This window comes from Arachis stenosperma, chromosome 10, assembly GCF_014773155.1.
Source record: "Arachis stenosperma cultivar V10309 chromosome 10, arast.V10309.gnm1.PFL2, whole genome shotgun sequence".
NCBI classification, from domain to species: Eukaryota; Viridiplantae; Streptophyta; class Magnoliopsida; order Fabales; family Fabaceae; genus Arachis; species Arachis stenosperma.
The window spans coordinates 119,799,157-119,870,561 of record NC_080386.1 but is presented as its reverse complement, the minus strand read 5'-3'; the positions used below and the strand labels follow the sequence as shown (position 1 = coordinate 119,870,561).

Here is a 71,405-nt window from a genome sequence, read left to right as displayed (position 1 = left end):
GGATATTTGGTCGGTTGGTAAGTGGCATTTGGATACTCTTTATTCTCCTTTATCTCAAAATCTGAAAGATAATATTCTCTCTTACAATCCAGATGAACAAGCAGGTCCGGAAGTGGGTTGGTATTGGAGTGGGTCTGCTGCCAAAGTCTATAACTCATGCATTGGTTACTTGTGGTTGTGTAAGCAACTGTTTGGTTAGGAGGAGCGGGAGAATTGGCTTTGGCTTTGGCGTCAGCTTGTTCCGGAAAAGCATAAGTTTTTGGCTTGGTTGTGTCTTAAGGAGGCTCTTCCTACTGCAAGTTTTTGCTTTAGAAGAGGGATGTCGTCATCGGATAGGTGTCCAAGATGTCTTTCTAGCCAGGAATCGGTTTTACATTGTATTCGAGATTGTCCAAAAGCTCAGCTTGTCTGGCATAGGTTGGATATTTCTTGTCATCCTTTGGATTTCAAGAACTGGTTCTTGTATCATAGCAGAGAGCATCTGTTCAAGTTCTTTTCGGGACTTTGGTGGATATGGCGAGCAAGGAATAATGACATATTTAATTCCCATGAAACTTGGCCTCCGTATAAAGTGATTTGTCTGGCATTAACTTCAGAAAAGGAGCTTAGGAATATTTTTTAATTACAGCGTATGTCCCTTCCCTGTACTCTAAATGGTTTTTGGAATCCCCCATCCATTGGTACCTTTAAGATTAATTGTGATGCTAGTTATTTTGGTTCGGGTGATAGTGTTGGTTTTGCTTGTGTTATTAGAGATTGTAATGGGAGCTGGCAAAGGGGGTGTTTGGGAATGATTGAGAGTAATAGTATTCTTCAAGGAGAATTGTTTGCTATTTGGAGAGGATATCTCTTAGCTTGGGATGTGGGTCAACGAGATGTTATTTGTGAGACGGATTGTGTGGAAGCATTTAATCTTGTTACTCAAGATGATTTTGGGTTTATTGATCCATTGGTGCTCAAAATAAGAGATATCTTGCATTGGAATTGGCGTGTTGACTTTCGTTTGATTATGAGAGATGCAAACACGGTGGCAGATACTATGGCAAAGATGGCGATGAAGTTACAACTTTCGCATGTGGAGCTTCTTTCACTTTGGGAGGAGTTTAAGAGTAGTCTTAAACGGGACTGCCCCTCTATTTAAGCAGTTCCTTGTTTTGTTTGTTTTGTTTTTCTTTGTTTAATTTATTTCAGTCACCAAAAAAAAAAACCAATAACTCATCGGTTAAACCAATAAATCAATAAATTAGTAGAGTGACCGGTTCGATCACTGGTTCGAATTTGACAACTATGTCTTCATCTCTCTGAAGAACATTGCACTTCCTTCTCTTTGAGATAGAAAAGAGGAGACAAACCCTGGCATTCACCACCACCGCCGCTCTTCTCACCGCCATTGTCACACCATCGTCTAGTTGTCCTCCACCGTCTCCTCTACTGTATTCTCCAACGCCTCTGCTCATTTGCCAACTTCTTCATGTCGCATCGCCAGCTCCTATTTGGCAGTTTGTTGCCCATCGTCTGTGGTTGTCTGTTGTACGTCGTTGTCAGCATTCTTGCTCCTTCTCCCTCATACTTTGCTCACTTCTCAAACCGAAGGTAATCTATGTTTTCTTGATTTTATTTTTGTTTTTAATTTCTTTCTTATCCCTGTTTTCTCTATCTTCTTGCTTAGTTTATCGAGATTCATACTCTGCTCACTACTCATTCGATAATGGCTATTATCTCTCTTATTTTTTAAATTGTTGTTCAGACTTCAGATTCAGAGAGGTTTCGCTTCTTTGCTTGCTTGGATTAGTATGGTTTAGGGTAATCATTTTCCTGAATGATTTGAAGCAGAAGTTAAGTGGACCAATTTAATCTTGTTTATTTTTTGGGATAATTTAATCTCTTTTGTTAACCTAATTTAATCTTGCTCACAGCAAATCCCAATTATTCAAGAAGCTTTTTTATGAGTGTTAAAATTATGATAGCAATAGCTGTCAATAGTTTTTTTTAATCTTGCACTGTTTGGATAGTATATTTGTTTGCAATTTTCTTTTGCATCTTTTTGAATGATCAGAAGCTATGATGATGAATTTTGTAGCATTGGTATGCTTATTCTTCTTTGTTTGAGACATACATGGTAAGATACTGAAGGTTCTTGATGGCCTAGAGAAGGGGGTTGAATCTATGGCCTTCTTTTAAACTTAATTAATTAATCATCAACCCAGAAAATGAAAATGAGTTTCTGTTCAGACTGCGAGATGGATTATGTTGGAGATAATTTCATTTTGTCTCATAATAATCAAAAACAGAAACAAAGTAAGAAAAAAGTAATGACTCAGCATGTATCCTGGTTCATCTACCTTGTGCAATGTAGCCTATATCCAGTCTCCATTACAACAGAAGTGAAATTTTCACTATCTTTTCAAGTATTATATACACCAATCCCCAAGGATTCAAACTAATTCTATTAGAGACAACCAAACTTCCACCCTTTCCGAGGGTTACCTGAAACTGTAGGTCGATCTCGGACGAGATCTTCTGTATTGGTTGGCGCTGTGGAGTCTGACTTGATGAGGGCAGCTGGAGCCGCCGTGTCCGGCTTGTTGGACTTGGTGATGGTGCTGATCCTTCGTCACCGGAGGGTGGTGGTACCTGCAAGGGACTCTGATGCTTAAGTTAGCAAGGGTATTAAGCAGGTTTTTAGTAGAATCAGAGTATGAGTTATACCTGGGTGCTCCAGTGTATTTATAATGGTGTAGAGTGACCTTTTCAGATAAGATAAGTTAGTTATCTTATCTTATCTTTATCTTATCTTTCATGGGAACCGCCCTTATCTCTATAGGCTTGTGCTGCCTTTGGATTCGGGTCGTGTTCCTCTATTTGGGCCCTTTATTGGGCTTTCCTGGCAATTTGACCGAGCTTTTTGAGAAGAGGTCGGGTAGTTTGACCTGAAGAGGTCGGTTATCTCGTTGCTAATCATCCCGGGTCGGACAGCTCGACCCAGGGTATGAACAGTGCCCCTGCTCGAGCTCGGTCTTTCTTTTAAGGTCGAGTCTTAGTTTTAGGACTTCGATCTTTCTTTGGTGAAGCCGAACTCGAGCATTTTGTGTAGAGTTCTCCTTTGAATGCGGAACGTTTCCTTTTGAATTTTATTCTTTTGAAAACGCGCATCCCCTTGCTTTGGGAATGTGCGAAGGTTTAATAACCTCATTAATTCTTTTAATGCTCCGTTTCTTTGTTCTTTTTGAACTTTTCAAAAAAACCATTTCTCTTCTCTATTTTGTAACTTCCCCTTTTTCTTTCTCACTTTCTGATTTCGCCTGAAATTTGCATTTTTGCGTTTCGTAGTTTGGTGATCGTTGGTGCTTTCTTTGCTCTGAAAGGCGATTCTGGTTTCTATTTTTCCGTCCTCAGTTTCCTTTGAAGCTTCCTTTTTCCAGGTTGGTTCTTCTTTCTACTTCTTTACTTTTTTTTTGCTTTGGCTTCGGTTCTTTGGTAAATTTTTTGTTTTGCTTGAATGCATGTTGGGAAGCTTGAACCTTTTTTTGTCGTCGTGCTTACTTGTTGCTGTGCTGCATGTTTTTTCTGGTTTTTATGAACCTGTTTTCTTTACCCAAAAGGTTGCTCCTCTTGATGACTTTCACTATGTTGATGATTTTACTGATGAACCTTTGTAGAAAGTAACGATTTTTTCTGGTGGCTCGTTTTGATTTTCTTCTTGATACTTTCGTTGTTTGGTAGTTCCGTTTGTTGATAAGCTAAGACTGTGAGTTGGGGAGGTAGTTATTTTGATGACTTTTGATTTGTAGCTCGTGGCTTTCTTCTCAGAGTGTCGCTTTGTTGAAAAGGGGATTATCTTCCTGTTAGGATGTGTAGAGATGTAGAATTGTAGGTTTCCCAGAGTCCTTATTCCATAACTTGCCTCCAAAGGATGCTCCTAGATTTTTAGTGTAGGTCCTGGGGTTTCCTTCTGTTGCTTGTATTGCTCTATGTCATATTTGTCCGAGATGTTTTTTAGTAATCCATTTTCCTTCTTGTTTGTAGGACTAGTTGGCCATGTCTTCTCACACAAATATTGTAGAGATGTCTTATAAGGTTCCTGAGGGGATGTCCGATTGGTTGAACTCCCTTGTGTTAATGTGTTTCTGTGGTGAATGCTGAGTTTTGTGTGGAGCATAGGAAACATCACTGCCTCTGTAAGAGTAGAGATCAAGAAAGGAACTATGAATTGGTAGCACCTGATTTCGAAGAGAGGGTTTGCTTTCCTGCTCTGACCCGGGGGGAGCGCCCTTTCTTTTACGCTTATGACTATTTTTTCAGCCAGTTGAATATCACTTTTCCTTTTACTTCCTTTGAGACCGATCTGCTGTGGTCGTGCAATGTAGCTCCATCCCAGCTCCATCCGAACTCCTGGGGGTTTATCAAGATCTTTCAGCTTCTTTGCCAAGAGTTGGACGTTACTCCTTCTCAGACTATTTTCCTTTATCTGTTTATTTTAACTAAGCCCGGAATTTCTTCAAAAAAGAAAGCCTCACGGGTTTCTTTTAGATTTGCCCAAGGACATAAAGTTTTTTCCATGTATGACGAGTCCTTCAGGGACTTCAAGAATTACTTTTTTCAGGTCCGAGCAGTTGAGGGAGCTCGGCCATTTTTTCTAGAAGAAAATGATGAGCCTGCCTTCCCCTTGTGTTGGCAACAGACTGTAGTGGTGTCTCGATATACGTGGGAGATGCTTGATGACGTCGAGCAGGCCTTTGTAAATATTTTGGAAGATATTTGGGGGGAACCTCCTCATCTTGATACTAAAAAATTTTTTGGGGACCCGTCCTTTGTCCGAACTGCATTGGGTATTTACAAATTGATTTTTGTTTTCTGGTTTTGCTTTCTTCTTTTTCCAATGTGTAATCTGCTTCTATGGTCAATTTTCTTTTTCAGAGATGGCCAAGAACAATGACTCCATGAAAACCTTCAATGCTAGGGAGGGGTCCTCTCAGGTTTTGTCGAAGCCATTTGTTCCGAGCTCTCCTGGACCGAGGAGGATGATCCCTACTCCTTGGGTTCATTTGGTTGATCCTTCACAGGCTTCTGTTGCTACCTCTTCTCCTACCGGTGCTCCTCCTCCGAAAAAGCAAAAAATAGCTGATTCCTTTAACCTTGATGCCCCTGACTTTGACACTGTTGAGTTTGTGGACCAGCAAATTGGTCCTTATGGTACCATCCCTACTGACGATGTTTCTCTTCTTCGCCATTTGGACTTTATTACTCAGAGCAGCGTCAAGATGGCACACATGGGTGCGGCTTTATATCAGACTGCCCAAGATCTTTCCATTCATGCTACAAAAGCCTTTATGGAGGAGGCTAAGTTGGAGTTTGACCAGATGAAGGGTTTAAAGGAGGAGCTCGAAGTGAAAGTGACCAAGCTGGAGAAGGAGTTGGAGGGCGAAAAAGCTAGTTCTATTGCCTTGGCGGCTTCTGTGAGGTTGGCTGAAGACACGGCATTGAAGCACGAGAAGAGCTATGTCACGACCTATAGGGAGATGATGCGTCTCAGGGATGATTTAGAGTCTGCTCGAGCTTATTACACCGAGCTCCAGGTCACCTTGTAGGCAGCATAAATGCTGCTTATAAGAACCTGAAGGAGCAGGTTTGGGTTCTTGCACTCAAGCTCGACCTTACTCTCTTTAGCTTGGACAACATCGTAAAAGACGGTAAAATTGTTCTTGATGACCCTGATGATGATGATGTCGACCCTCCTTCAATGCCTGCCACCAAAACCTCTGTTGCGCCGGCCTCTTTAACTCCTTTAGCTGAGGTTGGTCATCCTGAGTCAGAACCTGATTGTCAAATCGTGAACCAGGATGATGAGACAGTAGATGTGGTGCCTCTTCAGACTCGTCATCCTTCACCCCGTGTTGATGCTGCTGAGAAGTCTTTGGATCCTCAATGAAAATTCTGGATATTTGTGTAGATAGCCCGGCTTGTGGGCTTTTGAACTTTTTATATTTTGTAAATGGTGGTTCTAACTTTTGCTACTTTCTTAGTTGCTTGTTTAGCAACTTTATTTTGGAAAACAAAGTAGTTTTCAAGCTCTTGGGGCTGGCTTTGGTGGCCTCTTGAGTTTTGTTATTACTATAACTTGTGCTTTTTATGACATGTTTGTCTGCATCTGTCTGGTACCTTTTTAGGTTTTTTGGGAGTGTTGGAGCCTTATTGTCCGACCTCTTTGGATTGTCTTTGTATTTTCATACTTGTGGCTTGATTATTTTTGAGGTTGTGGATGTTTGGGTCCAACTTGTATGTCGACTTCCTCACTTCGGTCATAAGTTATTTCTAGTAATCCATTTTGTGTGGACCTTTGTTAGGTCTCTGTTAGGAATTACTTTTTATAACTTGTTTGTGGGAGGCCGACTTCATCATGTCGGCATCTTCTAAGTTATTTCTAGTAATCCTCTTTTTTGGACCTTTGTCAGATCTCTTTTAAGGATTACTTTTTATAACTTTTCAGTTTTGGGGCCGATTTCTTTGCGTCGGTCCCTTCTAAAGAAGTCGGCCCTTCTAAGTTATTTTTAGTAATCCTCTTTTTTGGACCTTTGTCAGGTCTCTTTCAGGGATTACTTTTTATAAATTTTTGATCTTGGGGCCGACTTCTTTGCGCCGGGCCCTTCTAAGTTATTTTTAGTAATCCTCTTTTTTGGACTTTTGTCAGGTCTCTTTCAAGGATTACTTTTTTATAATTTTTTGGTTTTGGGGCTGACTTCTTTGCATCGGTCCCTTCTAAGTTATTTTTAGTAATTCTCTTTTTTAGGGCTGGCCAGGCCTCTTTCCAGGGATTGACTTTTTATAACTTGTTATTGCGGTGAATGGTCCGACTTCTTTACGTCAGCCTATCTTTTAAGTTATTTATAGCAACCCATTCTATTAGGACCTCGTCAGATCCTTTCTATGGATTGCTTTCGATAACTTCTTGCATTATTCTGTTTTCGTCGCTTTTTCATCTTTACCGATATGAGATTGGGTTTTGTTCTCCGTTTGGTTGACCTTTTGATGAATACGGTTTTCATCTATTTTGGTCCTTTTTGTGGTTGAGCAGTGAATTTAATTTTCACTTTCTACTGATCTTGTAACTTTATAATCGGGCGATGAATTTTTAACGTTTTTAGATTAATGCGTCTTAAGTATTTGTAGAGAATCTAAAACTTTATTCAAAGAGAATGCAAATATATACATGATGGTGTTTCATCCCTCTAAGTCAGGCAATTTGTAGATCTTGGCTTGGCACCTCATTAAAAAACCTTTTCAGGAAAAAGAGTGCACCTTATCCTAAGATCTTTGTTACCTCTAACTGTAGTACCTTTTTAAGTTGCAGGCATGCCATGATCTTGGGAGCTCTCGCCCTTCGAGCTCGGACAGTCTGTAGTAGCCCTTTCCAAGTACCTCTACGACTCGGTAGGGTCCTTTCCAGTTTGTCGCCAGCTTTCCCTCTCCGGGTCGAGTTGTTCCGATATCATTTCGGATTAGGATGAGGTCGTTCTCGGCAAAACCTCACGGTACTATCTTTTGATTGTATCTTGAAGCCATTCGACGTTTTAATTCCTCTTCCTTGATTCGAGCTCTTTCCCAAATTTTCGGAAGTAGGTCGAGTTCTTCCCTTTGAAGTTGGGAGTTGGCTTCTTCATTATAGTGAATCACTCAGGGCGGTCCTTCTTCAATCTCCACTGGGATCATTGCCTTCAATCCGTAAGCTAATCGGAAAGGTGATTCTTTTGTGGTGGAGTGTGAAGTTATCCGATATGCCCATAGGACTTGTGGAAGCTCCTCCGCCCAGGCTCCCTTTTGCATCCTGTAATCTCTATTTTAACCCAGTTAATATGACTTTATTAGCAGCTTCTGCTTGTCCATTGGCCTGAGGGTGTTCTACAGATGTGAATTGGTATTTTATGTTCAGGTCGGTCACCAATTTTCTGAAGCCTGCATCTGTAAATTGAGTGCCATTGTCTGTGGTGATGGAGTATGGAACCCCAAACCTTGTGACGATGTTTCTATACAGGAATTTTCAGCTTCTTTGAGCAGTGGCGATAGCTAGGGGTTCCGCCTCAATCCATTTTGTGAAATAGTCTACCCCTACGATGAGGAATTTGACTTGTCCGAATCCTTGAGGGAAAGGACCGAGAAGGTCAAGTTCCCATTTTGCGAATGGCCAGGGTGAGGTTACGCTGATAAGCTCCTCTGGTGGGGCGATGTGAAAGTTGGCATGTTTCTGGCATGGTGGACATGTCTTTACGAATTCTGTTGCTTCTTTTTGTAGAGTCAGCTAAAAGAATCCGGCCCGGAGTACCTTTTTGGTAAGAGCCTGTGCTCTGAGGTGGTTGCCACAGATGCCGCTGTATACTTCTTCTAAGACTTCCTTTGTATTGGAAATCGGCACACATTTTAACAGTGGTGTTAAAATCCCTCTCTTGTATAGAGTATTTTTATGATTGTATAGTGTTGTGCCTCCCGTTTTAACCTCTTTGCCTCTTTTTTATCTGTGGAGAGTGTTTCTGTTTCGAGGTAGTTAATTATAGGAGTCATCCATCCTTGATCCTGACCTGTTATGGCTAGGATTTTTTCTTCTTCCGAGATTGACGGGTTCTGTAGCGTTTCTTGGATGAGGCTTCTATTGTTACCCTATGGTTTGGTGTTGGCTAGTTTTGAGAGTGCATCAGCTCGGGCGTTCTGTTCTCGGGAAATGTGGTGGACCTCATATTCCCCGAGTTGTTCGAGCTGTTCCCTGGTTTTGTCTAGGTACTTTTTCATGGTGGGATCTTTGGCTTGGTAGCTCCCTGCTATTTGTGAAGTGACTACCTGTGAGTCACTGAAGATGATGAGCTTTTGAGCTCTAACCTTCTTAGCCAGCTTCAAACTAGCCAGTAGTGCCTCATACTCAGCTTGGTTGTTTGAGGCAGGGAACCCGAATTTGAGAAAAAGTTCGATTTGGGTTTCCTGGTCGCTTTCTATGATGACACCTGCGCCGCTTCCAGTTTTGTTTGAGAAACTCTCCACATAAAGATTCCATTCTGTAGGAATTTTCGGAGTGTTTGTAAATTCTGCAATGAAGTTGGCTAGATATTGCAATTTGATGGCTGTCCGAGCTTCATATTGAAGGTCGAATTCGGACAACTCGACTGCCCATTGCAAAATTCTGCCTGCTAAGTTTGTTTTCTGTAAAATCCCTTTTATGGGTTGGTTGGTCTGAACCCTAATGATGTGAGCTTGGAAATATGGGCGGAGCCGTCGAGAGGTTAGTATGAGAGCATATGCGAATTTTTCTATTTTTTTGTAGTTCAGCTCGGATCCTTGTAATGCCTTGCTGATGAAGTATACAGGTTGTTGCCCATTATCGTCTTCCCGGACTAGTGTTGAGGCTACTGCCTGACTTCCTACAGCGAGATATAATATAAGTGGTTCTCTTTCCCGAGGCCGAGTTAGGATAGACGGCTGTCGCAGGAATCTTTTGAAATCTTGGAAGGTCTGATCGCACTCCGTTGTCCATTCAAACCTATTTCCCTTCCTTAGAGTGCCATAGAAGGGGAAAGATCTTATTGCTGATCCCGCTAGAAATCTGGACAAGGCTGCCAACCTTCCATTGAATTGTTGTACTTCTTTGACACAAGTCGGGCTCTTCATGTCGAGTATGGCCCGGCATTTATTCGGATTTGCCTCGATTCCTCTTTGTGTGAGCATAAAACTCAAGAATTTGTAAGCTTCTACTGCGAAGGTGCATTTTGCAGGATTAAGTCGCATGCCATGCCTTCTTATAGTGTCGAATACTTGGGTGAGGTCGGACAGCAGCGTCTTTTCACTTTGTGTTTTTATTAACATGTTGTCCACATATACTTCCATGATTTTTCCGATGTGATTCGTGAAGATCTTATTCATTAATCTCTGATAGGTAGCTCCTGCATTTTTTAGTTCAAAAGGCATGACGATGTAGCAGTAGTTTGCTTTTGGGGTTAAGAATGAGGTTTTTCCTTGGTCAGGTGGATACATCGAGATTTGATTGTATCCCGAATATGCGTTCATAAACAAGAGAAATTTATATCCGAAGGAGGCATCTACCAGAGCGTCGATACTTGGGAGTGTATAAGGATCTTTTGGGCAGGCTTTGTGGAGATCAGTGTAGTCGGTGCACATCCGCCACTTCCCATTCGATTTTTTCACCAAGACAACGTTAGCTAGCCATAGTGGGTACGTGACTTCTCTTATGAATCCTGCCTCCAGTAGAGCTTGTACCTGCTCTTCCACAGCTTGGGATCGTTCTGGCCTGAGCTTTCTACGTTTCTGTTGTACTGGCCGAGATCTTGGGCAGACTGCTAGTTTGTGGCACATTAACTTAGAGTATATGCCTGGCATGTCTGCAGCCTTCCATGTAAAGAGGTCGACGTTATCTCACAGGAACTGTATGAGTGATTCTTTTATGTCTCCTTTTAGGATTGTACCAATATTGGTTGTTTGGTCTGGGATATCTCTAATCTGGACTTTTTCTACTTCACCTTCGGGTTGTGGGTGGAGTTCTTTCCGCCTCTGAGCTCCACCGAGTTCGATTGTGTGGAATTTTTCTCCTCTGCCTCTGAGGTTTAAACTTTCGTTGTAGCAGTGGCGTGCCGTCTTCTGGTCTACTTTTATTGTAGCTATTCCTTCTGCAGTTGGAAACTTCATGCATATGTGTGGAGTCGAGACTACTGCACCGAGCTGATTCAATGTTGTCCGACCTATTAAGGTATTGTAGGCTGAGCTTACATCGACCACAATGTAGTCTATTTTGAGTGTTCTTGACTGGTTTCCTTTTCCAAAGGTCGTGTGTAGTGAGATGTATCCAAGTGGTTGAACTGGGGTGTCCTCCAGTCCGAATAGGCTGTTCGGATATGCTCTGAGTTCTTTTTCTTCTAGGCCGAGTTTATTGAAGGCGGTTTTGAATAATATGTCGGCTGAACTTCCTTGGTCTATCAGTGTGCGGTGAAGATTTGCGTTTGCCAATACGATAGTGATGACCATAGGATCGTCATGTCCTGGGATGATGTCGGATGCGTCCTCTTTGGTAAAAGTAATTGTGGGGATGTCGGGTGTTTCCTCTCTTCCCTCAACATGATATATTTCTTTAAGATATCTTTTGTGAGATGATTTGGAGATCCCGCCTCCCGCAAATCCTCCGTGTATCATGTGGACGTGTCTCTCAGGTGTACGAGGTGGTCGTTCTGCCTGTCCGACATCTTCATCCCTTCTTCTTTTTCTGGGATCGTCTGCTCGGCTCGCCAAATACCGATCTAATTTTCCTTCTCTTACCAGTTTTTCTATGATATTTTTTAAGTCGAAACATTCGTTGGTGAAATGTCCATAGATTCGATGATATTCACAATATTCTGCCCGGTTTCCTCCTCCTTTTTTGCTTTTGAGTGATCGAGCTGGAGGTATCTTTTCAGTATGGCATACTTCTTTGTAGACATCCACAAGGGATACCCGAAGAGGGGTATAATTATGATATTTTTTTATCTTTTCCCCATGTCGATCTTTTTTTTTCTTGGATTCTTTGTTCTATCTCGGGAGGAGTAGGAGAATCCAAATTTTGAGGTCTCTCCTAGTCGAGCGTTTTCCTCCATGTTGATATACTTCTCTGCTCGTTCTTGTACCTCATTTAGAAATGTGGGATGCTTTTTCGATATGGATTGGCTAAAAGGCCCTTCTTGTAAGCCTTTGATGAGGCCCATGATGGCCGCTTCTGTGGGCAGACTTTGTATGTCTAGACATGCCTTGTTGAATCTTTCCATGTAGCTGCAGAGACTTTTTCGATCTCCTTGTTTGATTCATAATAGACTTGGGGCGTGCTTGGTTTTGTCATTCTGGATAGAGAATCTGGCTAGAAATTTCTTGGCTAGGTCGTCGAAGCTTGCGATGGACCTGGGGAGTAGATTGTCGAACCACTTAATCGACGTTTTTGTTAAGGTAGTCAGGAAGACTTTGCAGCGGACTGCGTCTGAGGCGTCAGTGAGATACATTCGACTTCTGAAATTACTGAGGTGATGGCTGGGATCTGTCGTGCCATCATATAAGGCCATATCCAGGAGTTTAAAGTCTTTTGGGATTTTGGTCTTCATGATCTCCCTGGTAAATGGATCTTGGTCCTTGCGGGAGCTGTCCTCGTGGGTGGTTGTCCTCCAATTTCCAGCGTCGCCTTATCTCTCTTTGTAGGTCCTTCCCGGCTTCTCGCTGATGTTGGGCTTCTTTCTCAAGTTGTTTTAAACGATCTTGAAGTGTCTCAAGGGCTCCCGGGTTTGGTGAATTTTTGTTTCCGCTAGGTGCGGGGTATCTTTTGGCATAGTGTCCACGTTTTTGTGCGGCGTTCTGTCTTCTAGACCCGAATCGTGGTCGTTGTCAATGTTGTCTGCCATGATGATGGGATGACTTCCAGGTTTCCCGGCAACGGCGCCAATGTTCTGAGGGTTACCTGAAATTGTAGGTCGATCTTGGACGAGATCTTCTGTATTGGTCGGCGCTGTAGAGTTCGACTTGATGAGGGTGGCTGGAGCCGCCGTGTCCGGCTTGTTGGACTTGGTGATGGTGCTGATCCTTCGTCACCGGAGGGTGGTGGTACCTGCAAGGGACTCTGATGCTTAAGTTAGCAAGGGTATTAAGCAGGTTTTTAGTAGAATCAGAGTATAAGTTATACATGGGTGCTCCAGTGTATTTATAATGTTGTAGAGTGACCTTTTCAGATAAGATAAGTTAGTTATCTTATCTTATCTTTATCTTATCTTTCATGGGAACCGCCCTTATCTCTATAGGCTTGGGATGCCTTTGGATTCGGGTCGTGTTCCTCTATTTGGGCCCTTTATTGGGCTTTCCTGACAATTTGGCCGAGCTCTTTGAGAAGAGGTTAGGTAGTTTGACCTGAAGAGGTCGGTCGTCTCGTTGCTAATCATCCAGGGTCGGACAACTCGACCCAGGGTATGAACACTACCGAAACTTGATTTCGCTAGGTTCACTCTCTAAACTTACAACATACTAAGTGCTCACCTAACTTAGCAAAGGATACATCTCAAATACAAGATACAAAACTGTTCATACCCTGGGTCAAGCTGTCCGACCCGGGATGTTCTACAGACAAAGCGACCGACCTCTTCAGGTCAGGACAACTCGACCTCTTCTCAAAGAGCTCGGCCAAGTCACCAGGAAGGCCCAAAGAAGGGATCTAACGGAGGACCGCGCACCAAAGCCCAAGGCAATCCAAGCCTACAGGGAGAAGGGCGGTTCCTTTGAAGATAAGATGACCTCACTCAAAACATAAAGATAAGATAAGATAACTAACTTATCTTGTCTAAGAAGGTCACTCTACACTATTATAAATACACTGGAGCACCCAGGTATAACTCATACTCTGATTCTACTCAATACCTGTTTAATACCCTTGCTAACTTAAGCATCGGAGTCCCTTGTAGGTACCCCCCCACCCTCTAGGGATGAAGGAATTAGCACCGCCACCAAGTCCAACAAGTTGGACACAGCAATTTCGACCATTATAGAAGATCTTATCTGAGATCGGCCTATAGTTTCAGGTAACCCTCAGAACATTGGCGCCGTTGCCGGGGAACCTGAAAGTCATCCCATCACCATGGCAGACGACCATGACAACGACCACACCTCAGATCTAGAGGAAATTATGCCGCATAAAAATGTGGACACCACCCCAAAAGATACTTCCCAAATCAACAACAAGAAGAACTCCCCAAACGAGGGAGCCATGGCTACATTTCAAGACCGGTTAAAAAAACTTGAGGAAGAAGCCCTACGCCAACGAGAGGCCGAGAAGGACCTACAAAGGGAAATAAGGCGACGCCGGGAATTGGAGAACAAACTCCTAAAATTTAAAGCCGATGTCAAGACGAAAACCAGCCGATCCACTCCCGAAGATAGCACCCGCAAGGAGCAAGACCCATTCTCCAAGGAGATCATGAAGACGAAAATCCCAAAGGACTTTAAACTCCCAGACATGACCTTATACGACGGCACTACAGATCCCGGCCATCATCTCAGCAATTTCAAAAGCAGAATGTATCTCATCGACGCCTCAGATGCAGTTCGTTGCAAAGCCTTTCCAACTACCTTAACAAAAATAGCAATTAGATGGTTCGACAACCTCCCTCCTAGGTCTATATCAAGTTTCGACGACATGGCTAAGAAATTCCTAGCTAGATTCTCCATTCAAAAGGACAAAGCTAAACATGCTCCGAGCTTACTGGGAATCAGACAAGGAGAACGGGAAATCCTGCGCAACTACATGGAAAGATTCAACAAGACATGCATGGATATACAGAACCTGCCAACAGAAGCCGCTATTATGGGCCTCATTAATGGCTTGCGAGAAGGGCCCTTTAGTCAATCTATATCAAAAAAGTACCCCACATCTCTGAACGAGGTGCAGGAACGAGCGGAAAAGTACATCAATATGGAGGAAAACTCCCGAGTGGGAGAGACCTCGAAGGCCGGGTTCATCCCCGGGATAAGGATAAAGATTTCAGAAAAAAGGAAGACCGACATGGAGAGAAAATTAAAAAATACCACAATTACACCCCTCTTGTGGATGTATACAGTCACAGAGAGGTTTGCAACACGGAAAAAATACCACCAGCTCGGCCACTCAAAGGCAAAAAAGGATGAGGAAACCGAGCTGAATATTGTGAATACCATCGGATCCGCAGGCACTCCACCAATGAGTGTTTTGATTTAAAAAATATCATAGAAAAGCTCATACGAGAAGGAAAGCTAGATCGATATCTGGCCACCCAGGATGATGAACAAAGAAAAAGAAGAAGAGTAGAAGATGTCGGACCAACCGCGCGATCATCTCGAACGCCAGAAAGACACGTCCACATGATACACGGCGGATTTGCCGGGGGAGAAATCTCCAAATCATCTCGCAAAAGACATCTCAAAGACGTATATCACGTCGCAGGAAAAGAGGAAGCACCCGACATCCCGGCGATCACTTTTACAAAGGAAGACGCATCCGGCGTCGCATCAGGGCATGACGATCCCATGGTCATCACTATTATACTGGAAAACGCAAATCTTTACCGCACGCTAATAGACCAGGGGAGTTCTACCGACATATTAATCAGAACGGCTTTCGACAAACTTGGCCTAGAAGAAAAAGAACTCAGAGCGTATCCAGACAGCCTGTTCGGGCTAGGCGATACCCTAGTCCAACCGATGGGATACATCTCACTCCACACAACTTTCGGAAAAGAAAGTCAGTCAAGAACACTCAAAATAGATTACATCGTAGTCGACGTAAGTTCAGCCTACAATGCCCTAATAGGTCGGATAACGTTAAATCAACTCGGCGCAATAGTCTCGACTCCGCATCTATGCATGAAGTTCCCAACTGCAGGAAGAATAGCTACGATAAAAGTAGATCAGAGGATGGCGCGCCGCTGTTACAACGAAAGTCTAAACCTCAGAGGCAGAGGAGAAGAATTTCCACACAATTGAACTCAGTGGAGTTCAGAGGCGGGAAGAGCTTCGCCCACAACCTAAAGGAGAAATAGAGAAAATCCAGATCGGGGATACCCCAGACCAAACAACCAATATCGGCACACTCCTAAAAGGAGACATCAAAGAATCACTCATACAGTTTCTACGCGACAACGCCGACCTCTTTGTATGGAAGGCCGTAAACATGCCAGGCATAGATCCCACGCTAATGTGCCACAAGCTAGCAGTCTACCCAGGATCTCGACCGGTACAACAAAGGCATAGAAAGCTAGGACCAGAATGCTTTCAAGCTGTGGAAGAATAGGTACGAGCTCTACTAGAGGCAGGTTTCATAAGAGAAGTCAAAATACCCACTATGGCTTGCTAATGTCGTATTGGTAAAAAAGTCAAACGGGAAGTGGAGAATATGCACTGACTATACCGATCTCAACAAAGCCTGCCCGATAGATCCTTACCCGCTCCCAAACATCGACGCTCTGGTAGATGCCTCCTCCGGATATAAATACCTCTCCTTCACGGATGCATACTCGGGATATAACCAAATCCCAATGTACCCACCCGACCAAGAAAAAACCTCATTCTTAACCCCAAAGGCAAATTACTGATACATTATCATGCCCTTCGGTCTTAAAAATGCGGGAGCCACTTACCAAAGATTAATGAATAAGGTTTTTTCGGATCACATCGGAAAGGTCATGAGGTCTACGTGGACGACATGCTAGTAAAGACGCAAAACGAAGAGATGTTATTATCCGATCTGACACAAGTATTCAACACCATAAGACGACACGGCATGCGACTCAATCTCACAAAATGCACATTCGCAGTAGAAGCTGGTAAATTCTTGGGTTTTATGATCACACAAAGAGGAATCGAGGCAAACTTGGACAAGTGCAGGGCCATACTCGACATGAAAAGTCTGACTTGTGTCAAAGAGGTACAACAACTCAACAGGAGGTTGGCAGCCTTGTCCAGATTCCTGGCCGAATCAGCAATAAGATATCTCCCCTTCTACGCCACTCTAAGGAAGGGAAAGGAGTTTGAATAGACAGCAGAATGCGAGCAAGCCTTCCAAGACTTCAAAAGATTCCTGGGACGGCCACCTATACTAAGTCGGCCACGGGAAGGAGAACCACTCATATTGTACCTCGCGGTGGGAAATCGGGCAATAGCCTCAGCACTGGTCCGAGAAGACAACAGCGGACAACAACCCATATACTTTATCAGCAAAGGATTACAAGGATCCGAGCTGAACTACCAGAAAATAGAAAAGTTCGCTTACGCTCTCATGCTAACATCACGACGACTTCTCCCATACTTCCAGTCTCACACCATTAAAATTCGGACCAACCAGCCCATAAAAAGGATCTTACAGAAAACAGACTTAGCAGGCAGAATCTTGCAATGGCCAATCGAGTTGTCCGAATTCGACCTTCAATACGAAGCTCGGACGGCCATCAAATCTCAATATCTGGCCGACTTCATTGCAGAATTCACGGACACACCAGAAATCCCCACATAATGGAATCTATATGTGGATGGTTCCTCAAATAAAACGGGAAGTGGCACGGGCATAATAATTGAAAGCGGCCAGGGAACCCAAATCGAACTCTCCCTCAAATTTGGGTTCCCTACCTCAAACAATCAAGCGGAATATGAGGCACTACTAGCTGGTTTGAAGCTGGCTATGGAGGTTGGAGCTCAAAAACTTATCATCTTCAGCGACTCACAGGTAGTTACTTCACAAATAACAGAAAGCTACCAAGCCAAAGATGCCACTATGAAAAAGTACTTGGACAAAACCAGGGAACAGCTTGGACAACTCGGAGAGTATGAGATTCGTCACATACCCCGAGAACAGAATGCCCGGGCCGAGGTACTCTCAAAATTAGCCAGCACCAAACCAGGAGGCAACAATAGAAGCCTCATCCAATAAATTCTACATAATCCATCAATCTCAGAAGAAGAAAAAGTCCTAGCCATAACAGGTCGCGATCAGGGATGGATGACTCTCATAATTAACTACCTCAGAACAGAAGCTCTCCCCACAGATGAGAAAGAGGCAAAGAGGTTAAAATGGGAAGCACAATACTATACCATTATAAATAATACTCTATACAAAAGAGGGATTTCAATACCACTGCTAAAATGCGTGCCAACTTCCAACACAAAAGATGTCCTAGAAGAAGTACACAGTGGTATTTGTGGCAATCACCTCGGAGCGCAGGCACTCGCCAAAAAAGTACTTCGGGCAGGATTTTATTGGCCAACTCTATAAAAAGAAGCCACAGAATTTGTAAGGACATGTTCACCATGTCAAAAACATGCCAACTTTCACACCGATCTGCCAGAGGAACTCATCAGCGTGACCTCACCTTGGCCATTCACAAAATGGGGACTCGATCTCCTCGGACCTTTTCCTCAAGGATCGGGACAAGTCAAATTTCTCATAGTAGGAATAGACTACTTCACAAAATGGATCGAGGCAGAACCCCTAGCCAATGCCACAGCTCAAAGAAGTCAGAAATTTCTATATAGAAACATCGTCACAAGGTTCGGAGTTCCATACTCCATCACTACAGACAATGGTACCCAGTTCACAGATGCAGGCTTCAGAAAACTAGCGGCCGACTTGAATATAAAACAACAATTCACCTCTATTGAGCATCCCCAAGCCAATGGGCAAGCTGAAGCTGCTAACAAAGTTATATTAGTAGGGTTAAAATGGAGATTACAGGATGTAAAGGGAGCCTGGGCTGAGGAGCTCCCGCAAGTCCTATGGGCATATCGAACGACTCCACATTCCACGACAAAGGAATCACCTTTCCGATTAGCTTACGGAATGGAGGCGATGATCCCAGTGGAGGTCGAAGAAGGATCACCCAGAGTAATCCATTTTAGCGAAAAAGCCAATTCCCAACTTCAAAGGGAAGAGCTCGACTTACTTCCGGAAATCCGAGAAAGAGCTCGGATAAGGGAAGAGGCGTTGAAATGACGAATGGCCTCCAGATACAACCGAAAAGTAGTACAGCGGGCCTTTGCTGAACAGACAAAGTGACCTCTTCTACAGACAAAGCGACCGACCTCTTCAGGTCAGGACAACCCGACCTCTTCTCAAAGAGCTCGGCCAAGTCACCAGGAAGGCCCAAAGAAGGGCCCTAATGGAGGACCGCGCACCAAAGCCCAAGGCAACCCAAGCCTACAGGGAGAAGGGCGGTTCCTTTGAAGATAAGATGACCTCACTCAAAAGATAAAGATAAGATAAGATAACTAACTTATCTTATCTAAGAAGGTCACTCTACACTATTATAAATACACTGGAGCACCCAGGTATAACTCATACTCTGATTCTACTCAATACCTGTTTAATACCCTTGCTAACTTAAGCATCGGAGTCCCTTGCAGGTACCTCCCACCCTCTGGGGACGAAGGAATCAGCACTGCCACCAAGTCCAACAAGTTGGACACAGCAATTTCGACCATTACAGAAGATCTCATTCAAGATCGGCCTATAGTTTCAGGTAACCCTCGGAACAAAAACATAAATACAATCAAAAGAGACATGACATAAATCTTGGCTTTTCTCTCCAAGTACCTTTCTTTGCCTTTTTTCTCAATAGTTTTTTCTTAATGCCTCTCATATATGCTTTTTTCCATTAAAGTAAAACAAAAAAGATAAAACATACAAACAAAATATACAATGATAAATCATAAAGGATATGATGTAGAACAGCTCTGAAGTTATAGGATGAATCGGATTCAGCTCTCTCATATGTAGCTCTCCATTTTGGCAGAAGATTCCTTTAATTTATAAACATTTTTTAAAACATTGAGTAAGAATAGTAGAGAAGTTCTCAATGAAACCAGATTTTAGTTCACTTTGCTTACCCAAAACTGAAGTTGATTTTCCCTTTCTGTATGGAGTTCAGTTGCCAAGGCTAGGTTTTGTTGAACTAAGTCAATTCATTAAATCTTGAACCAGCTAAAGTCTTCTTTTTCTTTTCATCAATCAGACTATAAAATTAAGGATTGAGATCAGAGTTAAGCAACGTAGAAGAGAAATGAGTAACATCAGCTTCATTGATTTGGGTTCCTTAATGAGTTTGGCAAATCCAAACTCTTAATATGGTGCTTTGGCTCCAAGTTTCAATATCAACTATTAATTTACAGCAGAACAAAGTAGTTTTTACTGTCTTCTTGTTACCCAAAATGCTTATGCAGAGAGAATGTGAAATCAAGAAGTAATTGACTTGCATGTTAATAAATTTTTTTTACCTATTTCTTCTAATTTTGCTTGACTTGAGCATATTGATTTTGGCTCCATTTTGATTTGACATATCCTCCAACATTTACTTTTTTTTTCTTTTTTGATGATAGATAGAAAAAGTGAACCCCTCTTTTTTTCTCTGTGCCTTACCCGAAACCACAAAACTCCACCTGCATCACATTAATTTTCTTTTTTCTCTTCATGAAGCAAGTGAACTGAGTTGTGGACTTGGTCCCAATCAGCAGCCTTGGATGCACATATTTTTTCGTGTTGGGTTGCTGATTTTCTTTGTTTGGGCTGCACAATAAAATTTGGGCCTGAGTTGGTGAGGCTCTAGCTTCAATAGCTTATAGAACTCTTATTTCCTTTAATTAAAGATCAGCAACTTTGTTTCTCAAAATTATTACTATCCGAACTGAGTTGGACATAGTGCAGCATCAATAAGTCTCGATGTATATTTTTGTTAGATCAAAAACGACAGCAGCTTGTAGCTCCATTCAATGTTCAATTAGTCCAAAATAGTTTAGCCCACTTTATCAACTATCATATAGGCATGCATAATCAACATTCACATCAAACAAATTTTTAAGCTTTCAACCCAACCAAATATATATTTGTCATCATCAAAAATATAATTAATATTTTCTAAACTCAACAAATACTTTTAAAGATTCTTATTAATAGAACTTAAGTTCTCTTCCAATTATAACTTGCAAATTCTTACTAGGTTTTGTTCAAAGCCTTCGATTCAATTTAGTTTAGAGTTATTTGTTACTAAAGAAATCACATTTGAAATTCTTTTTTCTTAACTTTCCTTTTTCTTTACTTATCTTGTTTCAGTGGGTGCTAACACTCATGAATTAGCCTCTTAAATTGAAAATTCGGATTTCTGTACAATCAGTTCCTACTTCCTACATTCTTTTAACTACAATATATAATTGGGATTCATTTTTACAAGTTTATTGATATAAGTTTTCTTTAGCCTCTGTGCTAGAAGAATGTAGTTCCATCATAACGCATGATCTTTAATGTTTGCTACTTTCTTATATTTGGCTTTATCGTTGAAATAATTTAATATGTTACAGATTTATTAAGATCATAAGACTTTAGTTAATATAATACTTTAAATTTAAATGATATTTTAAAATTTATATTAGATTATAATTATTTTTTAGTGTATTTATTTATTATTTTATTATAAAATAGTTATTCTGATTGAATTACGATTGAACTGATTGAACTATTAAATCAGTGAACTAGTAACTAGAACGATTTGATGACCAATTTCATTTTTAAAATTAGTTAAACTCAACTGCATAAGAATCTTGGTTGGTTCAGAAATTAGGACTTCATTAAAAATGGGTTCCAGTTAGCTAGTTAAAAAATTAGTATTTATAAAATCAGAACCCAAATAGAAAAAGATTAAATTTATAAGTTGTTTGAAAAAATCGGTTATTTTAAATAAGATTCGTTAAATGGTTAGTTAGCCTTTTTTTTTCCCAATGAAGCTCTGTTTACAAAATGTTAAGCTATTTTAATGAAAAAATTTGAAGCTAATATATATAGTTTAATTTTGATGTAATGATGTATTTTGAAGTATTAAATTTAAAAATAGATTACTTTCTTTTACGATAATATAACATGATCAAGTTATTTTGATAATTAAGTTTAACTAAATTGATCCAATAGTTTAAGCATTGATAACTAAAAATTTTAGTTGAAAAAAAAAAAAGAGAAAAGAGACATAAGAAGAAGAAAGATTTTATTGGACTTGTTACAAAAATAATTTATTTATTTAATATTTCTCTTTTACTAATATAGTAATACATTATTTGATAATTATGTAACAAATTTCATATTTTATGTATAAAAATTAAATTCTTATTTTTTATTTTTTTTTCTATCTCAAAAATTGTTTGAAATAGTATTTTGACTTTTTAGAGCGATTTTAATAAAATATTTTTTAGGTGTTATTTTTGTATTAGATATAATCTTTAAAATAATATTCAAATAAATAAAATATATACTCAATTGTATAATCTATTAAATCTATTAAATAAACATTGTAACTTTGTTATTGTGATATTATGATAAAGATTCAATCAAAATATTCTCAAATAAATAAGATGTATTCAGTCTGTCCATCATATTCAGTTATCTTTATTATTATTTTACTTATGTAATATATTTTATATAATATGTTTTCTTTTAATGTTGTTAATCTTAATTAGGTAATATTTTAAAGTCTAATTCTATTAGCGTGTAATATTTTTTAAATATGGTATATAATTATTAATTTTGTAATTCTATATTTTTATTTTAGTTAAATTTTTAGAATTTAATTCAAATTATTTAAAATAATTTAAATTGGAATATGATTAAGCATTATAGTGATAAATCTCATATTAAATTTAAATCAATTTTTATGATATATAATTTTAGTATGGATTTACAAAAAATTATATGACAATTTAAATGAGAAGTCTTGTAATTATTCTTAGAGTTTGTTTGAAAATCATTTAACATAAGAAAATAATTCTATTTCCTTTAAGAAAATAATTCATTTTTATTTAAAATTTAATTCCATGATTTAAAATAATTATAATATATTAACAAAATAGAATTCAAATTTGATGAGTGTGCGAGTGAATTTGGAAATCAAATTTCTTTTAGTTTGATTTACAAATGAAGTAAACATGAGAATTAAAATTTTCAAAAAAATTTAAATCTGTTGTAAAAATAAGGATTAGGGTGTGAGAAAAGGAGAGGAGAGAATATGGAAAACGATAGATAATTCAATTATGGGGAGTGTTAGGTAAATAATGACTATTTTAAATATCATGAACAATCACCAATAAAATAAAAATACACTACATTTTTAAATTATTCACCTAAATCTTAATATTAAAATAACCATCCGTACACCTAATGAAATTAAAATCCAATATATCTATTGTTCACATTATTTAATATTTTCATTATCTACCTATACTTTTCCTTCTATTATTAATTAGGTTGCGTTTGTTTTTAGAGACAAGACAGAACATGACACTGAAACGGAGACAATATGACGAAGACACTAAAAATTATCTTTTGTGTATTGTGTTCGGATACGATGGACAAGACACTAATGTAATGTCTAGTATTATGTTTGAATACACATGGATAAGACTAAAATATTATATGAAATGACTAAAATAGTCATTTGATTCCAAATTTTCTACATCAATACAAATTAATTTAATAAAAAATGAGAGTACGTAGGAATACAGACGGAACTTGAAAAAAATATTTGAAGAGGCAAAAAATTTTAATAAAAAAATATATTAATATTTATATTAAAATAAAATTTATAAATATAATTATTTTATTTTAAAATTTATTATTAATATGTAGGAATATATATGGTTAAAATAAACAAAAAAAAATAAATTTGAGTTTGATTAATAAAAAATTTTGTTTAAGTTAATAAGCCAAATTAATTTTAAATAAAAGTTTAATTTAAAAAAAAATCCATTTTACATAAAAAGCCAATTAGTTTTTGCATATAAAAATCTATTTTTATTTAAAAAAACTAATTTTTTTTTATCTAAAAACTGATTTTTCTTTATAAAAAACTGATTTTTCTTTAAATTATATAAAATTAATTACAATTTATAAATTATTTTTTAGCATTTTAAAAGATCAATTTTATTTTTGATAATATTTATCTTTCAAAAATTTTAAGATTAATTATTTTTGTTATTATTTTTATTACAAATCAAATAATATAATATAAGGTTAAAATGGTATTGAAGTAAAGCGATAAAAAGAAAAGAATTATCTACCCCCAATAAAAAATTCTATAGAAAAGAGAGAGTATCTAGAAAAGAAAGAGATAGAGAAAGAACAGGAAGAAAAAAGTATCTCTGAACAACGCAATAGAAAAAATAAGAAGGGATAATAATGGAAAAAAAGGAAAACAAAATTTATAAAATTGTCAGTGTCCATTCTTCCAAATCCCATGTCCATCATTGTCCTTCGTGAAAGAGTGGACACAAAAGTATAAAAAACTGTCTCGGAGACAATATGTTCACTGTCCATGTCTCTGCTTTCAAACACTTTTTAAACAAGTGTTGTCTATGTCTCCGTGTCCTGCCCCCAAAAACAAATGCTACCTTATATACGGTAAAAAAACAAGATTTGAATCCTCTAAATTTTGAATATCACTTTAAAGTGTGATCTTTTACAATTTATTTTATAGATAGGACCAAGAGTAAATATGAGAGAAAAACTATCAAAGGATGGAAGATCACACTTTACTCTCTAAACTAAAAATTCAAAATTTAGAGGACCTAATTTTAAAAATATATGAAAAAGACTATTTATAATTAAGGATCAAACTCTTAGTCAAGGATCCAACCCTTATATTTATAACAAAATCATTTATTTTTAATTGTTCTAAAAAAAGAGAAATGATAGGATCAATAACTTTTGTGATTTGTAGCCATCAAATAGCTATTAATAATATTTTTAATTGTGTAAAATTTTATTCAATAATATAAAATTACCCACTTTTCTTTTGCTAGTTATATGTTAATCAGAATTTAATAAAATTGTTGCCCCTAGACTTTTCCAAAAAAGAATTTAACTCTTAAATAAATTCACTAAATTCTAATTTTTAACATTCTAAAATCTAAATAAGCTTTAATTTTGGATTCCCCCAATTTTGTATTCATGAACTAGTAAATTGATGAACCAGTAACTTAAATGATCGGTCCGGTTTTCAGAACGTTGCTGGTTACGTTTTGTCTTTCACCTGGTCTGTTGCCTGCCACCCCAGCTGAATCTGTGATCCAATCACCTCACCTATGGCCGTCGATGACAAGTGGTGCGTCGTCACCGGAGGTCGCGGCTTCGCCGCCCGCCACCTGGTGGAAATGTTGATCCAAGACAACACCTACTTCGTTCGCATCGCCGATCTGGGAGCCACTATCGAACTCGAACCATCCGAACAACTCGGGACACTAGGCCAAGCCTTGAGCTCTGGTCGCGCCCAATACGTCTCTCTCGATCTTCGTAACAAGGAACACGTCCTCAAAGGTTACCTCTCCTAACTACTTCAATGTCGTTTATCAACACATATGGTGTTTAACGGCGTCGTTTCTCGTTGCAGCATTGGAAGGTTGTGAGATTGTTTTCCACATGGCTGCTCCAAACTCATCCATTAACAACTATCAGCTTCATCATTCTGTCAATGTCCAAGGTAAAATGCTCAATCTTATGTTCGTTTTTCTTCATGGAATGCCAACTGTTTGATGGAACGTTTGAAAGAAAAGTAACTGACACTGAGATTTTTGTTTCGCAAGGAACACAGAATGTCATTGATGCTTGTGTTCAACTTAGAGTGAAGCGGCTTGTTTACACCAGCTCATCTAGTGTTGTATTTGATGGCGTTCATGGAATTCATAATGGAAAGGAATCAATGCCCTATCCACCTAAGGTACCTGCCATAACTACTCTCTATGTTTCTTGTAACATGAGATAATGCATACATTTTGAATACTGGCTTGGTGGATGGTGCATTTTATATTATATTTTTGGCGACTTGAAATGTTGCTCAATCTTGTTAACCTGTTCTTTATGTAATTGGCACTTTCCTAAACTGAGTTTTGCACTGCTTTCAGCATAATGATCATTATTCTGCCACTAAAGCTCAGGGTGAGGCTTTGGTTTTGAAGGCTAATGGAACTAGTGGGCTCCTGACTTGCTCGCTACGTCCTAGTAGCATTTTTGGGCCTGGTGATAGACTGATGGTGCCTTCGGCAGTTGATGCTGCCAAGGCAGGGAAAACCAAGGTAAATATTGCTGTACCTTCTAATTCTGTAGATATGGTTTTGTGTGTGTGACTTTGTTTCTGGCATCATCATTGTACTTTGTGTTCATGTAGCAATTTGAGTATGGGCTATAGAATACGTTTTTGTAGTTTTTGCGTGATTTAGGCAGGCTTAATATTTATTAGGTCTGTTCTATGCTTTCCCCTTTGTGCTGAGCAGAATGAGAACAGTTAGCAATTAGCTTGACTTTACTGCTTTGTGGAGCCCTGTAGCTTATGCTTTGGCATACTCAGTCATACTTCCTGACTCTTAATGTGAGTTTCTGCTGAAGGCTATGCTTTGCACTGCATATGTAATGAGTGTCCTAGTAAATTTTGGTACTCTCCTTCAATAGCTAATTAATCTGGACAGTTAATCTTGAGTGGGACATAGCTTGCTGATTCAAAGTATCCATGAATCGAAAGAAATTCGCTTGTTGCAAATAATAGAAAACCATTGTGCTTCCTGAAATAAAGATGGATTTGGACAGAGCGGTATGCACATGTAACTTATTACCAGAAAATTTCATCAAGTCTTTAATTCTTTAATTTATAATTCTCTCTTGAACAGTTCATTATTGGTGATGGCAATAACATGTATGATTTCACTTATGTTGGAAATGTGGCTCATTCCCATTTATGTGCTGACCGAGCTCTAGCTTCAGAGGGGGAAGTTTCAAAAAAAGCTGCAGGAGAGGTACCTTTGGAAGATTCTGTCATTGCAGTTTTTGGTATATAAATATTTGGTTAATTATGTAAATGAAGATTAAACATGGACATCTTAGAAGGTGGTGATGATGATCCTGCTCTATTGTCGATGGGTTATTAGTTATTCACAGGTGTACATTCTTTTAGAAACCACAGTTGCTAACATGATGATGAGTTGATGATACATTTAAGGGTAGATTTCTTCTTTTGGGTGGGTGAATGACAAGACCTAGAAAATATACGTTTCAGCAAAGACATTATGTTTGACCTAGTTAGTTTGTTTGATTCTAATTTAAACAAATTATTCATTTCATGAAAGATTCATTAGGCATTTGCATACTGAAGGAGGGGGTGGGGAAGGAACTTGGTTATTAGCACGATTAGGTAGGAATTTAGCAGTTTCTGTAGTGTTTTCGTGCTGAAGTTTTTTTCCCCCTCTGTTTCCTGTAGGCATATTTCATAACAAATATGGAACCTATAAAATTTTGGGAATTCATGTCACTTATTCTAGAAGGTCTCGGATATGAAAGGTATACTATGAGTCATTTGATATTTCTTGCTCTCATTTTGCTTATGCTATTTTTTGAATGTAAGATCTCATTTTTTTTATTGTGACCCTCTGGATGTAAAAGCAAAGTTTCTCAATTCATGTCAATTTAGCATGAAAATTAGCATTGATCCATTATTTGCGAAAACTACAAATAAGAAAATACTCAAAAAGAAATATTTACTATCACAATGTAGACTCCTAGTAATCCTAATCAAATACTTATGCTAAAATAAGAAAAATATACAACAGAAAAACCTTATTCCGCTAGGTAGGGTTGACTATATGAATCAAATAACATCATTGTGCCTTATCATGTATCATGTTTGCGGTGAGATAGTTTATACAGAGATCTCGCTTGACCACTTTATGTAGAGCCCTTTTAGGTCGTCGTCTACCTCTAATAACTGGTTTATCTGCTATCTGATCCACCATTCTCACTAGATGCTCTATTGGCCTTCTCTTCACATGTCCAAACCACCTAAAATGAGATTCCACAATCTTTTCAACAATGGGAGCTACTCCAACTTTTTCTCTCATATCCTTGTTCCTTATTATGTCCATACGCATATGACTGCTCAAGTGTTTATCCATCGAAGCATACTCCTTTGAGTCACATTGAATTTAAGTTCATGTTCACTTTTTGCCGGTCAACACTCTGTTCATACAACATAGTTGGTCTAATGGCAATGCGATAAAATGTACCCTTAAGTTTTAGATGTACTTTTTTTGTCACATAAAAATTGAAGCACTCTGCCATTTCGACCAACCTCCTTGAATCCTATGATTTACACTGTCATCTATTTCTCCATTGTCTTGAATAATACCACCAAGATACTAAATCTCTTGTGGTGTAATATCTTTTCCGATTTTCACTTCTGTGTAAGTCTTTCCCCTTCCACTGCTAAACTTGCATTCTATATACTCCATCTTAGTGTGACTTATGTGCGAACCATGTACTTTCTCTACAAGTCCAACTTCTCATTCAATTCTTCTTGCTATTCTCCCAAAGACGATGTCATCCGTGAAAGGTGTGCTCCATGGTACAAGTTCTTGAATATGCGTGGTAAGCACTTCCAACACAAGTGTGAAAAGATATGGGCTTAGAGATAACCCTTGGTGTAATCATACACCAATAGAAAATTATTCTGTTACACCATATTGGGTTTCACATCAATCGTTGTAACCCCATCGTATATGTCCTTAATTATGTGAATATATGTAATTCTTACTCTCTTCCTATCATATGCTTTTTTTCAAGTTAATAAAAACCACATATAGATTCTTTTGTTACTTCAAAGCCTTTCCATCATTCTCCATAACAACTGTATAGCCTTTATGGTATATCTTACTAGGATAAAGACCAAACTCCAAACTCCAAAACCTGAGTCTCTTGTTTCAACCTTTACCCTATCACCCTTTCCCACAGCTGCATAGTTGGCTCATGAGTTTGATCCTTCTATAGTTTTCACAACTTTGTATATTTCCCTGATTCTTGTAGATAAGGACTAAAATGCTCTTCCTCCATACTCCATTTGTTTGACATCTCTTAGACCTTAAAATATTATTAGAGAGTTTAGCTAACCAACAGGCACTTTTTCTTCCTAAACTTTTCTAAACTTCAATAGGGATATTAACCAGGCTCACTGCTCTACCATTCTTCATCCCTTTTAGAGTCTCCTTAACTTCAAAATCCCGAATTTTTTTATAGTAAATGAAGTTTTAGTCCTCCTCCCTTGTTTGTAACCAACCTGAGCACGAAAGAGTCTCATGTCCATCATTAAATAACTTGTGAAAGTAGCTCTTCCATCTTTTGTTGATGTTCTCGTTTGTGGCCAAAACTTCACCATTATTGTCCTTAATGCACTTAACTTGATCCAAATCTATATTCTTTCTTTCTTGACCCTTCACTATCTTGTAAATGCATCTTACCATCTTACATACCCAAAGAAAAGATTGATAAAACTCTAATAAACTCTCGTTCTTGCTTCACTTACCGCCACTTTTGTCTCCTTCTTAACCGACTTATACTTATTCCAATTTTCCACATTGCGGCATAAAAACCACACTTTAAAACATTCCCTCTTCATGTTTACCTTCTCTTGCACACTTGTCGCCCACCATGATTCTTTATCTCTAGCTCAATTACCTCTAGTCTCTTTGTTTGTTACCTTTCATCTGCCACCTCCTAGTCCTTGGGTTTCATTTTTGTCTACTTCTCCACACCTTTCGCTAAACACACAAATCCATAATTAGCACCCTATGTTAGGTAGTCAAACTCTCTCGCGGGATAATTTTGCAGTTAGTACAAAAATTTTTGGTCGGATTTTTTTTAACACCCTATGTGCTGTTCATTTTACATGACCTCTGCCCTGTTAATAATACAACCATTCTGGCAAACCATCAGCTTGTCACTAAAATTTTGTGACACCACATACTCAGACAAAAACTACATGTTATTTGTTCAATAATGTGGAAAGTGCAACCCTATGCTGAGCATAGGTCTGAAGTTGCTATTAAATAAGGATATGGGATTATTGGAAATTTTCATCTTATCTTAGCTGCTATTTGGTATCCTTTCAATTTTTAATTATAATCAGATAAAATTCCTTTCTGCGACCTCTCTTTTTGTGGGATTGTTCACTGCTGCTCTGGTTTTTCTTTTATATGTTAATGTGAATGTTGGTTTCTACTTTTCTATCATTATTAATAAATAATAATTTCTATATCTCTTATAGTTAAATTGAAAAGAAACATGGGAGATAGTTTTGCTTATCCCACCAAAAAACTGTAAAAGTATAGTCATGGCTCTATCAATTCCTTTTATCTGTTAGCTGAGTTCATTTAGTTTGCAGGCCAAGAATAAAGATCCCTGCCTTTGTTCTCATGCCAATTGCACTATTGGTGGAGTATACATATAAGCTGCTAGGTCCATATGGTATGAAGGTGCCTCAGTTAACACCTTCAAGAGTAAGACTCCTATCTTGCAACAGAACTTTTGATTGCTCAAAAGCAAAGGAGCGCCTTCGATATGAACCCATTGTAACGCTAAAGGTTTTGTGATATTTCTTGATTTTATTATGCATTGAATATTTTGGTTTATTGTTATGTAGAACCTTTGTGTAGTTTCTAAGTTTATGTATATCCTTTGTGATCTATATTCCTTGCAATCTTGGCACATTGATAAAATAAAGTAATGTTCAATTCTGTAATTCCACTCATTGATAATATTGAGTTAATATCATTAACTTGAAGTCAACTATTGGATTTGACTTGTAAAATATATGGTGTTTTATTGCACAAAGGTTCATGTTTTTATGGTGGTGAGTGTAAATGCTAGTCCTATTTGTTGCCTGGTGTTTCATTTCTAGTGTGATTGCATTTTTTTTTCTACAGGAGGGTTTGCAGAGGACGATTAATTCATTTTCACACTTGAGGGCTGAAAATCAACTTAAGGCCAAAAGAGAAGGGGCCTCGAAAGCTTCAATATATCTTGGGAGTGGAAGAGGTATGAATAATCAACTATAATCCATTTAACTTATTTGATTGGAAACTCTGGATATGCTGATTTGTTTAATGCTGTTTTTGGTTTGTTGTAAAAGAAATCTGAAAGGCATATATTCATTTTCAAAAGACAAATAAACTTCGGGAAATCATGACTGCTAATGTGCCATTTAGCCTCATATCCGTGGGCCAGTCTTCATAAAATACTTCTATTCTATATAGGTCTATGTTGATATGAAGCATTGCATTTTACCTTTGTAATTTCTTATTGATGTGAAAGTGCAAAGAACAAGTGTTGGAACTTAGAAGTTCCAACTTAGAGTTGGTATTCTAACTCAATCCATTATCATAATCTATTAAATGGTAATGGTTTCATATCGCTTTTACTTAATATACAAACACAACACAGTTACCGTTTGGTGCTGGGAGTGATTTTGCAATTTACTTTTATCTATCTATTGGTTATAACTTGTAACTGATGTACTTATTTGCAGTTGCTGACACATTGCTTTGGAAGGACAGAAAGCAAACGTTCACCACATTGTTAGTCTTGATTGCAATATACTTAAGCTTCATTGCACCCGGGAATACTTTCATTACTGCTCTCTCAAATCTTCTGTTGTTTGCATCGATCTTTTTATTCATTCATGGGATTCTACCGGCAAAGATGTACGTATACTATTTACTGTTCTATGTTAAGTTGTCAATTACATGATGATATTGATATGTGTTAAGCTCACCCAATAGTGAATGATATATATAATTTGTAACCATGAAGATGATTGTTTTGAAGCTTTGTAGTCCAGCTTCCGATGGGAAGATAAATGCTAACTATCTCTTGTACTCTTATGTATATGAAGATTGGGGTACACTGTTCAGAAAATGCCCAAATCCTGGTTTCACTTATCAGAAGACATGTCACATCAACTTGCTGTCTCCGTGGTATCAGTATGGAATATTCCTATGAATGTTTTGAAATCCCTTGCACAAGGGACCGAGTGGATGCTATTCTTTAAGGTACCTAAACTGCATTGCATTTTCCCCCTTGCCATTGCTTGCTGCTGCAATGCGTATGGAATAATATAAGATGCATTTAGTGATCGACAACTTAAGTTGTGAAATTTGCTGAAAAAGTGAAGGCCTTAATTTTGGAACTGTCATTTCAAAATTTCATGTATGTTAGATTTTGATAATGGGGAGGATTAGAATTAGATATCCAGATTACTTCAATTTACTGAGGATAAAGTTTCTCAAGTATCTAGCGTGCTGAAATATCTTTGCCTTGATCAATAGGTTGTTTTCTCTTCGCTCCTTCTTAGCTTCTTTGGTGCATTTTCACTTCAGAACTTATATAAGATAGGTATATGCTCTCTCTCTCTCTCACAAATTTTGCACATGTATGTACCATTTGCTTGCACAAAAAATTATACTGCTAGACTTGCCTCCACTTAAAATGATTGAATCTATTCATACTACATGCTTCACACTTGTATTTGTTTATTATGAGTGAACTATTCATAGGCAATTCTAAATTGCTGCCATACCCATACCGGGTAATTACCTACTAGTGGTGCTACTTATCAACTAAGTATTACAATAAACAAATACTTTCTAAATATAAATTACTTTTCATAAAACATCAATCATGCACTTTAAATATGAGAATCTAAAAAATTTAATTTTTCATTACTTATTGTGCATTTATTAAAGAAAAAAATTTTAAAAGTTTCTACTCAAAGTAATCTGAACAAGTGCCCTAAGGGCACTAGTTAGCAAAACCTTTAAAATATATGTGATTTGCGAGAAAAGTAATATTAACGTGTTTGAATCTGCAGTTCCTTGATGGTAAATTGGTAATGAATAATGATGATAGTTTCTCTTTTTCTTGTCATTTACAGGACTTACCACTGCATTTATTGCTTTCTACATTTATGAAAAGAAGGAGGAAGAAATTGATGACTTATTCATAAAAGCACTTTCTTTTGGATGCAAATTGAAATCTGATGCCATAAGGAAGTTCCTTCCTTCTAAGAAGAGTGACTGATAGCTTGTAACCCCTAGTTTTTTCTTGGATAAGGGGGGGATGAGCACTATCTCAAGTTGTGTATGCTGTGGAGTTCATTGTATGATTGTACAATACTGGGATTCTTTTATTTATATTCAACTAACCTATAAAATCTTAGTATTTATTTGTTAAAAATTCTTAAGCTGGTTTGGAATTCAAAATTAGAATGCGTAGCAATTTCTCTACTAGAGACATGATGTAGCATTCTTGGACTAGAAAATGCATAGTTTGATTAGTTTCTTTATTTTAATCTGATTGCTTCGCCATTTAAATTTCTTTAATTTCTTTGGTAGAAGACGTTTAAATATCTAAATGATATATTCATCATTTGTGCTAAACTCATGTTTATTATGACTTTGTGAGCAAAATTGTAAAACCATGAGCTGGGAATAGAAAGAGTTGTGAGACGCTCTGATATTCAAAGTATTTCTAATGTCAAATTGATTCTTAGGTTCTTAATATGGGAGATTTAAGTTCTTGTTAATGTTACCTGTTTAACCAATTTGAATTGCTCTAATAGTTAGCTCACTAGTCTACTTAATCAAATGTTAAGAGTTTGAATTCTGTTTTATCCACACAGCAATCAATTGGTTAGCGACAAATTCTTAAATAGAGTTTTGATTTGTGACGTATTAGTCTTCGGCCTCCCAAATTGAAGGATGCCGTGGCGCGAAGAAACCAAAAGAGTTCTTGTTATCCATTTAACTCGTAAGCCTCCTTTATAAAAATAAATTTGGGAAAACAAATTGTTATATAACATTTTTATATTAAAATATATTTTATCCAAATTTCATTAAAATTAAATTGACTTTATAAAACCAAGTAATGTTTTTTTGAGCTAGTGTACGGTCCAAATAAATAAGATATAATACGTATACATGTCTGAAGGTTGGTATTTTGAGGGTTATCTGAAACGGATGGATTGGATTTGAATGTGATGTCCAGACGCTTTCTAGTGAAAGGTTCAAGGTTTTCTATTGCAGAAAGGAAGCCGTTCGAGTTCTTCGTGAGGAGGTGGAAAGCGGTTCCTACAAAAGACTCCGATACTTAAGTTAATAAGGGTTTTAGATAGTTTTTAGTAGATTGGGTTCGGAGTATACTTGAGGGTGTAGTGTATTTACAATAGTAGAGGTAGAGTCACTAACCACTTTTTAGAGTGGCTCCAATTTTAATGATGGATAACCATTTTCTTTTGTTAGAGAAATCTTTGAGATCTCCTTTCTAGATGAGTAGAAGAGATTATAGGAGTTAGTTACTGCTTTGGGCAAGTATGGCTTATATAACATCGTTGCGTCCGACCTTTTATGAAGTCGGGCGAATGTCGATCCGGCTGATGTCTGTTGATTAGGCTTTGCTTACTTTGGGCCTGGCTAAGTAGTGGGTCAAAGTATGAACAATTGACTATATGAATCGAACAACATTATTGTGCCATATCTATTTTTATTTTATAAAAGTTGATACCTAAGTTTTTTTATATTGTGTTTAAGTCATATTTTTCTTTCTAACGATGCCATTCAGCAATTTTGCTTATTTGGCAAAACTTGAAAATCAACCAATCATCTTTTAGTAAACGATTTAAAAAGAATAAAATAAAATAAAATTCTTATCTATTATTATTCAATTAAAACATAAAATACTAATTAAATATAATAAATATACATTAAAAGTGTCATAATAATAATAATTATAAAAATTTTCAATTACAAATAATGAAATTCTATAACTTATACATGTTAATACTTTTACTATTACATTATTTGGTCTACTTATGTATGTTACATAAGACTCTACTACTCTTTATTTCTTAATTTTTCAAACCAATTAGCGAAAACTCCTTCAAATAAGTTTAAATTTGTCACTTGTTTTTACTAAATACATTCAAATATATCATGATTATAAAATTAATGCATAATATTTTTATATTTTTTATATTTTTCATTCTCATTCATTTTTCTAAACCCAAGTAAGTTTAAATTTGGCACATCTCCTTACTAAGTATATTTAAATATATCATAATTATAAAATTAATTTATATTTTTGATGTTTTTCATTCTCGTTCATTTTTTTTTAAATTTGTTTCTTTAATTACTTATAATCATAGTTATCAAACCCAGATCGGACCGGCCGGTTCGACCGAAAAAATGATGAACCAAATCTTAAACCGATCCGGATTAACATTTGAACCAGATAAATAAACAAATCGATCAAATTCGGAAAATCCGGTTTAAACCGAGGCTCGAACCGGAGCGGGTCAACCGCTGATGTCAGCAGCAACACTCAATGTCAAAAATTGAGAATATATATACTAGGCGCCACTGGGGCTCGAACTTGGGTTATTCAAGTTGTAAAAAAACCCTTGCAACCACTAGGGCAAGTTTTCTCTTAGTGCTATATTGTATGTTTTAATAAATATATTATTAATTATTAGACATATCCTAATGAGTAAAGTATCGTTTTTGTCCCAATGTTTGGGGTAAATTCTATTTGTGTCCCTAACGTTTAAATCGTCATATTTGTATCCCTAACGTTTGTAAAAGTGATTCAATGTTATCCTGCCGTCAATTACACATCATGAATGCTTTAGTTTGAGTTTTAAAAATCTCTTCTTAAAGTTAGAATACAAATGTCTGGGATAGAATCGATGATCCACTCCGAAAAATAGTTCATCAAAAGTTGAAACTAATTCCTACAACATTTACATAATTCATTTTCCTAGGGACATAATTGAATCTAAACAGTAAACACAAATAGTGGGTATAATATTAAAATCGAATAGTGAGACCTAATTGAGAATGAATACATCCAAGTGAGAATAATTGAAAAATATAATCTGATTTGTTAGCATAATTTATAGTAGGATAATATTGAATCACTTTTATAAACGTTAGGGATACAAATAGGACGATTTAAACGTTAGGAACACAAATAGGACTTATCCCAAATGTTGGGAACAAAAACGATACTTTACTCTATCCTAATTAACCACTTGTGTATTAATTCTTTTAGTCATGTAAATTTAAAATATTTTTTATCTTTTTATTCTAATAAATAGTATTCATATTATTTTATTTTATTTTTTATTTTATACTTAATTTTTTAAAAAAGAATTATTTTTTAATTATATATAATTATTAAAATAAAAATTAAACTTTGTTAAATATCTTTAAATTAAAAAAGATAAGCAAAAATTTTTTATTAATCAATAACATATTTTTGTTATTGATAATTATATAACATCTATTAATATTAATATTATTTAACTTATATTTAAATAATGTAATAGATACTAATTAATTAATGAATTAGAAAATAAATTAATTTAATATAAAAATTAAATTTTATATAATTAATTAATTATGATCGGGTCAACCAGTTAAACTTATGATCCACCGGTTAAACCAGTAACCTGACCGAGTCAATTGCCAGGTGGGTTCTGATAACTATGCTTACAATTCAAAGAACACCATATAAAAAGATAAAGTATGACAACTAAAAGAATATAAAAATAAAAGTAATACATAAAAATATAATTTTGTATAACTCTAATATAAAAAGTCTATACTTTTTTTAAAAATAAATGAATTCAAATTTTAAAATAATAAACTATATTTTAATTTGTACTACATTTTAGTTGAAAAATTATATGAAATTATATTTAAACTATCAAATAAATATCTTGTAAAATATTTTTAATATAAAAAAATTTAAATTTGACATTAGTTTATATATTATCTAATTAATCTCTAAATAATATAATATTTATTAGAAAAATATTATAATGTATAATTTATTACTCTGTGTACACGCGAGTCTCATTCTAGTTATATTTTATTTCTATAATAAAAATACTAATATCTAAATTTCTTTTAACCACTTAATGTATAATCTCTTTAGATATTTCTCTATCATTGACCACGTATAAATGTTATCCTAATAAAAATAATTTGCTAGTTGGACCTCGAATAGAGAGAATTAAAATATTTTTGTGGTTTTTTTTATTGAGTATTTATATTATTTTTAATTTTGTAATTAAATATTTTTTATGTCAAAAATATTAAAATTAATAAAATATTTTTTTAAAAATATATATAATTAAAGATCTAATTAAATTTTTAATTATAATTATATTTAATTTATAAAAAAATATTTAATTAATTTTAATATTTTTTACATTAAAAATAATTAAATTTATAAAATTAAAAATAATATAAAAAAAAATTAATTAAAAAATATAAAAAACAACAAAATAATTAAATTTTTTATAATGTGAATTTGTATAAAACAAACTGTGTATATAAGAAAAGCAATGAATTTAATTTTAATATAACTATTTTTATATTTGTATAAAAATATCATAAAAATCTCCAAATCTAATTTATTTAAAATCAAAATCAAATAGAAGCTTACATTACATTCCCAGTTCAAAGTGTACGTTCCACTATACCAGAAAACCAGAAGTTCCAAGTTCCACAGCTTCTTACTAAGTATTGAGAGTAGAGAGTACTTTTCCTATTAGTATATACCATTAGATCAAGTTCAAGAAGTTGGTTGATCACTTTTAAATTGAGATATTGTTAGTGTGGTAACTGCCTGTTAATGGCGTTTTCAGCGGCCTCACGAATAAACAATCTCCGCCGACACTTGGATTCACCTAAGGTCTCCGATCCTCCAACTTTTCCTATTTATGATCCAATTTTTCTGCCTAATTTATTTATATATAACATCTTTTTCTCATTACTTGTGCTATTATTATTATTATTATTATTATAGGATGCACTTGGAGGATATTCAATCAATGTGAAGGTAGCTCCAGAGGTTTCTGAAGCCTTATCACTTGGCCGTGCCGTCGTGGCTCTCGAATCCACCATCATTTCACATGGTTCGGTTCGGTTCTTCGCTTTTCCCCTCTATATTCTTAGGGTTTAGGGTTTATCGATTGAACAATTTTGATGCTGTGTTGTTATTTTTAGGAATGCCTTATCCTCAAAACTTGGAAACTGCAAAAGAGGTAGAAGATATTGTCAGGAAGAACGGTGCTGTTCCTGCAACCATTGCAATTTTGGATGGCACCCCTTGCGTAGGTCTTTATTATAATTCTCCTTTATTTAATTAATTTATTTATTTTCATGGTATTGGTATGCTTTCAATTGATATCACAATTCTTGTAACTTGAAAAAGCATAAGCCATGTGGTATAAGAAGCATGATGGAATGGTTTCACTTAATTACTTCATGTTGTTTTTGTAAATAAAGTTTTATCTGTGTATATTTATAAATTTTGTATGTATACAACGTTGAAGAAATATGCTGAAGGGTTTGTCACCCCCATTTGATGGGTTTTTGTTAGCTTGTTGCTTGATTTGGATGGATTTTCTTTTCATACTTGTGTAACGTGGATAGGCCTAAGTGTTGAAGAACTTGAGAAGCTAGCTACTCTGGGAACCAAAGCTCAGAAAACAGCTCGAAGAGACATTGCACATGTTGTGAGTACTTTTGGCATCAGTACACTATATTCATGTTGTATTCTCCTTTGTTGACAACTATATATATATATATATAATGCCGACATTTATAAGAATCTATTTATGTAATCATATGTTTATGTCTGTGATCATGTGAATCTTAGCAACCTCATGAAAAGAAAATTGAAATCTGACTTTAGCCGGATTTATGAATCTTCTAACACTGAACTGGAAACCATTGAGATAAATAATTTGTTTGCTTTATGCGCACTCACAACTGCTTTTATCCAGGACCACTGTGATCCGACCTTTTTTTTTTCAAACACTAACATGTACGTTTTAGGTGGCTAGTGGTGGAAATGGTGCTACTACTGTTTCAGCAACAATGTTGTTGGCTTCTATGGTATCTTATATAATTTTTCATCTACTCTCCTTATGCAAAAATCTATTTCATGCTCTATCCTTGGACCAAGTCATTTTGGTTTCACCGTTCTTTTATATTTACTGCAGGTTCATATTCCCATCTTTGTGACCGGGGGCATTGGGGGAGTACATAGAGATGGGGAACATAGTAAGCTAATTTCTTATATCTTAATGTTAAAAGAATTATTTTCCATGATAAATGCAACATGTTCTGGTTTGGGACCAAATGAATCAACCTGTGCATGTTAACTTATTATTGTTGTTTTGGAAGGTTCATGAAAGCCCTGTAATTTCAGTAAAAAAATTCAAAGGGAGATTTATGGCCTGGGACCGAGTTTGGCTTTTCAGACAAGAGATCTTAAAAGTTTGTTTTTAAAAGGCTAATAATACCCCTTGTTCAGCATTTTGTTTGTAGGGCAGAAAAAAATTGCAAAGCTAGACAATTTTTAGTCGGAATTTTACTAGTTTAGATTGAGAATGCTAAATGCTAAGTTCAGAATGGGAACTTGATACATAGGTCCTTTTTATTTTTTCTCTCACTGAGACTACAAATGGATCTAGCGTTTTTATATTATCTTCATTTTTCTTTGGACAGCTATGGATATATCTTCAGATCTCACTGAGCTAGGTAGAACTCCAGTAGCAGTTTTCTGTGCTGGCGTAAAATCAATATTAGATATTCCCAGAACCCTTGAATATCTGGTACCGACTTTTGCGTTAATAGTCACTGAAGTAGTTCAACTATGCAAGCTAAGTTGTATCTTGTACTCATGTTTTTTTTCCGTATCTTGGACAGGAAACACAGGGAGTTTGTGTCGCTGGTTACAAGACAAATGAGTTCCCTGCATTTTTCACGGAATCAAGTGGCTGCAAGGTATGTTTGGTTGGGTTTTCCCATGGCTGTAACATGCTGATTCTGAATACTTGAAGTAGCAACAGATGTTTTGGTAATTAGATTGATATGTTGGCATCTTTCCTGATTTAAATAATTTATTTAGCTCATGGTATGTTCCAAAACTGACGTTTATTCTCATTTTTAGAGTGTAGACTTTTTATAAGTTTATATGCAAGGATTGAATGTTAAAATATAATGTACCTATAAACAAGCTTAATTGAGTATATATTATATTTGGTCATGCCATAATTTTCAGGTTTCATGTCGACTAGATAGCCCAGAAGAGTGTGCTCGCGTAATAGGCAAGGACTATATTACTTTTCCAGTGTAAATTTGTATATTTTTTTTTTCTTTTTCAAATACAGCTTCATACCGTTCATTTTATTTTTATCCTTCAAACAGAAGCAAACAACAAACTCAAGCTTGGAACTGGAATTGTAATAGCAGTTCCTATTCCTCGAGAACACTCAGCATCTGGACACATAATTGAATCTGCAATCCAAAAAGCCCTTCAAGAAGCTAGGTAAGCTTTTTATTTTCTCTTTCTGTCGACATCACATGCAAGTTGTAAAATAGTAAAATAGTATTGATTAACTGGTTTTCTTATGTTTTCATCGCACCATTTGCAGGGAAAAAAATATAACAGGAAATGCTGTAACTCCGTTCTTGCTTGCTAGAGTAAATGAGTTGACAGGGGGTGCCTCACTTGCATCCAGTATCCTCATTTAAAGTTTTTCCAACATTATGTTATAACAAAATCAAGTATTAGAAGCATATATCTTTAAATAAATGAATATACTATATTCTAATTTCTATTAATATGGTTTAAACTGGTTGAAGTCTTAACCATATTTTAGACATTGCTCTTATGAAGAATAATGCTCTTGTTGGAGCTAAGGTTGCTGCTGCCCTTGCTCAACTAAGAGAAAGAGAAAGAGAACATGGTCAGAGATGAGCTCGTATCTTGAATTAAATTGAGCCTTACCTAGCGGTGGTGGTGGACAAAGGTCAGGGTGTTTGATTAGATAATTCACAAAAATATTTGATGTAGTTGGTTATGATTAAAACTATAAACAGATTCTGAAGTCTTTGACTAGGCTTGGAAGCTTACTTTAATGTGTACAAATTTTGTTGGAGATCATTGTCTTTCATTTAGGAATTTTTTTAAAATAAAAAATATTTTATTTACAAAAATATGTAATTTGTAGTGTTTTTTACCAATTTGTACTCTATTATTTATCTCGTTTATATTGTATATCTCGTTTACAACACAATGTTATTTCAAGATAAGTGATGAGTTATGAGTGACGTTTACACTGTAAAGAGATATGGTTCGACAAATTTTCAACAGCTATAAAAAGATGTGCAATCATTCGTATTCTCCACAAATATTTGTATTCTCAAGTACCAATGACTAAGATGCTGATCTCCACGTTAGATATAACTACATAAGAGATGTAGCAACTGTGAATGACAAGAAAAATCTCGTTAGGGATTTTTATCTATTTGACGTACAAAAAGCTTCTGAGCATGTTACAAGATGAGATATTCTAAAATAGTAAAATCAGAGAAGAGATTAACATTAGCTATTGTAGTTTCTAAAAGGACATGGAAAACTTACATGGCATAAAGTATACTCGTACAAAGAATAATCTACCTCTATATTTTGTCTATAAACAACTTCACATAATCGAAAGTTTGTGAATTACCAATAATCATTGCAAGAACATTTTCCATCCTTGATATGATGAAACCGGTTTGCATCTCGCACCACAATTTCTCTTCCAGTGACTACTGAAATATACTTTATTGCCGTATGGCAGTCACCACAAACCCTTAGATTCTTAAATATTCTTATAGGTTTGGGTTTTCTGGTGCTGATCAGTGCAAATGCCACTGCAATTTTTTCACTGTGTTGAAACAGAAACTGTTCCTTCAGTTCTTCCTCTACATCATGAAGAACAGAATCTGTATTTGGGACATAACCCAAGTTTCTTATTTTAAAAGTCAATTCATCAAGCTTATCATATATCTTTTGAGCTTTGGGGTGTGAAGTATCCCCTACATGGAACTTGTGCACCTGGTTTTCAACTTCAATCCAGCTACACCCAGCTTCTTTTGTTAATTTTCTCAGTTTCATGCTTTTCCTAATGGCTGCTACATCATCCCATCGCCCTTCTGCAGCATACAAGTTTGACAATAATATGTATGCAGCTGGATCATGAGGTTCAAGCTCAAGAACCTTTTTTGCAGCCTGCTCTCCAAACTTGGAGTTATGATGAATCCGGCAAGAACCGAGAAATGTGCGCCATATCAACGCATCAGCACGGAAAGGCATTGAGTTAATAAATTCTATGGCCTCTGAAAGCAAGCCAGATCGACCAAGCAAATCAACCATGCATGCATAATGTTCCATCCTTGGTACAATATCATGGTCGCGGCGCATGGAAGCAAAGTGTTTCCATGCCTCGTCGATCAAGCCAACATGACTACAGGCTGATAAAACTGCAATGTAAGTGACCCCATTAGGCTTTACACCTGCTTCAAGCATTTCGCAGAACAATTCTAAGGCTTTCGTAGCAAACCCGTGTTTTGCAAAACCACTTATGATTGAAGTCCAAGAAATGACGTTTGGATCTTTCATGTCACTGAATACTCGTAAAGCAGCTGCTTCATTTCCGCACTTTGAATACATGGAAATCAATGCATTATTAATGCATAAGTTGTTCCCAAAGCCGGATTTCAATACCCTGGCATGAATTTGTTCACCCATACTAATTGTACCAATACAAGCAGCAGCACTTAAGAGGCTTCCATATGTAAAAGCATTAACTCCATTACCTGTGCCTTCAGTTTCAAGGTTGAATATATCATCTTTAGGATCCAAATTTTTCGCATTCCAATCAACAGCCATGTCACACAAAATCAAGTTCTTCTCTAATAGAATATCAAAGCATTTTCGAGCACACTCCATTCTTCCAGACCTTGCATACATGTTAACAAGACCATTCCCCACGCAATTAACTGCAGAAACGCCTAGCTTAATTGCTTGACTGTGAAGCTGTTTCCCTAAGCCGAATTCAGGCAGGTTTGCACAAGCCTTGAGAGTGCTGGCAAACGTGAAACAATTTGGCACGACATAACCCCAAATCATTTCACAAAACAACCCAATAGCTTCCTGTTCTAGTCCACCCTGCACATATGCCGCGATAATTGCAGTCCAAGACACAACATTCCGTTCCGGCATTCTATCAAACACCTTCCTAGCATCTTCCACTGATCCATCAGCGCCACATTTCGCATACATATCCACCAAACTAGACCCAAAAAAGACATCCAAACCCATTCCAGACTTAACACCCCAAGAATGTAACTGTTTCCCAAATGCCAACAACTCCAACTCGGCGCAAGCCGACAAAACAGAGCTCAGAGTAAACCTATCAGGACCAAACCCACTCTCCACCATGCTGAAAAACAAGTGAATTGCATCACCATTATGACTAAACTGAACAAACCTAGTAATCATAAGGTTCCACGTGACCACATTCCTCTCCGATATTTTCTCGAACACCTTGAATGCAGAACCCAAATCATCACTACCCTTAACAAACATATCAATCAACGCGCAACCGACGCAAACATCAGCGTCAAGATAACCAGTCTTCAAGACGAAACCGAAAACCGCAAGGCCGGTGGAGAAAAACTCCGCGTTGGAACATGACCGAAGCGACGCCGTAAAGGAGAACTCGTTAGGGTAAAAATCGGTAGTTCGGAGCAACTGGATGAAGGTGGAGAGGGATTGGCGGTGCATGCGGTGGTTGGCGAAGCAAGAAATCATGGCGGTCCATGAGACCAAGTCTCGCATGCTGGGGTCCATGGATTGGAAGATGGAGAGAGCTTGTTGCCATTGGCCGGATTTGGAGTAGAGGGTGATGAGTGAGTTGAGGAGGGGCGAGTCAAGGGTGAGTTGTGACTCAGTGAGTTTGCGGTGGAGGAGCTTGCCAAGGGCGAAGTTACGGGAACGGATGCAGGATTTGAGGAGATCGTGAGGTTCACGCGCGGGGTGGAGCGTGGAGATGGCTCTGCGGAACTCCGAGTTGTTGGTGTTGTTGAGAGGAGGAGGTAGAGATAGGCTTAAGCTCAGGCTCGGCATGGGACACACATCTACTCTTGCATGTGTTTCTCACTAAGGCCGTGTTTGGGTGAAGACAAACATAGGAACTTGTTAATACAAGATTTTCTGTTCCTGATTGAATAAATGTCTATTTATATTTGTGTTATTTACTTATTTTAAGCTTTTATAAATAAAGGACAATCTAGAAAGAATTAAAAAATATAAAGCATTTTTGCTACACTATTATTTTAGCCTTTTAGGGATTTAGGTGAACAATATTTTAAGAGTATTTATTGAGTTAAACTTTAAAGTAGCTTCTAAAATTATACTCAAATTTTAAAATAATTTCTAAAATTAATAGTTATCTAATTTTATCTTCGAATTTATACCTTAGAATTTATAATAGTTTTTAGACTACTTTTTCTTAGGATTATTCTCCACATACAAGTACTTTTTCATACAAGTTATTTATACTCACGTCATTTTCACGTTCTTTTTTTTTGCCTCTTTTTCTTCTTCTTTTTTCTCCGTGCTGCTTCTTCTTCTTCTTCTTTCTCCGTGTCTCTTCTTCTTCTTTTTCGTAATTTTTCTCTCTCGTTATCGTCGTCATCAACACCACATCTTCCTCCTTCTTTTTTTATTGAAATTTCTTCTCCTCTTTTCGTTTTCTCTTTCTCCTTCATCAAAATCACCCGAAAAAACGAAGGAACATTATTCAAGGTATTGTTTTACTGTTCTTCTAGATTGTCTCTGTCATGTACCTCATCCTTAACCAGCAAAACATTAAAATATTTCACGAAGAAATATATTGTCTCCTTCCTATATTGGGTGTATTTCTTAAATCTTTTGGGTGTATTTTTTAAATTCTTTGGGTGTATCTGTAATCCTTTTGGTGCATTTCTGTAATCGTTTGGTTTATTTCTATAACTGTTTGGGTGTATTTCTGTAATCCTTTGAATGTATTTCTGTAATCGTTTGGGTGTATTTTTGTAATCGTTCGGGTGTATTTCTGAAGTTACATTATCTTCAAAACAATTTCAAAGTTTGATTTCAAAAACCATGAAAATCGAAAAAAACAGAAGGAGATCGAAGACAAAGAGAGAAGCACGAAGGAGATCGAACAAATTTGACAAGAAACTCGAAAAAGGAAACGAAGATGAAACACGCGAAGATGGTTCAGTGACGCGTGTGGCGTGTGTTAGATTTAGCCCAACTTGTAAGACTTGTAAACTAAAATGACTTGTATGTATAGCACTCCTTTTTTCGTTAATAACATATGACCAGAAAACTAATATAGATTTACTCCGTCATGTTGACATTTTTTTGTCAATTTGTTCTCTAATTCTCGTTTAAAAATCCTAATCTCTAAATTAACTATATTATCTCCAGAAGAACCAATAGAAATTTTTGACACTAATTAAGGTTTTCAAATTCTAATAAATATCGGGAGGATACTCATTGTTGGTGGGTCTCCAACTCAAGTGGGACCTACACTTTAAATAAAAAAATAATAATAAAAAGTAGCGATTTATAGCAATGGGTAATAAAAAGAAAAAATGAAAAGAGTGTGAGCCATTCCTTCATTTTGAAAAGAAAAATAAAATAGAAAGAGTGAGAGAGAGTTCGTCAAAGAGGAGAAGAAATTAGGGGGAAATGGCAGTCCCAATTTGATCTTATTAAACTGGTAAATTTGTTCTTTTTTTTTATGAAATTTTAGTATGTTGTTCCTGGTGTAGAGACGAAAATTAGGATATAACTTGCTATTTGTATTGCCTTTTCTTTCGTCTGATTTAAAATACCTACTTTTATGGAGAATTTATGTTGATTCTATCAGTTTTGATGATATATTTTGTTGATTGTTGAGATGCCCTAATATTATTAGGAAGACTGATTGTATACTCATTATTTTGATAGTGAACGATTTTACTGGAGTAGATCCCGTGAATTTTTTGTCCCTCTTTTTGGAGTTTTTTTCACGATAAAAATTATGGTGTTTAATTATTTAATTTCTGTCATTTTATTTGCTGCTTGGAGTATCTTTAGAGTTGTCTATTTAACTGCACAGGTTGTGAAAAATTTATTTTTTGTGCTTTCGTTGTTATATAGGTTCTTATTAAACCTCAATTTTTTCAACAAAGTGGTATCAGAATTTTGGTTATTTATTTTTGTGCTGATTAAATAAAGGAAAATACTCATGGACTAAATATGGTTAAATTGAATTCTAAAAATTATTCGATTTGGAAGACCCTCATGAAAGATATGTTGTATAGCAAGGACGTGTATGATCATATGGAGGGAGATAAATCCAAATGTACTAAATTCGATGCTTAATGGAAAATGTTGAATCGAAAGGCAGTTGCTTTTATTAGGCAATGGCTCGATCTTAGCGTATATCCACATGTTGACACTGAAACAAATGCCAAGAAGATGTGAAAGAAATTGAAGGAGTTATATGAGAAGAAGAATGTGCAAAACAAAGCATTCTTGTTTAGAAATCTTGTTAATATGAAGTATATTGAAGATAAATTAATGTCATAGCACTTGAGCATCTTTCAGGAGATGGTGAACCAACTGACAAATAATGAAATTATTTTAAATGATGAGTTGCAAGTCTTCTTGTTGTTGAGTTCTTTGCCAGATAGTTGGAAAATTTTGGTTGTGACACTGACTAACTCAGCTCTAAAAAGAAAGTTGACGTTAGCAATGGTTAAAGAGAGCATGTTAAATAAAGCAGTCAGAAGAAAAGAATGGGTTTGATTAATGCCTCCTACCAGTCAGAATCACTTGTTTCAGAGTCACAAGAGAGAAGTTAAAGTAAAAAACATCACAGTTCTGACAGGTCAGAGAGTTTAAGCAAGTCAAGAGGAAAGTAAAAGCCAAGAAAGGAGTTCAATTGTCACCATTGTGACAAGTCGGAGCATATCAAGAGGTATTGTAAGTTCTTGAAAAGAGAACAATCAAGGAAAAAAACAAAGACAAAAGTAAAGATAATGATAAAGAAACTGCTGCTATTGCTTATAAAGATATTTTTATCATCTATGATGAAAATTATGTTAATCTTATCTGTGATGATTCCACTTGGATTGTGAATTCTGGTGTCTCATGTCATGTCACTTCGAGGCGTGAATTTTTCACTTCTTATACTGCTGAAAATTTTGGCAAGATCAAATTGAGAGATAAAGAAGTGTGTGATATCATTGGTATGGGTGATGTGTGACTTGAAATCAACATGGAATACAAGTTGCAGTTGAATAATGTTAGGCATGTGCTAGACGTGCGGTTTAATCTGATTTCAATGAAGGCATTGGATCAAGAGAGATATTGCACTTTTTTTGTTAGTGAAAAATACAAGATCACTAAAGGACAATATTTTTACTATTTTTACTATTTTCTACCAGTTACAAGTAAAGTTGTGCAAAGAAAACGTGAATATAGTTAGTTATTCCTCTTTTGATTTGTGGCATAGCGTCTTGGTCACTTGAGCGAGAAAGGACTAAGCGTCTTAGTCAAGAAACACTCGCTTCTCATAAAAGGTACAACTTTAAATACTTGTCCTTATTGTTTTGTTGGAAAGCATGTTAGAGTATCATTTCATAGTTTTGGATCTCATAGGAGATCACATGTTCTAGATTTAGTTCACACTGATATTTGCACTATGGATGCTAAGACACTAAGTGGTGCATCATACTTTGTTATTTTTATTGATGATTATTCTCGAAAAGTGTGAATTTTTGTTTTGAAATCTAAAGAGCAGGTGCTCAGTATTTTCAAACACTTTCATGCAAGTGTTGAATGAAAAACCAGAAGAAAATTGAAATGTTTTCGAGCAGATAATGGTGGTAAATACAGAGGCTCATTTGAAGAGTATTGTAAAGGATATGAGATCAAGTTTGAAAGACGGTTCCTAAGAATCCTCAACATAATGAAGTTGCAGAAGGAATGAATTGCACTATCAATGATGGAGTCAGGTATATACTCTCTCATACAAAGTTACCAAAATCCTTTTGGAGTGAAGCGATGAGGACTGCGGTAGATTTGATCAAACTTTCTCTTTCAGTTCCACTAAATGGTAATGCTCTAGAGAAAATTTGGAGAGAAATATATGTCTCCTATAATCACTTGTGAGTGTTTAGCTAAAGGGCTTTTATTCACATTCCAAGATATGAAAGATTAAAACTTGATAAAAAGTCCAAACAGTGTATCTTCATGGGTCATGGTCATAAAGACTTTGGTCACAAATTATAAGATCTGGTGAGTAAGAAAATAATTAGAAGTCAAGATGTGATTTTTTTTTTTTTTTGAAGACCAAACTATTAAATATCTTGAGAAAACAGATAAATCAACTTCTGTTGATGATGAACCTGGTCTTTCCAAACGTATTTATGTAATATGCAAATGAAATTATTAAAATTGAACTGATAATACCCATACCTTTATAACAAGTTTGGTATTGATGTGACAAATTTATTACATGGATAAACTACTATATATATCCACGAAAATTTTGAATATTAACATCTCTCTCTCTCTCTCTCCCTCCCTCCCTCCCTCCCTCTCTCTCTCTCTCTCATCAATCTATCAATTGATTATTCCTTTTTTCAGCAATCACCAGACATCAGATTTATTTTTGTCACTGCCGCCAATTCCAACCACCCACATCATAGCCTCCCCCAACCCCAACCACCGTAGTCTAGCCATCACCTCAACATTAATTGCGATGCCATCACCACCACTTTCTGAGTCCCACAATTTTATTTTTCCACCATCACTAATATTTTTTGCCTCTTCATCCCCAACTACAGTTGTATAACCCCACCATCATCAGGCACCAGCAAGTGCCTGTGCAAACTTCAACCCTCTCTGCCAACTCATCTTTGTTTTTTCAATCACAACACGAGGAAAAAAAGCCCAAATTCCTAAATCCACCCATAACCGAAACAATTTCAAAGAAAATAAAAAGTTTTACCAATAATTTCAGAGCTAAAGTGGGTTCGATTCCTTATTGCAGTCGCATCCGTCCAAGGTGGTTCGAGTTCTCTCTCCCATCGCACTGCCCATATGGGTTCCTTTCTCTTTTGCCAAGCGCCGCGAAAATTAGCAAAGTGAATTGGAGTTTGTTGCAATGGAAATTGATTTCGGACTAATTTGAGAGAGATAGTAGTAATGGTGGAGAGAAGGATAATTTTAAATATTTTGTTAATTTTTTGAGGTTTAGATAGTTTTATCGTACGGACCTAATCTTTTATAAGTATAACTTCAATTTCGTTATTTCCTCAATACATTTGTCAGTGGATATAAATGATGGTTTATTCTTATTGAATCAACATCTGAAATAGATAGAAAGTGTAATGATATATAAAGACTAGAATTTAATAAATAATTGTAAATTATGTGTCTAAAAATTTGATTCATTTTGAGATACAAATAACATTTTCCTTGATATGTAAGGGCTCCCATTGCTAATTGTATCTATAGATCAAATTATAAACTCACATAAAGTTGAAAAAGACAAACAAATAATAATTAAAAAACACTATACTGTTGTGAACGAAACTAGAGTCTCTGTATGGACAAAAACATTAATCTTCGAATGCCAACCTAAGTGGAAAAAATTTTGGGTTAGAAACAACCAATTAGATGTAAGGCACCATTTAGAACTTCGGTCCAAAAGCTTTGGAAGGCATAAAGGTGCAGAAAATAGAAACATACATGGGGCACTGGTTTATTGGTGGATTTGTCCCTCCGGGTTCAAGACTTTGAAGTAGGAGCCAAGGAACCCGCCCACGGTGTATGTGAGTGTGTGTATGTGTGTGTATATATGAATCTGGGTTCAGAAAAATTGGATTTGACTATGCAACTCAACCATTCCTCTTTTTTTTTCTTTCAACCCTATCAGATAAATACCAAGTCAATAGCCTTCGTTGCTTCGTAAGTATATATTTCTCCAAATTCAATGGCTATGTACACTAGAAAAAAGATTGCAAATTATGAAGCCATTGTTTTGGATTTGGCTTAAATAGCTTCAAACAGAACTCGGTGCTCAAGGAGTTCAGACAAAACACCCCTCATTTTGTCAACAGAAACAGGTTTCAGTATAAGGCCATCCATACCGACCCTCATACAGTTCTCTTTTGTCACCTTGTTTGTGTTCCCAGTAAGAGCAACTATTAATGGCCTATCTTGGCGTTTCTTAAACTTCTCCTGTATACGTATCGCTAGTTCATATCCGTCTAACCCTGTACACACATCCATGAAGACCACTCTGTGTTCTGGCGAAATGATGCGCAGACACTCTTCACTTGAGCCTGCAGTTGTAACATCGCATCCTAAATGAAGTAGTAGTCCCTTTGTTACTGACCTGTTAACCCTGCAACACAAAATTTTACCATCAGTTACAATATGGACTTTCAAACAAGGCAATGAAGTTCAATTCCTTATTTTTGGATCCACTCTTCCTACATGAAAACACCACGTCTGAAACCTTGATGTTTAGTCTTATTTTCTGGATTAGAGACGAGAAATGTTTTCACTAATAATTACTAAAAAGAGATCCATTGCTTTCTTTTGTTCTTATGTAGTCATGTTCAAACTTTTGTGCTTCATTAGTCCACCAAGTCTTTTTTTTTTTAAAAAAAGAAAAAGAAAAAGAAAAAACAATATATATGATTTCTTTACCAAGTTTGGAAAGAGAAAACAAAGACAAGACAAGAAGCACTTTCAAAACTATGAATGAAACAGAGAAGAACAAATAGCATTGAAGTTTGGGTAGGATTTACCAAGAAGTTGGGGGTTAAGCAATCAACTAAGAGTTTAGTTTTTCTATGAAACTCTAATAGTTTTTACCGTTTTATTCAAATAATTGATAAGTGGCAAAGCAACAAATACCAGAACTGAAGATGCAAAAATGAAGCTATGCTACTGACCCATTATCATCCATGACAAGAACCTTGAGGCCTCCAAAGTTTGTAGATACATGATTTCCAGGAACTTTAGGAGCAAACGCCAATTTAGATTCATTTGGTCGGTCAGGGATTCCAAGCTTCACAATAAAAGTGACTGTACATCCTTTACCAATACCTTCACTTTCAATCCAAATATGCCCTTCCATGAGATTTACAAACCTGCTCACAAAGTTAAAAAGTAAATGAGTGAAATCACAAACAAGAAGAATTCAAGTGAGAACCTAGTTCCAATTTTGCAAGAAATAAGAAAACAGTACCTCCTACAAATGGCAAGGCCAAGTCCACTTCCAGCAGGACCTTTAGTCTGTACTGCTTGGCTTTGTGCAAACTTGGTGAATAACTTTGGAATATCTTGTGGGTTAATTCCTGATCCTGAATCCTTTACCTATAATGTGGGGAAAAATTGGTCAAAGTCAAATAACAAAGCATGCAATGCTCCTACAAGGAATAATGCCGATTAAGCTTTAGGCAACAAACCTGTACACGCAAATAAAAGTGACTGTCACTTGGCACTGGAAGAAACTCAGGAATTCTAGCATCCTTGAAGGATTCAGGCTTTGCAACAATAGCAGTGATGGAAATGCTGCCCTCTTTTGAGAACTTCACAGCATTACCAACAACATTAAGAATAGTTTGCATTAGACGTTTTTCATCGCCAACGGCATACGCTGGCAAATCTGAAGCTAGATGTAAAGTGAGAGACAATCTTTTGACAGATGCAACGGGCTTAATCAAGTTAAGGACCTGCAATCAAAATAATATGGATCTTACAGCATTTGGATTTTGAAGAAACTCCAGATAATAAATGAAATTATGGGCTAAAAGACTTGTATCATTATAATTGACAATGAAAATTATACCTCTCTAAAAACAGAATGAAGGCTAAATGTTGTTGTTTCAAGTTGAAGACTACCATCTTCAAGCCGTGAAAGATCCAAAACATCATTGATGAGAGTAGCCAACAAATTGCTGCTTTTCAATATTGTCTCTACCATCAGACGTTGCTCAGCCGTCAACTCTGTTTCCTGTAACAAAGAAGAGAGTGCAATAATCGCATGCATGGGAGTTCTCATCTCATGGTTCATAACTGCCAAAAAGTCATTGCGAGCATGGATGGCAGTTTCTGCTTCTCTTCTTGCTAGATCAAGGGCAACATTCTGCTCTATCAGCAGATTCCTTGCCCTCATTGATTCTTCTAAGATTGCAGCATGTGAAAGAGCAACAGCTACCTAGTGTGGAAAGACAATTGTGATTACTTATTGTACATGGATGGTAGTAATTTTTCTCACAAATTAGGTTTCATCACTTGGATCAATCAATATGATTAGGTAATTATAGTAAATAATTCATATCAAAGAGGTAGAAAATGAGCAAAATTAGTATACCAATTTATTATGGAACAATGCACATAAATTTAGAAAACAATCGTAACTTGCGATGTATATTAAGGATATTACTCTTTCCTTTCTACAGTGTATTTCATATAAGGCACATGAAGTAAGAAAACAAGTTAATAACACTTTGATTTTTGGGCAAAAGTACTATTGAAAGACTATATTGTACGTTGTGTTTGTTGATTACGAAGTTAATTATTTTGTAGCAAACTTAAAGTATACCAGACTTTAGCTAGAACTGATGCTTGTGACTAATATGTTGTTCCATGTGATTTGTACAGTATCAGGAATAATAGGAACACTAAATTGGAAATAATCAAAATCATGGCCCTAAATATGATTATTAGGAAATAGTTTAAATAATCTCTATTAATCTATTAATCTGCTATTTATGTGTATTTAGGCTGCCTTTGAAACAAGAGATTAGGGAGGGACAGGACATTGAGACAGCAACACCAAATATAGACACACTAAAACGGTGTATTTAGTCTCAACATGTCTTTGTCTCCGTCTCAACCAAACATATTTTGAGTCTATAGATACTAACCAAACGTAAACTTAGTCTGGGGTATCTATACCTAAGCACCTAAAAAACTAAATGCACTTTGTGCCTCACATAATTGCATCAATTGTATGATCCATCCGACCATCCCTCCTCCTCTTCCCCACACAAACTTAAGAATGACATCAAGTGCAAATAATATCACAAAATATGAAATCACCAAAACATAGAAACTCAATGCAAAAAGTAACAATCGTAAATGACAAACATATCCAACACCATCAAAGTGTAGCCTCTTAATCTTCAAAAAGCAAAAAGGGAAAGTAGCTCACCTGATCAGCAACTACCTCAACCAACTCTAGCTCATGTACATGCCATTGTCTAGCACTGTCCGATGGAAGCATCAACACCATCAAAGCATAGCTTCTCGTGGAAACCTCCGGCCAATCATATATTTGAAAATTAGACAGATTCAGTAAAGGTACCCTAACAGCAACCACTTCTCCTGGCAAGTATTTCCCCGTATGAGGCCTTAACCTCGCAACCGGGCAATTCGGCGAAATCTTCACCGCCCGGTTGCTACTAAACACTTGATTAATCACAGGCAGATGAATTGGCACGGTATACCCAACCGGATTCTGCTGCCGCAACGTATAGGCCAATTGAAGCTCCAACCCTGTTCGTGTTGGCATCCATAAAGCACACTCCTCAAGCGCCAAAGTTCTTCCCAACTCTATAAGCGTAGTCTTCAAGATTGTGTGTCTATCCAAAGTGCTTCTAATTTCATGAGTTAACATCCTAACATGCCTACCAGTTTCCTCCTGAGTACGAATCAATCCCATTTCTCTATCAAGTTCTGCAGCCTTGTTCTTCAAAAATAGCTCTCTGGTCTTAACGCTAAGTAAATCAGGAATAATATGTACAAGCATAAGCGCAGTAGCGCAAGAAACAACGGCAGTTAGAACCTTAGCGGCGGTCATTACCATAGCGACGGTTCTCGTGTGAACAGTGAAGGTCCAGAGGTTAATAAGATGCGTGGCTCCGCATAGAACAATGAAGGCACCGAACTGCACAAGAACCCATCTGTACGGAAAAACCGCTGATTTCTTAACGAAGTAGATGAGTTCGAGAGGGATTGAGAAATACGCAAGCGCGATGAAGAAATCTGAGATGTATTGGTATTTCACCAGTAATTCATCCGCAGGCCATTGCGGCTCTATACAGTTGCAAGATTCCGTAGCTTTGAACCACATCTTCGGAGCTGATTCTTCTTGTTTTTCACATAATCATGGATGATGATGAATTGAGTTGAATTGAATTGAATCGAGTAGGGTTTTGGTAAAGTAGGCCCAGGGAAGGAGAAGACTCAGAAGAGAGAAAATGAAGAGAAAAGAAAGAGGAGGCATCAAGTTACATAAGTTGAAGAAATTATATTTGATTATTTAATATTAATAATAATTAATAATGAATAATTTGATAGCGTATGGTAGTGGGTATGGCGGTCAAGTTCAATGAATTCATTGAGTTGAGTTGAGTTGAGTTGAGCTGGCTAAGGTGTTACCGCTAATGATGGAGACATATATATCTCTGGAAGTCCAAATGGTCAAGCTTTCTCATGCGCTTTCTGTTTATTTATCTTAATCAAATTTTTGTTATTTTGGGTTAATTTTGAGATATACTAACAAAATATAAACGAAAACAAAAATCTCTAATTATTGTTTTTAAGACATCTCAAATTTTTTTACCCGAAATATTGTTTTTTTCTTGCACGAAAAACAGAGATTATATGATCACTAAAAAATGAGAATTTTTTTATACTATTTTATTTATCAATATACTAATTATTAGGATTATCTATATAGCTACATATTTAAATATTGTATCACATCTTAAATACAATAGGTACAATTTGAAAATAGCTAGAGTTTTCAAAATACATAAAGATTAAAGATTCAATCTGAACGCATTTCGATTGCATCCCATAATTAATTTGCGTATTTGAAAAACAAGTCGTATCTCGGATAAAAATTTAATCGAATTAAATTAAATTATTAATTTAAATTATATTTATCTAAATTTTAAATTATTTGAATAAAATTAGATTAAATAAAAAAATAAAAATCAAACTAATACGTTTTTCAAATTGTAATAAATTATTTTATAATAAAATTATTTTGTGTACATAATTTTACATGTATTTAGACCATCTCTAATAGAGAACTCATCACAATCCTTATTTATGACCCATCTATCATAAAAAATAATTTCACATCAAATTTTGCGTCATAAACAGGAAATAAGAACTCAAAACATATCTCTCTTTTCCATTAGGAGGAACTAACTTTAGCCATATAGTGGTCCCACTTAATTAATTAATTAAAATATTTAAAATTAATATAATTATTTTTTTAATAATATTATTTAAATTTATAAATTTAAAAATAATTCACTATTAACAGATATTAATATTAAAAAAATTCATATGTAACAATAATACAATATATAATTCGAGATTATACTAATTTGTAAAATTACTTAATACAAAGAAAAACATAATTAAGCTCTATAGTTGACGACAAGTATTATGAAATTGCCATATGTGTTCAATCAAGTCTTCTTTCAATTGTTTATGATGCTGCCTGTTTCGAAGTTGGGCATTTCTTTAGAGAAATTGATGGTACGATGCAAAATCTTCCTCTCCCAACTGAGGTTGTGATAAGCCATTTTCGACATCTCCCAATTGTTTATGATGCTGCCTGTTTCGAAGTTGGGCATTTCTTTAGAGAAATTGATGGTACGATGCAAAATCTTCCTCTCCCAACTGAGGTTGTGATAAGCCATTTTCGACATCGTCATACTCTAAGCCTTAGCAAAATTTTCTGCATAAGTGTCTCTTTCATCCTCAACAATCATATTATGCAATATAATACAAGCTCTCATTATGTTGGCAAACTTCTTCTTTTTCCAAAAGTGAGCTGGACCACGTATAATTGCAAAGCGTACTTGCAAATAACTTGCGTTTCTCCCTTTGTGGCTTTGAGATTGATTTGACAAATGTGGCCCATTCAGGATAAATATCATCTGCTAAATAGTATCACATAGTATAATTATTACCATTAATTGTATAATTTACCTCCGGAGCACAGTCATTTAGAATATCATCGAACACTAGAGATCAATCTAACACGTTGATATCGTTATTTGAACTTGAAACTTCAAAGAACGCATGCCATATCCAAAGGTCTGAAGATGCTACAACCTCAAGTACTATGGTTGCAACCCCACGATAACCACTCATGTACATACCTTTCCACGTCTTTGGACAATTTTTCCATTGCCAATGTATGCAGTCAATGCTACCCAACATGCTAGGAAAGCCATGACCCGCCGCCATTTGTAGTAGGCGTTAGTACATTATTTGGATTTGGTTTTCGCAAGTATTCATCCTCGAACACCGAAATGACACTTTCAACAAATTTTTTCAAGCATTCAATTATAGTGCTCTCGCCTATGCGTACATAATCATCAACAGTATCAGCTGCTACGCCATATGCTAACATCCGTATCACAGCGGTGCATTTTTGGAGTGATGACAAGCTTCTTCTTCCAGTTGCATCAACCATCTGTTGGAAATACGGATAGACATTTGAGAGAGCGTCTACTATCTAAAGGAACACATGTCTTCTCATTCGAAATCTCTGTCGAAAAATGTCAGCATTATACACCGGTTCATCTGCAAAGTAATCTTGAAAAAGACGATCATGTCCTGCTTCTCGATCTCTGTTGATCCATGTACGAGGAGTTGGGATAGAGCTTCTATCGATATCTTCTTCTTCTGAATCTTCAAATAAACACTCATCGATCCAATGATCTATGAGTGTGTTATCTTGCCGTCTTCTTTTGCCATACAAAACCTCATTAAACATATCATCAAAATTTCTAGCCATATCTTGAAATGTAATTTTTAGTACTCTTTCGAGGTGAGAAACAAGAGTTGAAATGGAGTTACAGAGTCATTGATAGTTGATATTTATAAGTATGTTTGCAACAAGTACCTACTTCTCAAGGCTAATTTTACAACGGCTACTTAACAGATAGTTTTGCAACAGCTACTTAACGGCTAGTTTTGCAACGGTCACTTTCATGAACAATAACGGCACAATAATATTGACTAATTTGAAAAGTTACATCAGAAATGAATAAAACAGACTACATCACATACCAGTAATACACAATAAAAATAAGAACATACTACGTAACTCTACGAATACAAAGAACCATTAAATAAACCACTTAGCGATTATTTTCTCACATGCAATCTTATGAAGAGCTCGTCGTTTTTCACTCAATGTAGACATGTCAGCATTAAGTATTTGTATATCCATTTCCCTTTTCCTTTCCTTAGCCATCCTTTCCATTTCCCTTTCTTTCGCATTTATCTCCATTTCTTTAATATACCTCTGAGTTTGTAATTCTTGTTCTTTCATTACCGCTTGAGTTTGTAATTCTTGTTCTTTCATTACTGTTTGAATTTGTAACTCCTTCTCCTTCATTGTCATAATCTTTGCTTTATGTTCTCTCTCCTCTTCTCTTTTTTTTCCCTGTCAATTAGTTCCTTTTCTCTAACATTCTTAATATCTTCCATGAGAGATAGTTTTTTAACAACCGATGATTTCTTTTCGCTAAGATCTTCAGACATTTGTGTTTTTCCCTTACTTTTTCGCTTGCTTTTCTTTGATCCTTGTGGGTGAACGGGAGAGTCCACACCGGGTTCGTCAGCCAACGGTGTTTCTGGGTTTGACGAGGATGAGTGATGAGCGGATAATTTATACGCTTTTTGGCATTGTTTTCAATATGTTTTTAGTATCTTTTAGTTAGTTTTTATGATATTTTTATTAGTTTTTAGTTAAAATTTACTTTTCTGGACTTTACTATGAGTTTGTATGTTTTTCTGTGATTTCAGGTATTTTCTGGCTGAAATTGAGGGACCTAAGCAAAAATCTGATTCAGAGGCTGAAAAGGACTGCAGATGCTGTTGGATTCTGACCTCCCTGCACTCGAAGTGGATTTTCTGGAGCTACAGAAGCCCAATTGGCGCGCTCTCAACTACGTTGGAAAGTAGACATCCTGGGCTTTCCAGCAATGTATAATAGTCCATACTTTGCCCGATATTTGATGGCCCAAACCGGCATTCCAAATCAGCTCAAAACTGCCCGGCGTTAAACGCCGGAACTGGCACAAGAATGGGAGTTAAACGCCCAAATTGGCACAAAAGCTGGCGTTTAACTCCAAGAAAAGTCTCTACACTAAAATGCTTCAATGCTCAGCCCAAGCACACACCAAGTGGGCCCAGAAGTGGATTTTTATGTCATTTACTTATCTTTGTAAACCCTAAGCTACTAGTTCTCTATAAATAGGACCTTTTGCTATTGTATTTTCATCTTTTGATCACTTTAGATCTTAGGATCATCTTTGGACGTCTAGTTCTTAGATCATTGGAGGGCTGGCCTCTCGGCCATGCCTAGACCTTGTTCTTATGTATTTTCAACGGTGGAGTTTCTACACACCATAGATTAAGATGTGGAGCTCTGCTGTACCTCGAGTATCAATGCAATTACTATTGTTCTTCTATTCAATTCGGCTTATTCTTGTTCTAAGATATCACTTGTTCCTCAACTTGATGAATGTGATGATCCGTGACATTCATCATCATTCTCACCTATGAACGTGTGCTTGACAACCACCTCCGTTCTACCTTAGATTGAGTGGATATCTATTGGATCCCTTAATCGGAATCTTCGTGGTATAAGCTAGAATTGATGGCGGCATTCAAGAGAATCCGGAAGGTCTAAACCTTGTCTGTGGTATTCTGAGTAGGATTCAAGGATTGAATGACTGTGACGAGCTTCAAACTCCTGAAGGCTGGGCGTTAGTGACAGACGCAAAAGAATCAATGGATTCTATTCCAACCTGATTGAGAACCGACAGATGATTAGCCGTGCTGTGACAGAGTGCGTTGAACATTTTCACTGAGAGGACGGGATTGTAGCCACTGACAACGGTGATGCCCAACATACAGCTTGCCATGGAAAGGAGTAAGAAGAATTGGATGAAGACAGTAGGAAAGCAGAGAGACGAAAGGGACAAAGCATCTCCATACGCTTATCTGAAATTCTCACCAATGAATTACATAAGTATCTCTATCCTTATTTTATGCTTTATTCATATATCATCTATAACCATTTGAATCTGCCTTACTGAGATTTACATGATGACCATAGCTTGCTTCATACCAACAATCTCCGTGGGATCGACCCTTACTCGCGTAAGGTTTATTACTTGGACGACCCAGTGCACTTGCTGGTTAGTTGTGTGAAGTTGTGAAATTATGTTTAGACCATGGTATTGAGCACCAAGTTTTTGGAGCCATTACCGGGGATTATTTGAGTTGTGAAAAGTAGAGATCACAATTTCGTGTACCAATGAGTATGCTCCAGTTGCACTAACCTTGGTTCTCTTTGAGCCTCCACTCTGTGTAGGTAGTTGGCTTCTCCACTTTTACTCCAAACGAAGCATATTCTAATGCCTTTTAAAAGTGAATTTCTGACCATAATGTGTGGAATAAAGTTTATAAGCCAACTCCTTTATATCATCAGTATTCGAACCACTCCTTATGTTTCGACTAGCTTGATCGTAATAACTAGCAAATTGTGCAACTGCTTTGTTGATCTTATACCATCGTTTCTTACATGCAACTACCCCCTTTTTATGTCGGAGTTGAATTCCACACAATAACTGTGAATTCAACTCCAAAATGTTTCACCCTTTTGGTCGGTACCAACTACAGGGTCGATTGAAATATTCAACCATGCACTGATTAACATCTTATCCTCTTCTCGTTGCTAGTGTTGAATACTATCTTGCCTATGATTTTCAATGTCATCTTCATTGAGGTCGATAGCATCTAATTCACGAGGGGTTGACCAAATCTGAATATTGTGAATTTGGACTACATTGTATCAGAGTCTGAGGGGATGGGTTAGAAGAGCCACCAACACCAGATAAGCTATGTCTCGATGCACTGAATTGAGTTGAAAACGGCAAGGATATTAGAGCAACATTTCCAATAGAAGGATTAAATATGGATGAAAATGAAAAATGTGGTGTTTGTGAATTTTGATTTTGTGGTTGGAACATAGGAAATTAATTATTATAAGGAGCCTGAAAATTAAAATTAGGAAGATTTTGTAGATTTGAATTTTGAAATGTATTTGGTAGTGTGAAGTTTTGATTTGGAATTTGAGAGTTTGAGATTTGAGATTGTTGGGTATTTGAAGTTTGAGAAAAGTTTTATAAGTAATTGAAAAAAGAGTTGAGTTGATTTGGATCCATTTTTTCGAACAAAAAATAGTAGCAGTAGAACTTTGATTTCGTAAAATTTGAAAGAAGATGAAGAAGAGTAGAAGAAAATGTGAGAATAGAAATGTATGTAAGTAGTATATATAGAATAACAAAATATTAATTTATTAATAATAACGGTAACATAGTAATAGCTAGTTTTGCAACGGCTAGTTTTGTAATGTAGTTAGTATTTCAAATTTTATACATAAAAATATACTCACCAAAAAAATTATTTTATAATATGTGAAAAATTAAAATTATTTTTTTATGTAAACAAATTTAATTAATTTAATATAATAATATAATTAATATTCAATATTAATTTAATTATTTATATTAATTATAATTTAAATAATTAACATAAATTATTAATTAAATAGAATTATAATTAATTATTATTATTATTAATAAATTAAATATAATTTAATTATTTAATATAATTTTTTAAATAATTAGACTAAATAATTAAATCATATTTAATTTATAAATAATTATAATATTTAATTATATACATAAAATAAAATATATGTATAGTTAACATATTATGCAATGCTAGTTATTATATTAATAAAATATTATTTAATTTTTTTTTAATTTATTTGCCACATGTTAGAATATCATATGATTAAAATGAAAAGAAACTAAATCCCTCTAAGTAGGGCTTTGCTTGCTTTGAAAATTGTGATGGAACTCATCTTTATTTTGCTCTAACGATTAATCTTCACTTTTTGTCAGCAAATAGTAAATGGGACCTTCATTTATTTATCATTGGACATGCTCTTAGAATGTTGTACTAAAAAATAACACAACACAAATATCGGATACAGTGTATTTGATATATAAATAAGAAGAAAAGCTATATGCTTTTCTAAACAAATTAAGTAAAATATAAATAAATACAATAAGACACAAATATTGTATATTTTATTGTAAGTGCAATTCAGCGATAAGGTCATCTAAAACAAAAAACTCACATATATGTAAAATTAAAGTTCAAAATATATGAAACATACCATGAGAAGAGAGAGCACCAATGATGCTAGTTACCTTAAATGTCGTGGGCATGACGTAATCCTGCTCCACGTTCTTTAAGATTGTTCGTACATTCGAAGTGTATGGACAAACAGTGTCAATAATGACCAACAAAGATATTTATTCAATCAAGATCTTCAATCTTGATTGGAGAATAACTTCAATATAAGCACTCCTACTCATAATGGGACTTTTTAGCCCATTACTTTCATTACTACTTATAACGCAGCTTCCAGGAACATGAATGAACTCGTCTTTAATGAAAGAAGTTTACAAAGTTCTGAGTTCTCCTATTACATCAGAAATTTAGCTCAAACTATAATAGTATTCTAAACATGACCAAACCAAACAACAAAACTCTTACCTCTTTAAAAGAGTAGCAAATTAGTTGGAATCATTCTCTAAAAGGTTGGCTCAAATTCAATACCGATGGGTTACTCAATTCTTCGAACTCGTCTGGTACTTGCAGATGCCTCATCCGCATGCAAATAGAAGATTTATGGTAGGGTTCCTGATGAATATTGGAACCACTACAATCACTATGGCAGAAATGTGGAGACTCTACGTGGGTTTGAAATTGGCTACTGAGCTCGGCATCCAGAGATTGCAGGTTGAAACTGACTCCTCTTGCGCCATCTAGCATATCCACGGTGCTTCTTCACAGACCCATTCATCTTCTTTCCTGATTCAAGCGATAAAAATCTTTCTTGCTGGTCTAGAAACCTTCAAAGTCCACCATGTCTTCAAGGAATCAAACTTCGCCGTTAACACCCTTGCTAAATCAGCCCATTCAGCCTTGGCAGGACTACAATGTTTAAACGAAGCTCCTCCTTACTTTCGTCTCCATCTGAAAACTGATAAAAGGGGAGTAAAAGTTTTCATATTAATCCCTGTTTAAGTGTTTTTGTTTTTTGGGTATTTGGCCCCATTTTTTATGTGAGAGAGAGATCAAAGAATTATATAATTGCAAGTTTTAGAAGTACGTGTTGCACTAATTGTCACTAAAAACTTCCGCTAAAATGAGTTATCATAACGAATAAAGTATTAGTGATTTCCCTCGAAATATAAAAACTAAATTTAGAAAATAAAGAAAGTAAGAAAAACAAAGTTGTAATACTTACCTAAGGCTCATCGGAAGCATCAAGATTACGTTGATCTTCTGATTTTTCAACCTCTGAGCCTTTGATATTTTTTCAAATCAAAGTCCATTGGGTAGCACTTGTTCAACACCTTCCTCTCTCCCATCTTCTCTCTTCTTTTTCTTTTTCTTCTGATTGGCTTTTAATCACTAAGACAATTACAAACGATTCATACTTGAAATTAATAATTAATTTAAAGAAAAAAAGAAGGAAGAACATAATCCTCAATTATTTGCGTTACACTCACTATTGGAATGGCTAGGGTTTATAGGAATACCTCTAAAAATAATTAAAGAAAAATGATCTTACAAGAATAAGAGAGGAAAGCAAGTGAAAAAGAGAGCAATAGTGAGTTCATAGCATTTGAGAGCTTAGGAATGGACAAGAACAATAGCTTTTTTTTAAGATAAGAATTATTCATTGATAAGAGAATATTGTTGCCCATAATAGGACTATAATAAAAAAAAAGGGAGAAATTTCAGATAAGAAAGAAAATAAAATGAACGGTTCACAAAAGAGAAAGGAATTAAAAGATAAAAAAACGTGCAGATATTTGATAAAGTTGTTGTTCTTAGACAATGCTATAGCTAAATGCAGAGATTGATGGGAGACTCAGCAACAAACGTAGGAGACCATTGATTATGCTAAAACATTTTTTGGTTGTGACTCTTCAAAATGCTCCTGCATCCAATCGTGAGAAGCTAGAGCTTGTAATCCTTGAAAAGCTGTTGTGCAAATCTCTCCCTTACCAATCGCTATCATTGGCAAAAAATTATAGGCTCTGCAGAAGAAGAATATCATCAATAGAGGTTCTTTTCCAAACTTCAGCAGCCACTCTACAGCTAATTAAATAGTGAGAAACAGATTCCTTTATTTTTTGTATGCACATTGGACAGATCTGAGTAGTGGTTAGAACCTCCAATGAAGAACATAATGAATCGAAAGCTTCTCATGCAAGACCTTCAATGTGAAAATCTTCACTTTTGGGAAGATTGGAGATTTTCAAAGCTCAAACTACAGATCATTTTCGACAAAATAATCAGGATAACTTTAAATAACTTAAAAACTAAGATTTTGATGGAATTAATTTTTTGCTAAAAAATTTATAAACAACTATAAAATGAGATATTGCAATTAATATAGATTTGTGAAATTTATAGTAAATAGGTAGAACATTGTTGACATAAGATTCAACACATTAATTTTTTCTAATTCAACCTCAAGCACAAAAAAAGAGTTGATCTAGATCTTCTTAATTAAAATTATCACACTATAATACAATTAGGAATCTCTTCTTCTCATCAATCAATCAATCAGAGGAGAAAAAATATTTATTGTAATATTATTTAGGTATTGTTACATCTTCACATACTATTTTTTTAATATTGGACCAATATTGGTGAATTTGCTGAATATGGACCGTTTAACGTGTAATCCGATTTTATGAAAAATAAAAATGAAAGGGTCAAAATCACTGGATCCAATCATCAAGCCCAAATGAAGGGAGGCGAACTGCAAAGGTTTCCAAAAAACCCAAGTGTAGTATTGGAGATAGAGACCTAATTTCAGTGGTAGTTTTGGAACTTGAATAGAAAATGGGAGGAGCGTGTGAGTAGCCTAAGAGGACAAATTGATTAGGAGAGGATAAATGTCCGCAATGCAACTGGCCAGGAGGGGGGACGCATGGCTGATTTGGGCAGATTACTTTATCTCTTTTTTCACAGGTTCACCCGACAAAATTATTGAAAATTGGATGACAAGTAGTAAAGTCATTTTCATTTCTTTAGTTACTAAAAAAATTTTACAGAGAGAAAAAGAGTTTCATGGATAGTTCTAAGAAGAACTTCTCTGGAGTAGAGTAAAATTTTAAATTTAGAAGAGTGAAGCAATAATGGTGCTTCGTGATCTATATATATATATATATATATATATATATATATATATATATATATATATATAAAAGTTAATTTATTTAATATTAATTTTAATTAATGTTAATGTTGATGGTATTAATTAAGATTATTTAAAGATTGTTAATGTATTAGAATTTGTTAATGTAGTTTAAAAATTTAGTTTAGTTAAGATATTAGTAAAATAATCGGTGCTCTAATTTTTAAATGTTAGAATATATAGAGTAAATTAAAAAAAATATTTTATGTTAATATAAAGTTGATATAATTAGTTAAAATTTTAGATTTTGTACTTAAATTCATTTGGTAATATATTTAGGGTTAATAGAAATGATACGTCATTAATAAAAGTGGAATATCAAAAGTTGTATATAATATTTTTTTAAAAAAATTTATTACTAACGGTAATAATAATATTTGTAGAAAAAAAAATACAAAAGTTATTATTGATATTTTTTAAAAATAAGTTTAAAAACGTTTAGTAGTATGTTTACTAATATTCGTTAAAATATGTTTATTAAAAGTTATAATTCTATTAGAAAAGATAGAAAGTATACTTTTCATTGTTATGTTGCTGTCTTGTTAAATTTTAATAACAAGCATGAATGTTTTTTTTATTATCTTAATATATTTTAATGTATTTCATTACGTTAATATATTTGTGTAGAAACACTGCCTTTTCAAAAAGAAAACAAATTGTTATTTAGCAAAAAAAATGATAATTAATATAGAAATTTTTTTATCGGGTTAGTTTTTTAATAAGTTTAATTACATGAATAGTTAAAGTTGTTTAGGAATAGTATTTTTCACATGTGTAACTACTGGATTTAAATGTTAACAAATACAAATCATTCAAAATCCAAAAGAAAGAATTATAATATATTTGTTTTAAGTTATAATTTTTTTCCAGTTATGAAAAAATATAAATTTTAAATTTAAGTCTTATTATATTTTTCTTATTTGTTGATCAGGGTTTAAGATTATTAGAACTCAGGCATTTGAACGTGTCAGAACCATGTGATCCAATTGCTACTGAACTTTTAAATGAGATTGGATTTGGACACATATCTCGTATTGGAAGAGTACAGGGGCACTCGGCAATGTTGACAGTCTTAGTTGAAAGATGGCATCCAAATACACACATTTTTCACCTTTCGACTGGTGAATGCACGATAACTTTGGAAGATGTAGCAATGATTCTTAGCCTTGGAAGTAATGGCATGCCAGTTTCAGGGTTAACGATAAGTAGTCACAACCTCCTAGCGGATGAGTGCATGGATCAGTTTGGAAGTACACCCACAGGGAAGGATTGTCAAGAAAGTTTCATTAAGTTGTCTTGGCTTAGGCGGTACAAAAATAATACAGACTTGACTGATATTGTTGCTATACAAAGGTATGTAAAAGTACACATTATGATGTTATTTGGTACGGCCTTGTTTTGTGATAAATCTGGTATTAGGGTCCATTGAAAATTTTTACCATTGCTCCGTGAATTTCACCGGATAAGGGAATTTAGCTGGGGTTCAGCATGTCTTGCTCATATGTATCTATCACTGTGTCGAGTATCACATTTTGATTGTAAAGACATAGATGGGCCGGTGCTTCTCCTCCAGATATGGGCTTGGGAGCGGATGCCTTTACTAGCTCTGATTCCTCGAACTCTACGGTTTCCACTAGCTTGTCGGTACGTGTTACTTTGTATAATGTGGTGCATAGTTTTCTTAATTCATGCTTTTTCTTTAACTTAACTGTGTTTTGACAGGTGGGTTGATTGGACATCTCCGTCGAATGATAATAGACATTAGACAACACGACGGTGTATGGAGTTATTGGACATGGTGGATGATGTTGTGAGGGTATATATTCATATATTAATTTAGTTGTCATTTAATGTTCATTTACAATGCTTAGAATCTGTTTGGATAAAATGTCATTTATTTTTCATGTTGATACGGTTTGTATGGGATTTATATAATCAAGACAGGCTTCCTCCCCACCTAGTGCCGGCGGATATCTGTCATGATGGATTATGTTGGAATGCAAAGGTCCCTTTAATCGCATTTGAGTGCGTGGAGTGACATCTAACTGATAGGGTGACGAGACAGTTTGGTCTGCAACAAGGCATTCTGGGAGCCACAAGGGATCATGGCAATGTGCACAACAATGTGTTGACTGGACCGAAAAAATTTGAATTGGATTGTAGCGCATGATAAGTGGATATCAATATGGCAGGACCAATATGATCACCGAATTTTTAATCTTAATCCATGTATTACGTATGATGCGGATGAGTTTTATATGAGTTGGTACAGATGTCAATTTTCAAATCACTTGTTCTTGGCCGGCCCTTACATACTCTCCTGAGGTTCGAATTAGGTATCATCCTTGGTCCTTCAACCACTAGCCATGTAGTTGGATTTCCCAGTGGCCTAAACCTGGTTTTATAGACCTTTCTGACCTCATCCATTCGGTAAACCTCATTCACATAAACTTGCCAGTCAAGAAGCTGGTTTGCACAACATGCAAACACATGGCGACATAGAATTCGATCCACCTGAAAATCACCACAATCACATTGTCGGCGGCGTAGATCGACTGCGTACTCTTAACTGGATGGCATCTCACAGACCTCGAACACCTCATTTCGCCTGTCAAACATACTAACCTGAATGTTTCCGGATGCTCGCTGGTTTGTTTCAAGTCGAATCATAACAGCTTCCGAAAAAACATGTCCTGCATTAATGCGTGCCCTGACCTCGACCCTCTTTCTAGTGAACAACTCATTGAGTCTATAAAAAGTGGCTCTAACGAGTTCCGTCACTGGAAGATTGCGTGCCCCTTTCAAGACGCCATTGATACACTCAACTAGATTCGTTGTCATATGTCCCCATCTATATCCACTATCAAATGCCAAAGCATACTGATGCCGAGGGGTCCTATCTAACCACCGAGTATATACCTCGTCGCGGTCACGTAGTCGTTGGTATCGCATATTAAATTCATGCACTGTCCTGGAATAGCCTGTTTCAAAGAACGACCGTTAGGCATTTACACACATTGAACAGATTCGAAATTCTATAATGTTAAATCCTATTTACCTATGTTGACAATAAGCTTTTGCAAGTACAGTGCCTTGAACTTTTTCAAAAAGTTTGTTGCTATGTGCCTAATACAATGCATGTGGATAGCTCTTGGAGGATCCCATGCTCCATTACTACAGGCTATGGCTGAAGTAATGGACTCATGACGATTAGAAATAAGACCCATACCATCCCGAGTCACGACATGTCTTCTCAAATTAGAAAGGAAAAAGTACCATGCATTAGCAGTCTCCCCTTCGACAATGGCAAAGGTAATAAGCACAATATTCCCATTGCCATCTTGTGATACTGCAACCAACAGAACTCCCTTGTATTTTCCATACAAGTGTATGCCATCTACCTGCACAACTGGTTTGCAATGTTTGAATGCTCTAATACAAGGGTAAAAACTCCAGAACACACGCTGTAATACTCGGGTATCCTAAGCCAACTCATCTCCTCGATAAACAGGCAACGTTTCGAACTGCACAGCTATTGATGGTTCTTTGTTATACATAGCTTCAAACCATGTTGGCAGAGCCTCATATGAGGCCCACCAACCACAAAAAATCTTCTCCACAGCTTTTTATTTTGCCAACCATGCTTTGCGATAGCTCACGGTGTAATTGAACTTTGCTTGCACATCTGCAATCACAGATCGCATTTTTAGAGATGGATCAACTTCAACTAATAGCTTTATCACTTCTGTGATTGTGTCTAAGTCTAGCTTGCAGTGGTCTTGAGAAATGGTGGATCTGGTGCAAGTGTGACTACCGTTATAACGCCTTATTTTCTAGCAATATTTCTTTCGAATCAAACTTACCCTGAAAAGCCAATCACAATTACTACCATATTGTACACATTTGGCATAAAATGTCGTTGGTTCAGACTCGTATACCCAGTAGTCAACTCCTCTACGAATTGTATACTCTTTGATGGCTGCAACCACAACTTCTCTGAACTGAATTCCATCCCAATAACAAATTCACCGTATGCAACAATAGGTGGGTTTGCAACAATACCACAAAAAGTAATTATACAACATGATTTACCAACCACGGTAGAATCATCATCTTATAGTACAGAAAATATATCTACTCTCTTATTATCATATTCACATACCAGCAGTCACATACTCAGGAAACTCTGGTGCATTCAGCGCCGCAAGGTCCAAAGTGCGCATAAAAGATGGCTCCCCAAACGGATGTTGGCTTGCTAGGATATTTGCCACTTCTTCTACATCTGGCTCATTAATACAATCAACATCGTCTCCATCTACGTTTGGATCCTCTATTTTATAGTTGCCTTCAAATTCATCTTTGCTTTCACTATTGTAGCTTTCCCAATCCATGCCTCCATCGGCTACTTCAACACCATAAGTCAAGTGTTCGAGCTCAACGTATAGCTCGATGACAAAGTCTTGTGGTCGACTATTGTGATATATTGAAAATATTTCTTGCATCGTTGCTTCATCAGTGACATACTTCATCTCAAATTGTATGAATCCTCCAAATACTATTACAGGATATCTGTACACAACACTAGTAACTCTTTTCAATATATGAGGATCTATTCTTTCACAAATTAATCCTTTTAGTTCTTCAAATAATATGATAAAAGGAACAACAATATCACATGGATTCTCACACATAAATTTTACACCTTCAGATGTCTGAAATAAAATTTGGCCATAATAATACACTCTCAAACAAACTCTATCACCCATTTTTTTCAATATTTTTTAAAAAAATTAAATACAACAGCACTACAAAAATCAAAAAAGAAAACAGAGATGTAGAGTAGGAAGAAAAACAATAAGATGAGAAAGATGAATGCGAAGCTTGATTGAGACCTTATTTGTAGCCGTTGCAATTCTTTTTTTATTTTTTTAACAAATCGCCCCCTTCATACGTCAAGTTGCCCCCACCATACCTCAAGTCGCCCCCACCATCTATCAATTCGCCCCCTCCATTTTGTTCCATAAAAAGAAAAAAACTTCCTACATCTGTGCAGTCATCGCTCTCCCTGTTTTCTAACTTTTCTTTCTCGTTTTTCATTCCTTCACAAATCGCTGGCAGTGATTTCTGCCACTGTCCGATATTCAAGTAAAACCTATATTCACATCATAACAGGAAATAACAGCAAAAGCACTCCAATATTTAAAAAAATGAGCCTCTTCACATACATCCCTTTCATTTTAACTTTTGACAAATTATCAAAATTTTCTTTCTCCTTCTTCCATGTGTCAAAAATTTAGAATTTGTATACATCATTTTTTAAGCTACATATCGTTTTTATGTGCAATTTGAATATGAATTTATAAATTAGGTCGACAAAATAAATTTGATAAAAAAAACTCTTTTGACTCTCAACCATAATTTAGAGAAAGAAGTCGCTTCCTTTCCGTGCAATTACTACTTGCAATAAAATTTCATCGTTCATTCTTATGTAACTATTGAAGTCAATGATCCTCTTTTTGATATGTTAATCAACAATAGTTTTTCGTCATATGAATATTGTTAACAAGAGAATTTTTTAGCAAATGTTTATTATTGAACATTATCTTTATTAAGATAATACACAATTTACTTTCTTTGAGATAGTTTGAGAGTATTTTATCATCCATTCTTTCTTCTCATTAATTTTTTTTAAAATAAAAATAAAAATATCATAAAAATAAGAAATAAAAAGAGAGGTTATCCTCCATTTTTTGTTAACTTTTTTTAAATAAAATAAAAAAAAAACAAAAAAATACCATAAAAACAAAAATGAAGAATAGAATAGAGAGAGAAATTAAAAATTATAGACAACTATAAAATGAGATATTGCAATTAATATAGATTTGTGAAATTTATAGTAAATATGTAGAACAATGTTGACATAAGATCCAACACATTTATTTTTTTTAATTCGAATTCAAGCACAAAAAAAAGAGTTGATCTAGATCTTCTTAATTAGAATTATCACGCTATAATGCAATTAGTAATCTCTTCTTCTCATGAATCAATTAAAAAAAATATTTATTATAATATTATTTAGGTATTGCTACATCTTTATAGATATCCCTTTCATCTTAACTTTTGACATATTATCAAAATCTTTCTTCTCCCTTTTTCACGTGTCAAAATTTTAAAATTGGTGTACAGCATTTTTTTAAGTCACATATCATTTTTATGTGCAATTTGAAAATAATTTTAATATGTTGGTATATATCTTTAATATATATAAAATATTTGAAATTAGGTTGACAAAATAAATTTGATAAAAATTTTCTTTTGACTCTCTATCATAATTTAGGGAAAGAAGTCATTTTCTTTCGGCACAATTACTATTTGCAATAAAATTTCATCCTTTATTCTTAAATGACTATTGAAGTCAATGATCCTCTTTTTGAGACGTTAATCAACAATAAATTTTCGTCATATAAATATTGTTAACAAAAGGATTGTTTTAGTAAATGTTTATTATTGAACATTATATTTATTAAGATAATACTCAAGTTACTTTCTTTAAGATAGTTTGGGAGCATTTTATTATTCATTCTTTCTTTTCATTAATTTCTTTTCAAAATAAAATAAAAACAAAAAAAACTTCATAAAAATGAGAATGAAAAAAAGAAGTTATCATCCATTCTTTTTTTTATCACTTTTTTTAAATAGAATAAAGTATCATTTTTACCCGCAACGTTTGGGGTAAGTCTCAAAGTTGTCTCTAACGTTTCAATCGTCTTATTTAAGTCCCTAACATTTTAAAATTGATTCAATGTTGTCCTGCTGTTAGGGATCCGTTAACAGAATTGATGGCGGGACAAAATTGAGACGATTTTGAAATGTTAGGGACTTAAATAGGATGAAAATGTTGGAGACAAAAACGATACATAGTAATAAATTTTAGTTTTATCCTTCAACAATAATATCAAATTTTTACTGTATATACATAGTATTCAATTTTTTTAATCACATCTAAGTAAATTACAATTAATCACATTACTTTCATTTTAAATAATTTTTTTATAATTTTACACTTAAATTTATAAGTTAATATAAAAATATAAGAAAAATTATTTAGAATGAAAGTACTATGATTAAGTGTAATTTACTTTGATGTGATTAAAAATTAATCGAATATTATATACAGTAAAAAATTGCTATTATTGAAGGATAAAATTAAAATTTATTTTTATGTATCGTTTTTGTCCTCCAACATTTTCGTTCTATTTAAGTTCTTAACGTTTCAAAATCGTCTCAATTTTGTCCCGCCGTCAATTCTGTTAACGGATTCCTAACGGAAGAACAACATTAAGTCAATTTTAAAACGTTAAGGACTTAAATAGGACGATTGAAACGTTAGGAACAATTTTGAGACTTACCCCAAACGTTGGGGACAAAAATAATACTTTACTCTTTTTTTAAATAAATAAAAAAAACACACCATAAAGATGAGAAAGAAGACGAGAGTTCGGAGAGAAATTTAAAATTATAGACAAGTAAGACAATTATAGAATGAGATATTGCAATTAACATAGATTTGTGAAATTTATAATAAATGAGCATAATACTATTGACATAAGACCCAACACATTCATCTTTTTTAATTTAACCTCAAGCACAAAAAAACGACTTGATCTAGATCTTCTA

General features: G+C 35.5%; 5 protein-coding genes across 7 annotated transcripts; 2 read left to right on the top strand and 3 right to left on the bottom strand.

The window, feature by feature from the left end:
* The first annotated feature begins 24,498 nt into the window (after positions 1 to 24,498).
* Positions 24,499 to 32,693, top strand: LOC130954760 (3beta-hydroxysteroid-dehydrogenase/decarboxylase-like). Of its 2 annotated transcripts, XM_057881525.1 has the most exons (12): positions 24,499 to 24,859; positions 24,933 to 25,022; positions 25,126 to 25,259; positions 25,444 to 25,614; positions 26,203 to 26,328; positions 26,790 to 26,869; positions 29,742 to 29,940; positions 30,283 to 30,394; positions 30,885 to 31,059; positions 31,251 to 31,407; positions 31,684 to 31,750; positions 32,289 to 32,692. In XM_057881525.1, exons 1-12 carry the CDS (start codon positions 24,628 to 24,630, stop codon positions 32,432 to 32,434), a joined length of 1,689 nt encoding a protein of 562 aa, XP_057737508.1. In that variant the 5' UTR covers positions 24,499 to 24,627; the 3' UTR covers positions 32,435 to 32,692. The 2 variants fall into 2 exon arrangements, with proteins under 2 accessions (XP_057737508.1, XP_057737509.1); XM_057881526.1 differs by lacking the exon at positions 26,203 to 26,328 and having other exon boundaries at positions 32,289 to 32,693.
* A 4,176-nt stretch (positions 32,694 to 36,869) lies between these two features.
* Positions 36,870 to 40,428, top strand: LOC130954820 (pseudouridine-5'-phosphate glycosidase). Its single transcript, XM_057881594.1, has 12 exons — positions 36,870 to 37,111; positions 37,226 to 37,334; positions 37,426 to 37,536; positions 37,855 to 37,937; positions 38,260 to 38,319; positions 38,427 to 38,487; positions 38,935 to 39,041; positions 39,136 to 39,213; positions 39,491 to 39,536; positions 39,637 to 39,757; positions 39,864 to 39,949; positions 40,092 to 40,428. The coding sequence occupies exons 1-12, from the start codon at positions 37,052 to 37,054 to the stop codon at positions 40,187 to 40,189; spliced, it is 1,020 nt and encodes a 339-aa protein (XP_057737577.1). The 5' UTR covers positions 36,870 to 37,051; the 3' UTR covers positions 40,190 to 40,428.
* A 277-nt stretch (positions 40,429 to 40,705) lies between these two features.
* LOC130954932 (pentatricopeptide repeat-containing protein At3g49170, chloroplastic) lies at positions 40,706 to 43,442 on the bottom strand. The gene has a single exon (XM_057881702.1). The coding sequence runs from the start codon at positions 43,385 to 43,387 to the stop codon at positions 40,940 to 40,942; it is 2,448 nt and encodes an 815-aa protein (XP_057737685.1). The 5' UTR covers positions 43,388 to 43,442; the 3' UTR covers positions 40,706 to 40,939.
* Positions 43,443 to 48,757: 5,315 nt separating this feature from the next.
* Positions 48,758 to 53,612, bottom strand: LOC130955597 (ethylene receptor). Of its 2 annotated transcripts, none has more exons than XM_057882488.1 (6): positions 52,539 to 53,612; positions 51,171 to 51,335; positions 50,788 to 51,054; positions 50,568 to 50,695; positions 50,272 to 50,469; positions 48,758 to 49,715 (listed from the first exon to the last, which is right to left on the bottom strand). In XM_057882488.1, the coding sequence occupies exons 1-6, from the start codon at positions 53,457 to 53,459 to the stop codon at positions 49,361 to 49,363; spliced, it is 2,034 nt and encodes a 677-aa protein (XP_057738471.1). In that variant the 5' UTR covers positions 53,460 to 53,612; the 3' UTR covers positions 48,758 to 49,360. The 2 variants fall into 2 exon arrangements, with proteins under 2 accessions (XP_057738471.1, XP_057738470.1); XM_057882487.1 differs by having other exon boundaries at positions 48,759 to 49,715; positions 51,171 to 51,539.
* Positions 53,613 to 55,381: 1,769 nt separating this feature from the next.
* Positions 55,382 to 56,153, bottom strand: LOC130957575 (uncharacterized). The gene is made up of 3 exons (XM_057884419.1): positions 55,932 to 56,153; positions 55,620 to 55,829; positions 55,382 to 55,522 (listed from the first exon to the last, which is right to left on the bottom strand). Exons 1-3 carry the CDS (start codon positions 56,151 to 56,153, stop codon positions 55,382 to 55,384), a joined length of 573 nt encoding a protein of 190 aa, XP_057740402.1.
* Between the last annotated feature and the right edge of the window lie 15,252 nt (positions 56,154 to 71,405).

What these genes read in the sequence shown, in the direction of transcription:
- LOC130954932 (XM_057881702.1), bottom strand. Translation starts at nt 43,387, where the DNA reads ATGCCGAGCCTGAGCTTAAGCCTATCTCTACCTCCTCCTCTCAACAAC.
- LOC130954760 (XM_057881525.1), top strand. Translation starts at nt 24,628, where the DNA reads ATGGCCGTCGATGACAAGTGGTGCGTCGTCACCGGAGGTCGCGGCTTC. An exon ending in CCAAGGCAGGGAAAACCAAG is followed by an intron (nt 25,615 to 26,202) that starts GTAAATATTGCT and finishes TCTCTTGAACAG; the next exon opens with TTCATTATTGGTGATGGCAA. An exon ending in AGTGGATGCTATTCTTTAAG is followed by an intron (nt 31,408 to 31,683) that starts GTACCTAAACTG and finishes CTTGATCAATAG; the next exon opens with GTTGTTTTCTCTTCGCTCCT.
- LOC130954820 (XM_057881594.1), top strand. Translation starts at nt 37,052, where the DNA reads ATGGCGTTTTCAGCGGCCTCACGAATAAACAATCTCCGCCGACACTTG. An exon ending in GGATGGCACCCCTTGCGTAG is followed by an intron (nt 37,537 to 37,854) that starts GTCTTTATTATA and finishes TAACGTGGATAG; the next exon opens with GCCTAAGTGTTGAAGAACTT. An exon ending in CAATGTTGTTGGCTTCTATG is followed by an intron (nt 38,320 to 38,426) that starts GTATCTTATATA and finishes TATTTACTGCAG; the next exon opens with GTTCATATTCCCATCTTTGT.
- LOC130957575 (XM_057884419.1), bottom strand. Translation starts at nt 56,153, where the DNA reads ATGGCTAGAAATTTTGATGATATGTTTAATGAGGTTTTGTATGGCAAA. An exon ending in ATTACTTTGCAGATGAACCG is followed by an intron (nt 55,830 to 55,931) that starts GTGTATAATGCT and finishes TATTTCCAACAG; the next exon opens with ATGGTTGATGCAACTGGAAG. An exon ending in GAAAACCAAATCCAAATAAT is followed by an intron (nt 55,523 to 55,619) that starts GTACTAACGCCT and finishes AATTGTCCAAAG; the next exon opens with ACGTGGAAAGGTATGTACAT.
- LOC130955597 (XM_057882487.1), bottom strand. Translation starts at nt 53,459, where the DNA reads ATGTGGTTCAAAGCTACGGAATCTTGCAACTGTATAGAGCCGCAATGG. An exon ending in ACTTTTATTTGCGTGTACAG is followed by an intron (nt 50,696 to 50,787) that starts GTTTGTTGCCTA and finishes CCCACATTATAG; the next exon opens with GTAAAGGATTCAGGATCAGG. An exon ending in GGCCTTGCCATTTGTAGGAG is followed by an intron (nt 50,470 to 50,567) that starts GTACTGTTTTCT and finishes CTTTGTGAGCAG; the next exon opens with GTTTGTAAATCTCATGGAAG.